The sequence below is a fragment of the Prunus persica genome, chromosome G1 (assembly GCF_000346465.2).
Source record: "Prunus persica cultivar Lovell chromosome G1, Prunus_persica_NCBIv2, whole genome shotgun sequence".
NCBI lineage: Eukaryota > Viridiplantae > Streptophyta > Magnoliopsida > Rosales > Rosaceae > Prunus > Prunus persica.
In genome coordinates, this window is record NC_034009.1 from 30,325,833 (window position 1) to 30,392,653 (window position 66,821).

General features: G+C 36.4%; 12 protein-coding genes across 13 annotated transcripts; 4 read left to right on the forward strand and 8 right to left on the reverse strand.

Moving 5' to 3' along the window:
- Positions 1,807-4,387, reverse strand: LOC18789789 (universal stress protein YxiE). Its single transcript, XM_007221599.2, has 4 exons — positions 3,725-4,387; positions 3,453-3,544; positions 2,187-2,305; positions 1,807-2,087 (listed from the first exon to the last, which is right to left on the reverse strand). The coding sequence occupies exons 1-4, from the start codon at positions 3,948-3,950 to the stop codon at positions 1,997-1,999; spliced, it is 528 nt and encodes a 175-aa protein (XP_007221661.1). The 5' UTR covers positions 3,951-4,387; the 3' UTR covers positions 1,807-1,996.
- Positions 4,825-6,876, reverse strand: LOC18788192 (universal stress protein YxiE). The gene is made up of 4 exons (XM_007223558.2): positions 6,601-6,876; positions 6,379-6,470; positions 5,341-5,459; positions 4,825-5,130 (listed from the first exon to the last, which is right to left on the reverse strand). Exons 1-4 carry the CDS (start codon positions 6,797-6,799, stop codon positions 5,052-5,054), a joined length of 489 nt encoding a protein of 162 aa, XP_007223620.1. The 5' UTR covers positions 6,800-6,876; the 3' UTR covers positions 4,825-5,051.
- Positions 7,189-9,492, reverse strand: LOC18790049 (acyl-acyl carrier protein thioesterase ATL3, chloroplastic). The gene is made up of 5 exons (XM_007223370.2): positions 9,150-9,492; positions 8,800-8,900; positions 8,027-8,136; positions 7,742-7,837; positions 7,189-7,653 (listed from the first exon to the last, which is right to left on the reverse strand). The coding sequence occupies exons 1-5, from the start codon at positions 9,350-9,352 to the stop codon at positions 7,537-7,539; spliced, it is 627 nt and encodes a 208-aa protein (XP_007223432.1). The 5' UTR covers positions 9,353-9,492; the 3' UTR covers positions 7,189-7,536.
- On the reverse strand, positions 11,405-13,519 carry LOC18789869 (transcription factor bHLH75). The gene is made up of 6 exons (XM_007223837.2): positions 12,791-13,519; positions 12,579-12,701; positions 12,337-12,402; positions 12,157-12,225; positions 11,978-12,064; positions 11,405-11,811 (listed from the first exon to the last, which is right to left on the reverse strand). The coding sequence occupies exons 1-6, from the start codon at positions 13,034-13,036 to the stop codon at positions 11,704-11,706; spliced, it is 699 nt and encodes a 232-aa protein (XP_007223899.1). The 5' UTR covers positions 13,037-13,519; the 3' UTR covers positions 11,405-11,703.
- On the forward strand, positions 17,482-19,146 carry LOC18790310 (transcription factor MYB62). Its single transcript, XM_007223114.2, has 3 exons — positions 17,482-17,878; positions 17,968-18,097; positions 18,195-19,146. The coding sequence occupies exons 1-3, from the start codon at positions 17,728-17,730 to the stop codon at positions 18,829-18,831; spliced, it is 918 nt and encodes a 305-aa protein (XP_007223176.1). The 5' UTR covers positions 17,482-17,727; the 3' UTR covers positions 18,832-19,146.
- Positions 25,176-32,409, reverse strand: LOC18789623 (glutamine--tRNA ligase). 2 transcript variants are annotated; one of them, XM_007225603.2, is made up of 23 exons: positions 32,033-32,408; positions 31,871-31,921; positions 31,428-31,499; positions 31,248-31,347; positions 30,859-30,954; positions 30,491-30,552; positions 30,262-30,363; positions 30,063-30,155; positions 29,476-29,628; positions 29,342-29,397; positions 28,807-28,897; positions 28,641-28,727; positions 28,158-28,355; positions 27,974-28,072; positions 27,362-27,493; positions 27,127-27,263; positions 26,917-27,016; positions 26,744-26,839; positions 26,295-26,395; positions 26,103-26,208; positions 25,896-25,985; positions 25,680-25,809; positions 25,176-25,461 (listed from the first exon to the last, which is right to left on the reverse strand). In XM_007225603.2, exons 1-23 carry the CDS (start codon positions 32,171-32,173, stop codon positions 25,367-25,369), a joined length of 2,388 nt encoding a protein of 795 aa, XP_007225665.1. In that variant the 5' UTR covers positions 32,174-32,408; the 3' UTR covers positions 25,176-25,366. The 2 variants fall into 2 exon arrangements, with proteins under 2 accessions (XP_007225665.1, XP_020419734.1); XM_020564145.1 differs by having other exon boundaries at positions 29,342-29,628; positions 32,033-32,409.
- On the reverse strand, positions 32,652-36,125 carry LOC18792047 (mannose-6-phosphate isomerase 1). The gene is made up of 5 exons (XM_007222223.2): positions 35,430-36,125; positions 34,957-35,124; positions 34,275-34,487; positions 33,558-33,824; positions 32,652-33,249 (listed from the first exon to the last, which is right to left on the reverse strand). Exons 1-5 carry the CDS (start codon positions 35,754-35,756, stop codon positions 32,908-32,910), a joined length of 1,317 nt encoding a protein of 438 aa, XP_007222285.1. The 5' UTR covers positions 35,757-36,125; the 3' UTR covers positions 32,652-32,907.
- On the forward strand, positions 37,440-39,212 carry LOC18788789. Its single transcript, XM_007223938.2, has one exon. It carries the CDS (start codon positions 37,977-37,979, stop codon positions 38,793-38,795), a length of 819 nt encoding a protein of 272 aa, XP_007224000.1. The 5' UTR covers positions 37,440-37,976; the 3' UTR covers positions 38,796-39,212.
- Positions 41,365-43,339, reverse strand: LOC18790409. The gene is made up of 3 exons (XM_020555322.1): positions 42,249-43,339; positions 42,043-42,120; positions 41,365-41,687 (listed from the first exon to the last, which is right to left on the reverse strand). The coding sequence occupies exons 1-3, from the start codon at positions 43,083-43,085 to the stop codon at positions 41,682-41,684; spliced, it is 921 nt and encodes a 306-aa protein (XP_020410911.1). The 5' UTR covers positions 43,086-43,339; the 3' UTR covers positions 41,365-41,681.
- Positions 45,074-45,986, forward strand: LOC18789578. The gene has a single exon (XM_007224420.2). The coding sequence runs from the start codon at positions 45,281-45,283 to the stop codon at positions 45,773-45,775; it is 495 nt and encodes a 164-aa protein (XP_007224482.1). The 5' UTR covers positions 45,074-45,280; the 3' UTR covers positions 45,776-45,986.
- Positions 47,821-52,034, forward strand: LOC18790891 (cysteine--tRNA ligase 2, cytoplasmic). Its single transcript, XM_007222751.2, has 9 exons — positions 47,821-48,207; positions 48,502-48,565; positions 49,002-49,163; positions 49,668-49,838; positions 49,921-50,202; positions 50,304-50,429; positions 50,969-51,202; positions 51,343-51,459; positions 51,551-52,034. Exons 1-9 carry the CDS (start codon positions 48,035-48,037, stop codon positions 51,785-51,787), a joined length of 1,566 nt encoding a protein of 521 aa, XP_007222813.1. The 5' UTR covers positions 47,821-48,034; the 3' UTR covers positions 51,788-52,034.
- Positions 59,172-60,296, reverse strand: LOC18789289 (zinc finger protein GIS3). Its single transcript, XM_020562743.1, has one exon. It carries the CDS (start codon positions 60,259-60,261, stop codon positions 59,380-59,382), a length of 882 nt encoding a protein of 293 aa, XP_020418332.1. The 5' UTR covers positions 60,262-60,296; the 3' UTR covers positions 59,172-59,379.

The following is a 66,821-nucleotide window of genomic DNA, read 5'->3' on the forward strand; positions in this document are numbered from 1 at the left end:
ATAGAAAACTCAGCAAATTAAAGTTTGACAAGATTGGGCATTCACACCAATATAAAGAAATTCTATAGAGAAAAGAAAAAGGATAAGTGTATGCAATCAAGAAAAAGCATTCTCATTCTCATGAATTGACATTTCTAGATTGAATAAAACAATAAACAGACACCATACAAACTCTGATTTGTAAAGAACAAAAAGACCATGTAGATAAGATCATGAAATAGATTTTCATTTTCCATTTCCATTTCAAGTTGTTTATTTATTTATTTAAAATTTGACAAAACTAAACAAGTGGAAAATGATAATTTTCTGTATTGTCTTATTTCACAAAATTCAAACTAAGTTAATTTCTTAGAATCACACACATTTATAGCAACGCTCACACTTGCATAAGATAAAGTATTAATTGGTAGCACTTATCTGGCGGTATATGATATTGGACCCCTAATATATTGATTCCATCATAACTCCCGTCTGAAAATCACGTAAATCTCTATTCCCATAAATAAGATAAACTTTGAATACAATCGTTAGTACAATATATATGTATAGTTATATAAAATACTTGAAAGACATCACACATAACTTAATTTGATCCATTTTCCAAAACCAAAGATAATTGATATCCAAAATCAACAATAATATAATTAGAACATTAATATATTAACGCTATTGAAATAAAGTCAGCAATTAACATATTAATAAACTAAGTTGTAGTCTACACTTTGAAGAAAAGAAAAAAACAATTAGTTATTCCAAATGAATAGCTAGTGTAAAGATTCAACACAAATTAATTAAAGCTTTATTTATTTATTTACTTGTTTCAAAACAAAAGAAATATAATAATAAAATTTTAAATTTCACCGAAGCAAACTCTCAATTACAGATATACAAGTGTGTAAAGGAAAACGTATACAACTGCAAACCACAAATTCAAATATGTAACTAAATTTATATAGAGGAATAATGTCAGAATGTTAATACTTAATAAAAATTTAGTGAAATAATATCAGAATTAAAAGGGTCACAATTTCAATGAATTAGTTTGAAATATATATGATCTTTATGATACAAGCCGGCCAAATGCGACTGTTTTTTTTAAATTTTTTTAATCAAGGGTTATAAAATATGGTGTAGTTGATTAGCTTTTGAACACTAACATTATTGAAATTTATTTTAAAACAATTTTGCAGCCACCACCAAATATCTAGCTTTAAATTGATTTTGTAATTAATTGGTTGATTTTCTTTGAGTAATTAAAGTTTTATTCTCTTCCAAAACGTTGAGCTATAATAATAATAATATCACATAAATTAATCTGTAGATTTTTTATTTTCAAACACTAGCAGTAATTGTCCAAATGTTAGCAACAAATTATAAAATATAAATGTACTAATAATATTTAAAGCAACTGAAATTGTATAAACAACATGAAAGCTTTAAACTACATCTACAAAACTCCAAGATACGACCCTAATACACAAGTTCAAGATCCGCTATGAGCACATTCACAGATGGATATGTTTTCAAGTCACATAACAATTGCCCAAAAATACTAATAGAAAGTAGAGAATATATATAAAAGTAGAAAAAGAGATAATCAGATTGTGGTGGTGATTATAGTATGTGATATTCTGATGGTATTGTGGTTGTTCAAATGTGAAGGAGGAGTGATATTTTATAAGCATCCAATAACATGTAACATTCACCACATTAAACTATAAAATTAAGGCATTCAATATAAAAATAAAACCTGAAAATTAAATATTTATAACCTCTACAAGAAATAAAATAAAACATCCAAAATGATTAAATAAATCAAAACGGTTAAATTTTTAAAATCTTTTTAAAATTCCAACAAAATCTAATAGAAAATGGCTTGAATATGCGCCGTCGTTCACCGGATACCAGAATCATCCAAATCTAAACACAATTAATATGTCACAGTACATTCTTCTTAATTATGCAATATTATTTACATCCTGAAATCTGGATCATGTCAAGCAACTTGAACTTGTGCTTTCTTCACGACCAGAACGGGGCACTTGGCATTTTGAACGCAGTAGTTGCTGACACTGCCAAGTATGGCTCTGAGTCACCACGTTAAAAATAATCAGAAGACCACTCTAACTAAACAAAAGAACAAGGACATGCCCATACACACACAAACAGAAAAGAATGAAGCTAACCTTTTGATTGTGCCATGTCCACGCTCCCCTAGAATAAGCAAATTGATGTTGTGTTTTTCAACAGCATCACATATGGCTGTTTTAGGATCTCCAATCTCTGTAACGACCTTTGCCTCTACCTATGAAAAAGAAAATTACAAAACTAATATATTCATATAAGGTTATTATAAGTTTGAAGTATATGAGGTTATAAGTCTGAATCTCGCTCACAAGTAGTCACAAACATCAGAAATACTTATGAAACAGAAGGTCTACCTGCCATAAGCATTCATTTTCATATCAGCTAATTAGAACCAGGATTGCTACGCAATCAAGACAAATTAGCAGTTAAATACAGAGGATTTCTTGTAAATCATTACACTAATTTCAAAAATTAACAAAGTTTTTGTCACTATAGATTAAGGGAATCTACTTTTTCTGTTTACATCTTTTCCTATATTACATTTGTATTTTTTCTGTTTATAACACCTAAATGAGTAACACATGGGAGTTTGATTTGTCACTGTCAGTCAGGGAACAAAAGATGGGCTAAATTGTCATATAATAAAAATACTATGAATTTAAAGCTTAACTATTAATTTACCCCCTCAATTTGTACATATCTTCAGATAACCCCTTTTTTATATATATTTTTAAAAAAAAATTAAAGATATCAACTTTTTTTTTTTCTCGCTACTTTTTCCTCTACCATCTAAAAATATATGAGGGCAAAATGATCATTTTGAACAATAAAAATAAATAAATAAACACTTTTTAAAAAATTGAAATAATACTCTCTCTCTCTCGGTGGGTTGCGGGCTGGATTCTGTGGGTAAGAGTGGGTCTGTTGCCGCCGCTTGGGGGGAGGGGAGGGATGGGTCTGGGTTTGGGGGTGGATCTCGGGGGGCAAGGGCTGCGGGATGGGATGGGTCTATGTCTGGGGGATCAAGGGTTGGGGGATGGGTTTTGGCTGGGGATGGGGGTGGATGGGGATGGGGTGGTTGTATGGTCGATCTCAAGGGTGGTTGTATGTAGAGAGAGAGAGAGAGTAAACGTGTGGAAGAGGGGTGGCCTGAGGTCGGTGGGGTTGCTGGAGGAGCGAGCATGGAGAGAGAGTGCCGGGGGGAGGGGGGTTGGCAATAGGTTTGGTTCAATGGGTCCCAAGAATTTTTTTCTCCTCTTTTTCTTATTTTTTTTGGGGTCAATTTTCCTCTTTTTCTGGAAAAAAGAATTTAATAAAAAATTAAATGAAATGTTGAGATTTAGAATCAAGAGGTTTGGCCTTACCCCATGACCAGCACAAATCTGTTTAGCTTTCTCCAATAGAGCCACCGCAAACTTCCTATGATTCTCCTGGGCAGATTCAACATAACCCGGAGCTGATTTCACAACAAGAACAATTTTTGAGAAACACCCTTGTGCTAAATAAACAAAAGAAAGGTAGGCTACTAGGCACCAAAAAATAAATTTTAAAATAAGGAAAAAAAAATATATTTGAAGTTGGTATTTGTTTCTCTTATGTAACATCAACAACAGTAAGAGAAATTGAAGAACTTAACTGGATGAAATAGGGTAATACATGCGAGCAACGCCGAGAGGCGCAGCAAATGTTATATTTCCGGTGGCAGGTGGCTGAGCCACGAAGATGATCAAGGGAGACTTGGCTATAGAGTCTTTGAGGTTGTCAAGAACCCACATGAGAGCGTAGTGACTGCAATCGCTTTCATCAATGGCCACCATCACCTTCTTGTCAGTGCCAGTTCCGTTTTCCATTGCCTCAGCCATTGTCTGGGTTTTACAAAACAGGGCAGATAATTTGTATGCGGCTGGAAAAAGCAGAGAGTACTCTCTCTATTTATCAGATATTTTGGGAGTTAATGGGCTCAACAGAAGCTCTCCCTCCTGTTTTATCAAAATGGTAGTTGAAGAAAACAGGGGGCGGGCTTTCATAGGTCGTAACTGCCAGTCAAACATTAAGTCTCCACATGAAAGGAACTGGATAAGTTCGCTTTCTTCTTTTTATTGCTCATCTTCTTTGTGTCGGTGGGTTGGTTTACTTTTACTCATATAATTCAATTCCGTGACGCCTCGTGTTTATCTCATTGGGAAATTTTCCGCGAATTTCTTTTGGGCCACTGTTATTTTCACACTCTCATCCCAGGGTTGGTTAGTATTGATTGTTTTGGTTACGTAAGATTAATGCCACCATAATCAAAATCTAATCCATTTTGTTTTCCAGTGGGTTGGTAATCCCATCCCACCATCCCACCATCCCACCATCCCATCCTCTGTAGCAGATAATGATCTCTCACCAAATCATGGACCCTAGTTAACAATGGTTTGAGTTGTGACGTCAACTCATGCTGTAAATTTGTCATTCATAGTTTATTCTGGAATGGTTCTTTCAACTGTTTATGCTCAAAATCCCAGAATCTTCCTTTTCTCTCAGATGTTTCAAATCAAATACTTGGTTCTTACTTCTTAGTGGACAAAAACACGCAAGCGAGCCACTTCATTTGCATATGGCTGGAAAAAAAAAAAAAAAAAAAAAAGAGAGTCTGATATAGGTGAAGACATTAGGATAATTGTATCAGATAACTATGTAGGAGCTGTAAATTTGAAACCTCTAAATCATCCAAACTATAGCCACTGGATCAAATCTTAAAACTGAAGCAGAATTAACTAATTTTTGCTTTATTCAATCATAGCTTTTATGTTTCGACAGGACTTTTATTTCAATCACACCAAGCAACATATGAAATGAAAAGAACTTCTTCTTTTTTCCTTCCAGGATATGCAAGTTAAAGTTGATTTAATAAAAATCACTTGTAGAAATAAACATTCCCCGGACCTGGATCGAGCATCGAGCATATAGCAGAAGAGTTTTCATTCCTGTTTCCTCACAACAAGAACAGGACACTTAGCATTGTGAACACAGTAGTTGCTTACGCTTCCCAGCAAAGCCCTGTCCCAAGTCCCCAACCCGAACATATATGAATTAGAAGAATTCCCAAATGCAACAACAATGACTTGTATTTCAGAAAGCTGAGGCACTCAAAATTGAATGACAACAGCAAAGAACACCATGGAAAAAGTATTATACCAAAGCTGCAACTTGTTTGATCATCATCAACAAGAAATAAGGGGTAAATGTAAATGGAAAAGCAGAGCATACCTTTTTACAGCTCCCCGGCCGTGGCTGCCCAATACAAGTAACTTGATGTTGTGTTTCTCCACTGCTTCACATATAGCCTCTTTAGGATCCCCAACCTCTGTCACTGCCTCTGCAACAATCTGTATGTACCAAGAAAGACTTCCTTGTAGCTTAATTGTGATTTATGTCTAATCCATATTAGCACCGAAGGGAAATTAAATAAAATAAAATTCAACCAGTATCTTAAGAATCAAAATAACATATTTTTACAGAATCTAGAATGAAAAATCTACTAGACAAGAGGGGAGGAGGGCTTCATTTTCCCTCTTACTTTCCCATGTGAAAGGCAACAATTTCCATGCCTGAACTTACCAAACATGGGAAAGCAATTGATTTCTCATTCTCAAGCCTCATTTCCCATGAACCAAACGAGACCAAAAAGTAAAAAAAAATAAAGAGATCTTTAGTCATATACTCATTCTTAGCAATAATAATATAAATAAACCCTACACAATTTAATTTCTATAAAAAAAACTCAAAAAATGACAGCTGGCCCTATTGAATTTAATTTTGATGATTAAATTACTTTGATGTCTTATTGAGTGTTTTGGTTTTTTTTTTATGAGGTTTTAGAGTTTATTTTAAGAAATCAGTTGCAGTTTTATAATTTATAAGAAGTTAAAAGGCTCTTTGTTATGTTGATTTCTATAAACAAGAAGTTAAAAGCCTCTTTGTTATGACAGTTTTGTAATTTCTATAAACATACAAAAAAAACTCAAAAAATGAGAACTAGCCCTATTGTACTTAATTTTGATTATTAAATTACTTTGATGTCCTATTGAATGTTTTGAGTTTTTATTTATTTATGAGGTTTTAGGGTTGGGCTTGTTTTAAGAAATCAATGGCAATTTTGTAATTTATAAAAAGTTAAAAGGCTCTTTGTTATGTTGTAAATGAATTTTAGGTGTGTTTCTAAAGTCCATTTCATATAGTATTTTTTTTTAATAATTTGGAATAATAATGAATCTCCCAAAAATAAAAAGAGTGAAGAAACTGTACCCCATGGTTGGCGCAGATGTCTTTAGCTTTGTCTAATAAAGCCAATGCGAACTTCTTGTGGTTTGCTAGGATAGATTCTATCAACTCAGGAGCTGCATAATTCATAGAGAAAGAAAATTAGAAATCGACAGACAGGTGTCTAGCGTATAATTGTAACTCAAGTTGAATAATTACTGAGAAATTATTTGATTGAAGCTGAAAGAGGGAGATTAGAGGCCGTACGGGCAGCACCGAAACTGGAAGCATAAGTGTAAGCAAAATCACTGTTGGTGGGCTGCACAGTGAACACAACAAGCTCAGAATTGCGTATGGTGTCGGCCAGGTTTTCAAGCGCCCAAGTAAGCGAGTAGTGACTACACTCGCTGTCATCAATTGCCACCATCACCTTCTTCTTCTCCTTCTCCTTCCTTTCCTGCTCCATCTTCTCTCTCTCTCTCTCTCTCTCTCTCTCTCTCTATATATATATATATATATATATATATATTTCTTTGTAGGCAAAGCAGAGCACGTCTTGCTGTGCTTGCCTTCTTCGTGGCCATTTAAGGACGACTTATCTTCTCGATGTGCCAACTCCTAAAGTCCTAACTAACAATCCAACTACAACGAGGCACACGTGTTGTCGTGCTAATCTAACTTTTTCGGTGCCGCTTGCCCCAAAACAATTAGTTCATCAATATTGCTTGATGTTCCGTGTTTGGTGGGATTTTTTGCGAAGCTCGTCAAGATGCTTGAACCACCACCACATATTATGATCCTTTCTGCTCAGACAACAAGAAGTGATTAATCATAAGCCAGGGTTTAATCATTCAATTAAATTCGACACAATCACAGTTACCTTTCAATTAAAATCATAAGCCAATCATGAATCTTATAAATATCTCATCTCACAGACATCCCCTACTTTTCTCTTAAATTGGAAATTGTTAAGAGGTTGCTTGTTTGCGCCCTACAGATTACGACCGGACAAGTTTGATGAATTCTATACAAGTAATTGTTTACATCTTTGACATTAATAAAAACTTTGATAAGGTGTAATTTGTGACTGAAATCTCTTCTTCCTCCTCCATGTCCCTGGTGCAAGCGGGAAACAAGATACATATTCAACTGGAGCTGTAGTAATGAGTCTTTCCCACCAACTCCATGTTGCAGGAAAATCAGTTAAGACTCCTCGTGACGAAGAAATTGAACAAATTTAGATTTCACCTCCGGTGGAATACGGACAGGGCGATAGCTTTTGTCAAGCCAAACTGCTGTGGCCTTTGCTTCCAAGATAGGCTGTTCAGAGAGTATTGATCACTGTGCGTCAAGACAACTCCTTAATAATGAACGAAGTGCAAATTTTTAGGACTGACAAATAACAAACCTCTTGATTTGGCAGCTTGAAAATAAAGTGATCAAAGTACAAGCGGGCGGCTGAGGAACCAGAGAGCCTGACCTTTATTACAAACTTGTCTCCACTCTAGTTGCGCAGACCATGTTAACAGAAACAAGGATGGTTTTCACAATCAGTGGTACAAGCATTCATACAGGAGTAGAATAAGATTATTATTATTATTATTTTTTAACATTCTGATTTGTGTGATGGCATATGCTGAATGAAAAAAATGTTTGAAACTTAAGAGATCCAAATGTAAATATTGAGACATACTCGGAGTGGCGCAAGGAATTTGAGTGACAATTCTGACAATGCTAATGCGTCACCAGTGCGGGCAACTGCATCAGCACTGATGCCAACCCTTTCCAGAAGTTCATGACGACCTGATCAAAATATTGAAGCAACAACATCTCAGTTAGTTTGATGGAGTTGTAAAGATTGAAAAAGATGCGATCTTTTTAACTCTTTAACTCATTGCAGGTTTCATGTATAATAACACCATGGATTCATTTCCCACGAGAAAATCCTATCACCTCTGCAGTAACATGATCTTTGGAAGCAGGAATTGATTGGAAGAAGCCCAAGTAACATCATTTATGAATAGCTGATGTATGAAAAGGAAAGAAAATGTTCAAACATCATTTATGAAGGATTACTGAACAAAAAATTCCAATCTAAATGCAGTATTAATATAACTATTGAAATAATGTAATCAAAGTGAGTGATTAAGCATTCCATCAAATTTGTAAAAAAATTGGGCATCCTTATTACAACACCCTGATGCAGGCAACACCAGATGGAAGTGTTAGCATGAACTTAAAGCCACAGTCGCATATAGGTTAGGTTGGGTTGGGTGTGCGACATTTAAATCTTGTCATGAAATGAAATTTTGGATGAGCCAATACATTTGAGGACCTTAGAATTTGGTACAATCAAAGCCTACAAGTAAGCTTGCATCATAAACTGAGTTAAAATTGAAGGCCTTTCAGATTGTACAAATGTTTAACTTTGTATAATTCAGACAAGAATAAAAGCAGCAGTCTTACCATGCTGGCAGTAACTTGCATAAACAGCATTGTTAACGACGCCATATTGATCAAGTTCATAATCGCGGACTTTAAGTTCAACATCAAGAAACTCACTCATTCTGCAAGGTGCAAAAAGGAGAAGGCTTTACTTTACATATTAAAATTCCTTCAGACACCGGAACCCAACACCTAAAAATCGCTTCTAAGAAGGATAAAAAACGACAACTTTAGGTTACGTTATACAATTTTGATCTGACAACTATCAACAAAACCATGAATTTTCATATAACAATTGCAATGGGGATATAACGATTCATGAAGAGGACCAAAATTGACCAAGAAATTGAATGTAGTAAGCAAGCAAGTACCCTTTTCCACCTTTGAAATCGAATGCGAGGGCGGTACAGCTCCTAACGGTGGGGAGTGATCGGAGACGTGGCCGGGTCGTCGGACAAGAAATTGACGGACGGTGGAGATGGAGCGACGTACGGATGACACGTGAGGATGGGAGGGTCACGTGAGTGCGGTCGGCAACTGAAAATGCCCGCAGGCTCTGCAACTGCAACAGCATCTCTGCTGAGTGCTGAGAGTGTAGAGACCAGAGACCAGAGACCAGACACGGAGGAGTCAGTCAGGTAGTTGGGGATTTTGGGAGTTTTGGTTGGAATTAGCGGGGTCGTTAGAACCAAGGACGGAACCTTTATAGTTTTTCTAGAAATAAGATATATATTAAAGCATATGAACCACTGTTAGTTTATAACTCCATTGACTAATTTTTAATAAGCTTTAACATAAAATAAATACATGTAAAATGCCCCAAAAACACACATAGTATCAAAATGAAAATATATTCAACAATAGAATTGAAATTGTACATATTCAAGTTGTGCCCTATGATCCTTGAGAAGGATTGAAATCTTTTGTTATTGTATATGAATCAATATTGTCAACAAATTCTTTTTCAATGTAGACATTAATAGAAATTGCTATAAACATATTCTTCATATGAACCGCACTACCCCCACTCTTTGTACTACCTAATTGAAAAGAGTGTCGTTAATATTGACAACCAAAAAAAAAAACACAATGGGAAAAAATAGAAAAAGGTAGAAAGTTAAAGTCATGTGTGTTTACTAAAGGATTATTTGTTAATTGAGCAAGCAAATTAATCTAAAATCACATTAAAATACATTTATTATATTTTAATTTTCAAAAAGGCTATCTAGGCTAGAGCCCATGGTAACTTGGTTCCGCCGGTGGTTAGAACCATAGTCCAAATATTGATAATATTGATGAAATATCGAGGATATTATCGTTTTTTCAGGTCACGGATATTTCGGAACATATTCATACACATATCATATAAAATATCGATAATATCATAAAATATCGATGTCAATAATTTCGCTCACACTTCAGCAATATTTTATCAATATCGCTATAATATAGAAAATATTGATGTAATGAAAAAAAGGAAGAAAAAAAACACAAAGCACACATGCAAATGGGATTCAAACCCTTACCATTTCACTCCTCCAATGTCTTAATCATCATGTTGCTTATGTTTTTATGATAATATGCAAATGAGATGGTACTAAGTCACTCACGTATCTTACCATGCAATATATAAAGTGTAAAATATTATAGTAAATCATTATATATAAATGATTATGGTGTGTTTAATCTTCTTTTATTAATTATTACATATTGTGTACACTCACAATATTTGTCAGCACACTATTGAATCAACTTAAATCAGTTAAACCCATTATGCAATGCATTTCTTTCTAATTTTTTGTGATAAACTAATATACAATTGACTAACTAAATATCTTTCAAAGTTTCAATAAAAATTTCTAAGTTTTTTTTTACAATTTCCGTAATTTTTATTCAATTTTTATCGATATCGATAATATCCCTATATTTCCATTGAAATTTTTTTGTTTTTAGACTACCAATATTTCTGATATCATCAATATTTTAGACCTTAGTTAGAACCCATGCAATTCACACACACGTGACACGAGAAAAGACACAAAATTCGAAGAAGAAAAATGGAAAACAAAAACAATATGGAAGGGCCGATTGGGCCAGAATCCTTTTGGTGAAACTTGGGTTGGGTCCGTATTTAAGATTGGATCTAAATCCTAGTCTTTTTGAGAGCAAATGCAACCAAATGGTCCTCATTATTTAATTATTCATTATGTATAATATTTTTTGAGGTACATATGCCTAATCAATTTGTCCCACCCAGCTCGACTTAGCTGAGGGTCACTGAACCTGGCCATTGAGGCATTGAGCGTTGTAGGTGTAAAAGGTGGTATTGTCCCCCTACCCTCCAGGAAAAGGTCATACGTACCCACAATACGACCCCAACAATCTATAAGTTTAGATAATGGGCCTAGCTCTTGTTTAATATAGTGATCAAGGAGGGACCCATGGCTAATGCTTCTTCCTCTCTCTCTCTCTCTCTCTCTCTCTCTGAGCACTTCAAGTCTTATTGAGCTCAGTGTCCTTAATTATAAGGGCTAAGGAAACCCACATAACAGATATGAAGGATGCAATGTACCTGTACTCTTGATTCAATTAATTTAATATAATTATGAGAAGAGACTAATTAATATGCAGCTCAACCTTTTGATGATCATTAATTAGTAATGGTGATACTACTGATACATACAAGTTACAGCAGTAGAAATACAATCCTCTGTTAATATTACTGCAGCTATAATTAATTAATTATAATACAATAATAGTATAAGAATCCTATGCAAGCAAAGTATGCGCAAGAAAAGAGAAGAGAGTATTTTATTATAAAGGGATGAGGAGAAGATGAGAGATGGCATTGATCTTGTGTTTGATTGTGGCTATAGCCCTATAGGATAGGAGCATGGGATGTGAAGATTGAAGTCTCTCATAAACTCAAATAGGCCATGTTGAGTTGTTGTTGTTGTAATTAGAAAGCCCTCCTCCATACCCTCCTGATCTTACCATCTCTTCTTGTACCTCCCCATATGCATTATTTGTCCCCTGCAACATCATTAGCCATTCCACATTGCTCGCCTTTATCAGTTTCAACTTCAACATACCCATTCGTTCATTCAACACACAGTATTTTTATATCATAATTATAAGACAACATAATCATAATCTAATTACTTTTAAAGATGAAAAGAAAATCAGTGAAAATTCATACCAGTTGCTGCATTGTGTCCAGAGCATCCACACCTGGTGCATTGAAATCGTAATACACGCTTGCTGCAGAAAGCTTCATAGAGAGAAACTTGGAAACAGCAAAACAAATATATCATTGGACACGAATCATGATAATTATAATTAATGAGAAATCTCTCCATCATATATCATATGGCTCACCTCAATTTGATTCTGCAGTGACTGAACGTAACTGATAACCACATCCAGCATTACTGCCATTCCCATAGTCTGCAAATTAAATTAACCATACAAAAACAATATAAGGATTGATTGCTCTTAAAACAATAATTCATCACTTTGCTTTGTAGTTTAAGGCAAGAACATTATCATTTCACATACCTTGTAGCATCCCGGGACAAGATTTTGCAGGCATCTCAGCCTCTCATTTATCTTCTCTCTTCTTACCTACCATGTTGAACAATTTTTGCTTCAAAATTTGGATTTGAAAATTCACAAGACAAGTACTTCTAAAGCACAAACTCTATCGATCAGGTAACAGGATTATTTTCATCTGCTCATGACCACATAGCTAGCTAGTCGAATTGAAAGAATTTAAATATATATATATATATACACAATACCCTTTCTGCCAAACTGTGGCTATCAGTAGCTTGGCCTCTCTTAGCTCTCACATGGATGACTTCTTTTAGTTTCTCCCCATCTTTGTCAATCTTGTTTCTCTTTCTCTTTCTTCCTCCTAAGGGCTGCCAATATTTACCAAACGAAAACAAATTCAGAAAATCAATCTAGCTTCCCATAAACCAGAGAGATAACAAGACAAGAGCAACATTACCTTTCCCTTTTCGCTTTCTTGGGCAAAATCTCCAGTCAGAGATGTGGAATGAGCAACTAAGACATCGTGATTTGGATCATCAGAATGGGAAAAGCTTTGAATTATATTATCATGAATGAAGTTCAGAGGGAGATGGTTAGTTTGTCGCTGATGATCGCTAAAACTCATGCCATTGGAGAGAGCCATGATTTCATGATGATTGGCGCTTAGATTCTCCAACTCACAAAGACTGTCTATGAGTTCCATGCTTCAACTTCCAGTCGTCTTCAGAGAAATTTGAGGTTTTGCATGCCTTTAGTAAACTTATCTACCTAGGCAAATTAGAGACAGATCGAGTTTATAGAAATTGAAGTACAAGAGCAGAACAATTATACGTACAGATTTTCATTTCAGTTATAAGTTGACTTTGTATCCTCTGATCTTTCTCTGTTTTTATTTTTATTTTTTTGGTTTGGGTATATCCTCATTCAGTCGATATATCGACCTGGTACGTGGGACCATAGACAAGTTTTGGGGGTGAATTATGCAGAATTTGATATTTAATTTGGTGTGATTAATTATCTTTATTTTTTGTTTTAGTTTAGTTTTTGGTTTTTGATGGGAACATGTATCTTCCTTTATGGATAATGATGATCTTACCACAAATCGCATACATAGGCTTTCCACTTCAACACCCTTCAATCAAAGCTTGTAAAACCAAATATAAAGATTGACCTTAAGTGGTGTGCTCACAATCTAAACAACCCATGAAAATGTTGACTCTAAACTTTCTAAATGTGGAGCCTTGATTTCTCTATTCCAAATGCACGTTGAAATCCCATACCGACCTATATTCACAACCCCCATCCCCCTCAAAACCCCAAATTGGGCATTCTGATATGCCATGCATGCCTTGCTTGGCAAGTTGGCTTTTTTGCACGTCTTGAAACTGTTTCTTTTTCAAAACCTAGAATATGTAGCATCTTAGAGTACAAATTAAGTACCGTTTATGTGTCGATCTTCAGCATAATAAGTCTTTGATTCTTATGCCCTTGTAGTATTATTGTGGTAGCTGCCTGCCTGATTTTGAATTAGGTTAGGATGTATTCTAGCTATGCCAAATTATATACCCTTTAATGGTTGGAACCAGAATGTGGTTATGGTTTACAGATTTAATGGCAACTTTGCCATATAAGGTGAAATGATACTGTCACCATCCTCATCCAAATTATTTCGAAGGTGCATCACAAATGGGCTGTTACCGACTTTAAGTACTTGTTTAGTCCTTGATTCATATAATTAAATATTTTCAATTCAAAGAGATGGGAAAAGATTAGCATTGGAACTTGTTGAAAGCTCGAACAGTTGTTATATTCGCATAATTCCTATAATTAATTTATCCAATGCAATTAGGTGTACATAAATCAGTTTGGTATTGTTGCGTTGCGTATATACGTAAAGTTTGCTCTTGTCCCATTCCTACGTGCGAATACTTCTAAAACAATACATTTTGCTCTTGAGAAACGCACACTTCAATTTTGGTGGCCCAAATTGGTAGGCAGGTAGTGTTTTAGGGTTCTCCTTCGGTCACAAAATTAAAGTTTATAATCAAATATTCATCTCAGCAGCAGCCTACATGATGTACAGATAGATCGATCGTGAAGCTTCAATGTGTTGGGACGAAAGTGATAGGCGCATAATGCCATATGATTACAGAAGGAGAAGCTTTAAATTAAAGTTGTCTGAAATTTATTTTATTGAAAGTGACAAAACTTGGGGTTTAGTCAGTGGGGTATAATTCAGTTGGTCGAAAACCCTAGACACTAAATAAATATTTGTGTAAATTCCCCTCCCACAATTGCTTGTACTAAAGAAGAGAAAAAAAACAAAAAAACAAAACCCTTGGGTTTAATTCAAGAATGAGATGAAGGTCATCATAATCGAGCTAAAAATTTTGGTCACCTTGTTATTGAATTCCTTGGTGGCAAAAAGTACAGGCTTGAGTTCCGGGTCCAATGAGAATGGGCTAGCAAGATGTTTGGAGCCCAATACCTAAAGCCACTCTTACCAGGGCCCAACAGCAGGCTCAAACATTAGCAGAGTCCAAATGGCAGGCCCAAATATTTATAAGCTTTTTGGAATACAGGAGCTGAGATGAGAGAGTAATCGAAGTGACTCAATGATGGTGGCGGTGAAGTCAAAATTGGACTGATGCTGAATTCTGTTTTACGATCATATATTCCATACTAGTTCAGTAGATGATGAGGTCAGGGATTTGTTCCAAAAGTGCAAAGCTACATGCCAAAACATATGATCAGCTTCAGCAGCATCATATACCACATCAAAATTCTTCATAGCCTAGCCTTAGCCTAGTATAAACTTGTAGTTCAAGAGCCCTAAAGTATTTTTCTTCAAAATTATTGGTAAATGGAACTTAATTTTTATTATTATCGCATCCACTCTTTTATTTAGGTTGTGAAAAGATATGATCAAATCAAACGGCATTATCCAGTTGTCCAATAAATTCATCAATTGATCGAATAACTATTAAGAATATAGTCTCCTTTCATTTTGAGATGATACTTTTATTGAACTTGGACGAAACAAAAGAATTTGGAGTTATCCTTTAATTAGGTGTATGCTCTGTTTGTGCTCTGTGTGATCAGTTGTTGTCAGCCTCAACTCAACCTGGTTCCTAATTATGAGGCAACCCGGTTCCTAATTTCTTCTTGGTTAATTATGAGGCAACCCGGTTCCTATTTCTTCCTGGTTTATACATAGCACTTGGATAATGGACAAAATTAAAGGGACACTGGTGCAACTACAATGCTGGACAAAGCAAAACTAGAGCCACTAAAAACACCTCAAAACGTTGTTGGCGTGGGGATCAAAATCAAGATTGTTGTTGAACAAAAATGAAGCGTTCATTCTGCAGATTAACATAATCAAGCGCAAATGATTAGCACCCCACTACATAAACACGCGTGCCTCCATTCCATTGGATCATTGATGGCCATTGTCGTTTACGTTCAGTTCAAAATTTCATTCTAGCTAGCTAGCTACACACACAACACAACACCAATAATTGCATGAAATTTTTCGTGTGGAAAAATGGAAAAAATGATATCTGATGCTTCTGTCCTGTGAGTCTATCTATCCCATATCAGTTCACATGATGATGAGCAGGAGGAGTCTTCAAAGTTGTTTAGATGTTTCAAAAATAGGTAATCTATCTCCGTTGATAGAGCCATTGACTCAAATATGGAAACCTTTATCTTCAAATAATTGATTCTCACTGCCTTTGAATCTATGCAATCCTTTAAGCAATTCCTGGTCCCCCCCCACCCCACCCCACCACCCTTGGCCACTTCCCACTTTCAAACCTTTCCCTTCTCACACTTGATTCTTCTTAGTTTAGTAATTAGTACCCTCTTTCCCTAGAATCTAACTCACTTTGGTTGGAGAGCCAGGGAAATTCTAGTTTCATAACCATTATTAGTAAAAGTTTAATCATTTATCCACCTCCTAAATGTATTTGGAAATTGGGTTTGTGAATTTGGCAAGGATTTTGGGAGAAACTAGAGAATAGAAAGAAACACAGTTACTTGTTGTGCTTGGGTTAAGCATCGTTATATTCCAACCACACTGTCAATATCTGACAAAGTTTGAAACATGCTTCGATGCGGCCCAACTAAGAATAACCCCCATCATTCCACATTTAGTTTTGTAGTTTTTGTAGTTTTTGTAGTTTTGTGGAGTATAATATATTTTGTCTAGTCAAGCACGTTTCTTGCACAATTAGGGGATCTAAGTAGAAAAGGATGGAAATGGAAGGTAGCATTCCCCCTAAAGAAATACCTACATTTTATTTCCAACAACAAAGTCTCATCTGTCTTCTTTTTCTTTAGATATTTTTCAAATCTATCCAACAGTACATGAAATTATTATTGTTTTTATAATATATATACAGTCCCCTTATATTGATGAATTTTTTAAATAATTTTATTTAAGGGACACCTTTTAGGGTTTTCTACTTTTTTTTTTTTCAACAATCTAAACGATCTATTTTTTAAGTCTACATTCATAAATCATCCTTGCAAAAAATTAGACAAATTGGAAATCTTTTCAACATCCAATTGTGTCCTATAAAATCAATGAACATGGTGCTTCAAGAAAATACTACAATTTCAATAACTCGATTTAGTGGTCAAATGATATTGGATTCAAATAATTTTTTGTAGAGATGATCTTTGAATAATTATCTAAAAAATAAATAGTTTGGATTAGTTGAAATACAATACAGAGTAGATCATACAAGAGTGTTTCTCAAATAAAGCACTTATGTGAATAATGTTCAAATACATGAATTTTTTTTTTCTTTTAATACAAGCGATATTGAGGAAGGTGGATTTTCTCATATATACACTGCCAAAATGTCATAGAATTTAAACATGAAACCATTAATATGCAAGTTAAAGACCATTTTCAACACTACACACTTTGTTCAAATACATAAATTTCAAGTGTTCTTTAAAAAAAAAAAAAAAAAAAAAAAGAGAGCCCTTTGAGTTGTCCAATTTCTGTGGTTATGTACACTTGGCAAAGGGATGACTCGAATATGATTTATTGTGTTGTGGCCCAATTCTAGTTAGCTGCTCTGGCTTTGCCACCTGTGCAAGGCTATAATTCGTAGCCCTATTGAACTACACAACCAACCCTATTTCAGAAAAAAAAATTCTATTTTGGTCAGTTTAGAAAGCCAAAAGCAATTGGACAAACTCTTTTTGGGTTTTTACTTTTCTAGATTTGAAGTAATTATTTCAACTTTGTTGCGCTCTATAAATCTTTGGCTTTGATTGGCTTTACTTTCATTCCTCTTTCTCAAAACAACCAAGCTTGTGAAAAAAACTCCGTCTCTCCCCCACACAAATATACACACGAAACATAGCAGAGCAGCTATGGCTGCTGTCACAAAGAGTGCATGCAATCCTAATGAAGAGGAGATTGAGCTAAGACGAGGGCCATGGACTCTTGAAGAAGACACTCTGCTTATACATTACATTGCTAGTCACGGGGAAGGCCATTGGAATTCGTTAGCAAAATGTGCAGGTAAGTGTCAGCCCTTCTCATCACATCGTCACAACCTTTTGCTTATGGCCTCCATTTCATTTCTTGATTGTCATTCAACTTTTTTTCAGGATTGAAGAGGACTGGAAAAAGCTGCAGATTGAGATGGCTAAACTATTTAAAACCTGACATTAAGCGTGGCAACCTCACTCCACAAGAACAACTCATGATCCTTGAACTCCATTCCAAGTGGGGTAACAGGTCATTATCTATATTCAAGCTTAATCATTCAGTAACGTTTATAACTATTATGTTAAATCATAATTAACTCTGTGTTCTTATATTTTGCCAATTTCAGGTGGTCTAAAATTGCACAGCATTTGCCAGGAAGAACAGACAATGAGATAAAGAACTATTGGAGAACAAGGGTCCAAAAACAAGCACGTCAGCTCAATATCGAGTCCAACAGCAAGAGGTTCCTTGACGCGGTTCGATGTTTCTGGATGCCAACGTTGCTTCAAAAGATGGAGCAATCTTCTTCTTCTTACTTGCCAACAACCTTGAGTTCTCAGAACTCTGCATCTCCTTCTCTGTCACCTAATTGCTCTGCTCCTTCTATTTCACTCCCAACTTCTCCACCAAGCAAGGTTTCACAAATATTTGATCATCCCATTAATGGAAATTCCAGTTCTGTCACAAGCCCAAGTATCTTTTCCTCAGATTCTTTGATTTCCCAGCTGCCTCAAACTTCAGAACGCCTAACAAGTCCAACTCATGCTTTTGACCACACCGTCTACAGCAGCAGCCCAGCTTTAAATGACTGTTACTATGTGGACACCAGCAGTGGCTATGCCTATGACATGGAGGGTCCCAACCTGGACCCTGCTTCGGCAATTTGCGATTTTGATAATCAACAGTTTGATTGCCAGATGACAGCAGGTGATTGGATGTTGGACAACATGACTGACACTTTATGGAACATGGAGGGGATGTGACAATTTAGAAAGTTAGGAAAGATGAGATGGGGGCATCATCAAGCTGGATGGTCTTTGAAATTGAAAGAATAGTAGAATAAGTAGAGATTGTTGTTGGGATTCATATTGCATTTGTCGACGACAGGGACTTATTGTTTTTGTTAATAACTTAAGTATTCATAGACAAAGCAAAGCAGGGACTTATATTGCTTATTGCTTTTGGTACACCGGATTAGACTCCGGTCCAAATATGAGTAAATAGTACATGTTGTTTGTTTGGTGTTAACTTGTATTATTTAATTACTCGACTATGTTAAATGGATTGAGCTTTTAATACTCTCTTGACCTTACTAACTAATACAACCCACAAACCCTAATTTAGATAATACACGCTCAACTTGTCTATCTTCCTCTGGCTTCAAATTTTTATTCTTCTGTTTTCTTTTGTTGTTAATTTTGGTTAATGGGTTGATCCGATGATCTCAATTATTCTTGGTGAAAGAATTGTGTTTAGATCATATATGTTGGGTTAATTTTATTGGATTTTGTTGCTTGTTCAATGTAAGTCCCAATCTTTTTGAATGTATTGAATATGTTATTTGATGCGTTTTTCTTTTATTTTTATTTTTTTGCTTTTAATTGCGATATGGGAGTAACTGCTCAGATTTATTTGTTCCTTATTAGAAAAGAGTGCTGCTATTTCCACATACCTGTCCTATTTTCCCACCCACCTTATTTTCAAAATTTTTAAAACAAATTTATCCCTTTGTAAAATTACTTCTAAGGACTTAGCTCTCTTCAAATTTACCCATATCCTATACGTTTCAAAATACAGTTCAAGAGAATACTAGAACTCTTTGATGTTATTGATTGACATGATTATATCAAGTCATACGACATGCATCTATAAAGTTGTCTAATTTTCATTCAGGTTAATGAACAGAGCAAAATGATTCCACAAGTGAAATAGATACCAAAATCAAACTAATATAAAAAGAAGACAATATTGCAGGCTATCCCATGATTATTCATCTTTTCTCATATTATGACTATGCCCAGAAGAAACAACAGTAATTAAAAAGTGCCATCACAAAAGCAATACCCTCATCAATTCTTAATTTATTTCCAATTTATTTGTCTTGCAGGTTAGTATCTCATCAAGAAACAAATGAGAGAGAATTTGCTTGAATTAATAATTAAAGGGTATGTTAGGAATAATGGTGGGTGGAAAGATAAAATTGTGTTTTTTCAAATTTATATAGTGGGTAAGAAGATAAAGTAAGTGGGGAAATAGAATAGGAGGGTGGAAATAACAGCACTCATTTAAAAAATCGTAAATTGAATGCATATAAAGGCTGCACTGACATTGACCTTGCTCTTTTGAATGTTGGGTAATTTTGTATTTGTTTAATTTTATGATCTGGGTTTAGCATCTTTTCTTTTGGTGTTTGAATGATCTATGAAGCTTTTAGTTGCTCATGCACTACTGAATTTCTATTCAAATCTAGATTTTGACTTGGTTTTCATTATTTTTCTTCATATAACATGATATTGCCTTTTATATCAGGACTTTCGGTTTATAAGAGCAAGTTCACCGCAGCAGGCCTGTCAGGGCAACAGGTCCCCCCAAGTGAAGTTTGGACTTCCAGCACAAACAATTCAGCTCGGGCAAGTCCTGGGTCCCACCAGCCCAGGCAAGCCCACGGGCAAATCCTGCCTAGGCTGTTGCCCTCGGGCTACTGACGTTAGTGTGACGTCAGCTCTGACCCACCAGCCCACATAACCCAACGGTTTTAAGCCACGTGGCTTCTCCTGGAGTCTTCGATCAAAAAATATTGCCCAATCCAACGGCTGTCCAATTTTTAGCTTAAAAAAATATCAAAAAATTCTGGAAAATTTTTCTATAAATACTTACCAATATTATTCTGGAAAAAAAAATATTTATATTATCTAAAAAGCTTATCATAATTAATGATTTAAAGTTTTTTTTTTACAAAGGAAATAAAGTACAATAAATAGTATTTGTCATTGCCCTTACCTTTTGGGGTGAAACCAAAAAAGACAAGGCTGCCACTATTCACGTGAATAGTAGCAGCCCTTGCCTTGCCTTTGCCCTTGCCTTAGCCTTTTGGGGTGGACATGCTCTAAGGCTGTTCTTTGGTGGAAGGCATGAATGTTGTAGTTGTGGGATTTGAGGCTGTCCAAGGATCAGTGGGGGCTATGACTGAAGGAGGGAATTCTGCCAAGTAAAATGGGAAATTGGATCAAGGGAATGATGATCCCATAAATTATCAAAGAACTTTAAAAAAATAGTCTGATATGCTGTTATCCATTGGATTATCAAACACAGCATAACATAGTCAGATTATTTATTCGAAACAATATCAAACGCCTTATAAATATTATGAATAAATATTCAGTACTCTCCGGAATATGATTTTTAAGTAACCAATAAAAGTCTTGTGGTATTCAATACAAGTCCGGTGGTATTCAATTAGGACTTTTAAAAGATAAGAAAAAGTGTATTAAAAAAATTACTTATTTTAATGTATTTCATTAAATGGTGTATTGTGTAAGACTTTTGAGTGTGTGATATAAATACCAAATCACATAACAAATCCCACCCTCCTATGCCTAATTCTCATATATGTTCTCATACTCTCTTTTTTCCCACTATTTTTTTCGTGCTTTCTACTATACCCCCAAAAAAAAAAAACTTTTCATAAGAGAGACAATAAAGAAACATTAACAAGAGAGAAGATATTGCCTCTTCTGGGAGTTAATGGGCATTTTTCAATGGCTCTTCTTTCCTTGTAGACAAGTTTCTTATCTTTTTGGTACTTTTTTCAGAATCTCCTACTTTTTGGGGATGAAAATATCAAAAGCACATATGTTAAGAAGTCATCATATAATATTAATCTGAACTCATGAACTGTTTCAAAATTTGAACCGATGAAACAAATAGTTGTCGAAGTGATTTTTCAAGAACTGTGGGTGTAAAGGCACAACTACTTGGGTGGCACTCTGGACCACTTCACATATTCGTGATGATTTTCTATCTACATTATTGATTCAGCTCTAACTTGTTCCCATGCCACAATCATGATATTTCCTTGTACATAGTGTAATGGTTGGTATATGCCTTCAGGTTATGTATTTATGTGAATAGAGTTCAAGCTTGTATAGAAATATAAGTAAAATCCTAAGTGAATTAAAATAATAAGTAAAATTATGTAATTGCAATATATTAAAATCATAGTAAAGTCATATAATTACAACTCCGGCTAAAATCCATTACATTAAGGGGGGGTGTATTCAATTAGGATTCTAGAGCGTTTAAAAATATTTTGTTTAAGTGCCAGCTTTCATATAACTTGATGGAACTTTAGAATTCATATAGAACTTGATAGACTTTCAGAAGACTTCTATATAATTTTTTAATAAATTTTCTTAAGATTTGTATGGCTTTTATTCCAGACTTCAAATTCAAAAATAGATAGAAGAAAAACAAATGGGAAAAGATTAGCCGACTGCCAGAGGAAAAAAACTCAAATGTTTCATGTGTGAGACTTTTTTTGCCGTCTTCGCCAAAGAAGTGCTTAAGTAGGCCTCCGTCTTCTAAAAAACCTTGAGCCTATGGCCATCCTTGTTTTGTTTGCTTTGAGATCTCATCAAAGCCATGACTTTATTAAACTCCTCCCTATCAATGTCTTTGTTAATAATACATGTAACAAATTATAAATAAATAAAATAGATGGAAAGAATAAAAAGTAAATTTATCTATATAGTAGCATTGCTGTCAATGTATCTAATGGTGATCCAATTTCAAGAGATGTTCTGATACTTGATTTGTACCAACATGAAATAAAAAGCCAAATTCATAACATCTTTTCCTTCAACAACATGAAATAAAATTATGTTTAACGGAAACCCTAGTAACAAGCATAAACTATAATCCCAAACTCTACCCTAAAAACAAGAATAAACTTTAACCCCAAATTCATAATGTCTTCTGTTTCAGAGAGAAAAACGTCTGATGAAATACTTAGGGGGGAGGTTGGATTTATTATGGCCTTTGTTATTTATAGCTCTCCCCTTAAAACCTACGAAAATTTATCACTTAATGAAATCCTTCCAAATATATGACTTTTTGAATACACTTAGATTTGATTCAACTTTTTTATAATCCTAATTGAATACACCCGTATTTGAATGAACTTTTTAAAAGTTCATATAAGTCGGAATTGAATACACCCAAACTTGTAAAACCTCTTTTAGAGTTTGTTTAAATCCAAATTAAATATACCTGAATTTTTAAAATCTTTTTAAACGCTTTATAATCCTAATTATTAAAATCTCAATTGAATACACCCTCTAAGTCTTGTGGATAATTCTGTGTTGATCGGAAGAAATGTAGTGTTTATGGATTGGATAGGACATCATGAATTAATTGTATCTTCAACAATGATTGTTCTGTTGTTAGCAACGCAGTCTGTGATTTGAAACAAAACTAAACTGCATGATTAAGATGCTGTTTGACGTTGCATTAAGTGTGCAGTCAATCCAAGAAATTGAAGTGACAACTCAAACTCAAAGCAACAAAAGTGGAGTCACATCTTAATTGTGGATATGGATATCCGATACATACACCACACACCTTGTTTACATTTTCTTTTTTTTTCTTCTTCTTATTATTTTATGATATTGCAATGAAAATGCTGTAAAAAAGGGGCAGGGCCCTTATCAATAAGTTAGAAGAAGAGTGCTTCGAATATGCCAAAATGAACTAGAAGGATGCAGATAAAACCTGGAGACAAATGAATTGAGAGAGAGAGAGAGAGAGAGAGTTTGTTGTCTAGTTGGAAAACGTTGTCATCGACATGACAGTTGAGAATGACTAGCTAAAGGGTAAAACAAAAATGTTTGAATATGAAAAACTGTATCAAACAAGCAGCGACGTCGGCAAACAGAAACAGAGGAAGAAAAATAATACAGAATCTACAGTAAGGTTGAAAAATATAACCCATTTTTAACTAGGCTTGAAAGGGGCTTTTCTATTTCTACTACAAGTCACGCACAGAATAAATTATGATCATGTTCTGGATGGAATGATCATGGAATGGAACCAACCATATGATTACATATTCCTGTTTATTTTTACAAACTTCAGTCAACAACAATTTGATTCTATATAACACGGGTCACTGGTAAGCTAAGCTATATAAAAACTAGGAAAGCTGTTAGCTAGACTGGTAGGGTATGGATCTTTTCTAGTGGGTGATGATGAGTATCTAATTCTTGCATGTTTTTCATGGTAAAGTTTGTGTGAAATGTAAATGTGGGTGAGAGAGAGAGAGAGAGAGAGAGAGAGAGAGAGAGAGAGAGAGGACTAATAGTAGTGAGATGATGAGATGAGAGACGGTAATCTTTTTAAAAAGAGGCAGCAGAGCAGAGCATGTGACCCAAAATGGTGGCTAAATTTTCATGTGAGGCTCTCCTGGATGGAACGGAACCTTAGATTTAGAATGGATGATGGGAAAACAGAATATGGTTGTCACTTTTATTCTTTCAATATCAAATCTCAATCAAATCATATCAATCTTTCGCTTTCACAAGTAAGCGTAAACAGACTGAACTCTTTCCTATTAGCCCACCTCACCTCATTTTTGCACCTTTTACTTTTCTTCTTACTCGTCTTGTGTTCAATGTGTGAGTGTCAACAAGACTCAACACTCAACAAGACTTTTTTATTGCGTCTTTTAATCAAGTTTAAGGGCACCCCACCCCACTGATCAATCACTAACTAGAAAGAGCCGACACTTGTGGTTTCCCTTTTTTAGCATAAAATCATTAACTTTGTTTACTTGTGGAATTAGGAGGTTGTTTGTTTAGCAGTTTCATGGCCCTTGCTAACAGGCATGTCTTAAAATCCTTTCATTTCATATAGTCAAGGTTGATATTCTTCTCCGTTCAACATTCACAATAATATGTGGCTGTCAACAGTTGTATATTGTTGGTTTGACATCAAGACAAGTAGACAAGGTCACTTGATTTTTTATCAGCTTTCGTAGCAACAACGTAACTTTCCTTCTTCATTGTACAACTTCAAATTCAATCACCTCAATCTTTCTAGTCAATTCTTTACGATCTGTCTACAGTTTACGTTTTAACTTTTGACTGAATGTAGTTTGGTTTCTTTTTCAGACTTGAAATGCAATATCTTTTGGTTTTTGGGTCGAGGAAAGGCAACGTTATGAACACCCATGCATTTTGTAAACACCAACACCTAGAAGCTCCTATCCTAGACGCATCCTAATAATTACGACGACAACAATGCAAAACACTGAAAACGCGGGTGAACAGACTTCCATGAAAACCATCTCGACCGACTGTATATATGAATTTGTCGTATAATTGGTTCAATATACACAAAATATAATTGGTTGGTTCAAAACGATGTCAACTGTATACCACAAATATTCAAAACACGTTACTTCTTGCTGCCAAAAACCACTTCCCACATTCCTCTCCACTCTGATTTCCACGACTAACACCCCTACTTCCCACCCTTATGATAGCTATCTCGCAGTGTCACGGTACGATTAAACACAAGTTTTTCAGGAGTCGAATCTTTATCGACTGAAAAATAGCCTGCAACGGAAGAAACATACAATGTCAGACAGATTTGCAATAAGATACTTTCTTTTGACTACGGCATAATAGAATTGAATTACATTCAGAATATCACCTAAGGATTCATTTGTCTCATGCAGAGTGTGCCTATTTATTTATTTATTCTATAAAATGAAGCTGAAGTAAAAATAAATAATAAATAATAAAAAAATTAATAAGTCAATGCAGGAACATACCAAGCCTTTCAAACTGAAATGTGTCCCCAACAACAGCACCCCGAAGTGAGGGCACAGCATATGCATCGGGTATTACCACTTTGGATTGTGGGTTCAGATCAGCAAGCCAATCATCGAGCTCAGCAGGATTCTGACACACACACACACACACACATTAGATTCAGAAAGATTTTCAGAGAGGAGGGGTCGGGGTCTTAAAAAGTAATGATGGCCAACCTCTGAAAGGAACAGTCTGTCAAACAATCTGATTTCCACTTTGAGTGGATCAACTCCTGGGGAAGGTTCAGCAACCCAATGAAGCACCCCCTGTGGAATAGATTGACCAATAAGAAACAAAAAGTAACTAAGAAGAAGCATCAGAGCGTAGTATATCCAAGCATCAAACAACATTCATAATTCCAGCACAACAGATAGATCATAGACCTTTGGCTTTGTCTTCTTTGTAGGATCATACTCAGCCCGTATCTCAAGAACAGTTTCCTTATCATCAGCTAATATGACATCTGTGCACTTAATAGGGAACGCATACCTGCAACCACAAAGATAAGATTCTCACTATGCTGCCCCAATCTGCTAAAGTGGAAAGGAAACTAAAAACTTGTAATCTATACATACCTGAGTAGGACTGATTTTCCTGGAGCAAGCCCAAAGTAATCTTTTGAATCTTTAAGCCGAAAATCAGACCTCTCAATATAAACAGTATTGGAAAAGGGGACCTGTTGTGAAGGCAAATAAAAAGAATTATGTGACAACTAAAACACCAAAAGCTCGGGCCGACATTTATTAAAAAGAACAAAGTGATATTAGCAAAAAGGCCAAAAACAAAAGCGATTCTCAGGATTTTATATTAAATTATTCATTTTGGACGTAACAAACACATAAAAAATCTATCCAAGAGTAATCGAATACTATAATCATTCGTCTAATAACATGGAACCAAATACCATTGGAGTAACAGAACTTATGGACATACAAAACGTTAAGCTGCCATGAAAAATGTTCAAAATCTTGTATCTCAGCATTAACCTCTACAAATCATATTGATCTGTGAAATCCAAGGTTACCTTGTAGAAAGCAGATGCATCATCTGTCTGAGCATCAGGCCATTTCCTTGCTTCTAGATCCATTGTAGTTTTAGCTTCCAGGTTAGTAATAACCACCTTAGATAAGAATTGATCAGTCATACACAGATGGATTGAAAATATCAAGAGAAAAGCAATGCCAACAAGATACACACCTTGAGGGGATGTAGCACAGCTATTGAGCGAGGAGCTGTTTTATTTAGTTCCTCTCTTATGTGATACTCGAGGCGACTTAAATGTATCATACTACAATCACTGTTGCAGAAGGAACCACAAATTCATTTGTGATAATGAATTAGCACTATAAAATGTGAGAACTAAAAGCAGGATTAATACACATTACACACACACAGACATATTCGAACCTTCTAGTGATTCCAATTCCTCTAACAAAAGCATTTATTGCAGTAGATGTTACACCCCTACGTCGTAAACCAGCCAGTGTCATAAGACGTGGGTCATCCCAACCATCAACCCACTTCTCTGTCACCAGTCGATTTAACTGCAACATAAAAGGTAATTGTTAAGTGTAAAAGCTGACAGATAGCAAATCTACATTATACATTATAACGCTGAACATATGTTCAGCAGTTGACTCACCTTACGCTTTGACATAACGGTGTTACTGATATTCAGTCGTGAGTATTCCCATACATATGGTTGATAAATTCCAAGTGCGTGCAATAACCAGTAGTATGAAGCACGGCGTGTTTCAAATTCAAGTGTGCACAGCTGCCATATTGATAAACAAGATGATTAAAGTTACCAATCTCAAGGGCAACATATACGCCCTCGATCTCAAGACTCAATCATCAACATTTGAATAATAATGAAAAATAACACACACAGGGAGGGAGGGAGATGACTCTAGATTTCAGAGTTTCTGCAGGGTTCACACCAGATACAGAATGTGCAGGTTACATCTTTATGTAACTTATCACTTCTGTCAAAGAGAGTATGAGACTGAGCAACAAAAACGCATAATATGCGCAACTACTTCAGAATTGAGCCCCTGAGAGTATAGCTTATTTTTCTTTTTTGTGAGAGAAACCTAAAAGTGATGCTTTCTATGTTTGTTCTTAAAAAGAAAAGTTCCTCAGATAAATTAGGCATGAATTTTTTATTTACTTTTTGTTACAGATTTGGGAAGATCATAAATTATACCACAATCATATCTTAGGAAAGAATATTAACCAAAGGTAAAAAGCATACCGAATGTGTGATATTCTCAAGAGAATCCACAATGCAGTGAGCATAATCATAACTTGGATAGATACACCACTTGTCTCCAGCATGCGGGTGAGGAGTAAACTAAAAAAAATAAAATTTCACACATAATAACGAGAACGTCCATGAGCTTGAGTAATCAAAAGTATTATTTAAGGTCCACACTTGCCTTGATACGATATGCAATAAGGTCATACATATTAAAATTATCGCTCTGCATGTCTTGCTTCATTCTAAGGGTTGCTTTGCCTTCTTCAATCAGGCCTCGTCTCATATCCTCAAAAAGTTTCAATGATTCTGCAATTGGCCTGTCCCTCCAAGGGCTGTTCATTTTTTTCTCCCTGTACTCCTTTATATCGTCAGGTGTCTAAAACCAATATTAACAAAAGTAAGAATCTTTCTCAAACCAACGTTGATTAGTAAATAAAACCAAACTCATGATTGCAAAGTTGAAATGTTAATCAATTGATTGTATCACTGAAAGTTTAAAGGTTTAGCCAGCAATATATAATCCATGATCGAGCATGGAGTGGCGATATTGAACTACATTCTACAGAGGATTTGTAAAGTATGTAGAGAACCAAATGCTCACATCATATAACACAATATTCCAAAATTTTCACATAAATTTCAAATAAATTTTGAACAAAACCTGATGATCAACATAAGCGTGACCCCTTCGTATGAGCTCCACTGCTAAATCATACAGATCTTGAAAGTAATCACTAGTGTAAGTGATCTGCAGAAATCCAACAGATGTCAACTACCACAAAGAAACAAGGCAAAGCGGCAAAAGATGTACCAACCAACTTTTTTACCTTGTAGGGCTTCCAACCCATCCACTTTACAATTTCCTGAATATGATCAATATATTCTTTCTTTTCAGCTTCCGGGTTTGTATCATCAAACCTAAAAGTGACACAAAGTAGGAATCAATTCTCAAAAAACAATGGCAGATGGAAATTTCTTTTTATTTTTCAAGTTAAAGAGCAATTAGAAAATTTGAAGGAAGATTATAAACTTCTGCAACAGTCATTAGTTGAAATATGTTATCCTGGCACAATTAGTGTATTGTTATAACAGTTGGAGTAATTATGCTATATCTGACTATATACAATAAGAAATAATCCAGAAAACAATCTCTTGGTTTGAGATATTGCAAACAGGAAACTGGATCTTCTTCAGCAATACTACAAATAGTACATCATATGCCATCTTATAAAGTTGGCATCGACAACCCATATAAAAATAATCAATTATATGTTTTCCATGTCTATTCTAATTTTTCCCCTTCTCACTGGAAAATGAAAAGAAAAACAATACTAAAAAAAGTTAACATGGAGTGACTCTCACCGCAGGTAGCAGCCTCCACCTCTCTCTTTTGCCAGGCCAAAGTCAATAAACATTGCCTGACCAAAAATTACGGTTATAATATGAGGAACAACCACAGACAAAGAATCTAGCCTAGAACACATAAGTATATTTACCTTGGCATGACCTATATGCAGATATCCATTTGGTTCAGGAGGAAAGCGGGTCAAAACTTTCCCTCCGGTCACACTTAAGTGTTTCTCAAGCAGTTCCTTTGTGTTACAACATCTCAGAATAGATCCATCACTAAAGAAAACTGAAGTATGCACCTGAAAATTGACAACAGAATAACAAAATGTCTTAATCAATTGCTTCCAGAAAGCTGCATATGATAACGTGGAAGGCAAGCTCACAACTCAATACGACAACAAAAAAAGTAAGGATTCACAAATATGTCATACTTGTAAGTCAAAATGAACATGATAAAAGCATGAGTTTGATCCTACCAAGTATGATTTGGAAAATCATAAAAACTTGATCCTACCAAGTATGATTTGGAAAATCATAAAAACAACCCATGGTTGGTGAAAAGACCAAAGGCAAAGTCGATAACAAACAATAAAAATACCCTCTATTTAAGAAAATACATAAAAATGACTTCTTTGGTTTCTTCAGTATTTTGTCCGAATCTCAATAAAAGCCTGTATGTTGGAAGAATGTCGTAATACAAGAAAAACAAAAACAAAAATTGGGAATAACATACCTTAATATTTTCCTCCGGTTGAGGGAATATCAAAAATGGATTAAGAACTTCTTCAGATGGCTGTTCGGGAGTAGAAACAGCAATGGCTTTTTCCTACACAAGTGGAAGGGGAGGGGGAGGAGACGCAGTGAGAGAGAGATCTTCAGTCATCTCCCAAAACATTTCAAGCAAAATGAACAAACATTGCAGAAATGCTAACCTCTACTTTAGCAGGCTTCTCTTTCTTTTTTTTAGGAACCTTTTCACTATCTGCTGCAGTCCTTTCACCAAGTAACTCATGCAATTTTTCATCAATGAATTGCTGTCACAGAAAGATATCGCAGTCAGAAATGTTTTAGTACGAAAATTGTTTGCCTGTCACTGATTTTTTCTATTAAACGAAGAAATATTATTTAAAAATAAGTTCAAAGGAAGCAAAATATGATCACCTTGACAATTTTTGGATCAGCCCATGGATGCCTCTTCCTAACATGTGCAAATAAATCACCGACTAGAGACAAAACAACAGAATGTGAAGTTTAGTAGTTTCAAACAGAATGTTGACTAAAAGTAACTCTGATGCTTAAAGAACCATCCATGAGCCAGATCAAATCAACCAATCTATGGAATTATGAATGTTTCTGTGTATCATATATTTTTCCCTTGATATGGAATAACTTCCAAGAGTTTATGATAACGTAACATGATAGGGTTCTCTATGGATTTACAAAACATAGTATGAATGTCTGGCGTATGCATGTTCTCCTACAATAACATAACGTTTTCTTGGTTGTGAGTTTGTGTGTGTGTGACTAACCATTTGTTCTGTAGCGCTGCTCCAAAATTGCAGTCTTATTCTCTTCAAAAACCTCATTAACAGTTTGTTTTATTTCTTCTACTGAAACTTCAACACCTGCTCGTAAAAGCAATGAGGTTATCAATGTCTATAATTTTAGACAGGAATCAGGATAACTAACATGATACAATTGATTCAAACTTAGAAACTGTAACCTTCAATGAAGTCAAATGCGACTACTAGCAGAATGGATAAAGGGAAAGAGTAAGAACTTGCATTAAATGCCAGATATAAAGCATTATGTAACAAGTCCTCATTGAACATTCTACTGCTCAATTTATGTCCAAATAGATGACCCTTTGTAACTGGGAAAAAAAAAAAACAAAGAAAGCTAGATGACCCAACCATACCAACACCACATGCTTCCTCAAATTCGCTTAGTTTGAAATTCTCTGGCCCTGTAGTTGCAAAAAATGAAAACGCCGCTTCTAACTGGGCTGGAGTTTTGATCTGGAAAAGAGAAACTGTGTAAGGATTTGATGAAGGTACGTAGTTTAAATTTAAAACATTAAGAAGGTATGCTCACCAACCTTCGATGATACAATGTATTGCACCAACGTTGGGCGATGCAGAAGGGCATTTGCTGGGTGCTTCGTGGCAACCTGCCATAGATGATAGAACACCAGTGCACAAAAAATTATTGATTGGAATGAAAACATCTCATTTCTCAGAGGCGTTTCACCAAAAATTAAAACTTTTTAAGGAAAAAATTTATGCTGATTGGTAGACTTTAGAAACTTCTTTCTGAGAATTTTACTCGAGCGTATTTCGCTCAAGGATTGAACTCAAAATAGCGGCTGTAATAGTTTTCAAACATGCATTCAAGAACTTCCAATCCACAAAACTTTTCTTACCCATTTCGAAACAAGGGAGGCCAAAGTAACTTCTCCAAGACTAGAAATTACACTAACAATCACTGGATTAATATCTTAAGCAGAAACGTTAACAGATGGCTTAAAAGTAAACTACTTACCGTATACAGGAGATTACCAACAGTTCGACTGCATCCATCAGTAACTGCGGCCTGAAATTATTCAAGAACAAATTAGTAGAATAAATAAATAAACTCAAGGTTTATAGACAAGAAAAATGAAATTTCAGTATGAAAAAATAAAAAACAACAACGATCGAGTACCTCGTGAATGACAGCAGTGAGATTAGCTGTGACTTTGTTGTTGGCGATGGTGTTTTTGGCCGTTCGCTCATCCAACCCGACCTTCAAAAAGAGCTCCAGGTTCTTCTCCTTATCGGAGCCGCCATCGTCCTTGCCTGGCATTTCTAAAACGGGAAAGGACCTTTCTGGATCTTCGGAGTAAGTGTGTGCGGGAAGCTGGCAAAGCTATATATTAGAAAGAAAAAACCCTAAATAAGTCCTGGGAGCCAAGCAGACAAAGCAGTGGTGGATGGAGGGAATCAGTTTCGTTGCAGCGTACTGTGATGGGATGAGATGAGAGAGATTCTGTGGTTTTTCCGTTTTCTGGGCTTAAGTTAACCCTCCACTTGTTATTGCAGAAAATGACGCGTTGTCTTAAACTCCGACTGCTTTCTCTCATTTGACGTTTGACCCATCGTCACCAACTTGGGCTTCAAGCAATTACTGTTTCAACCCAACCCTATACAGCAGTTCATTCAACCCAACCCAACTTGGGCTTCAAGCAATTACCGAATTTCTTTTCTTTTTTTCTTTTTTTTTTCATGTCCTCATAAAAATATTTCAACCATAAAAAATTAACATGGATTACAAAAATAAGCTATTTTAAACAAAACTAATGGGACAATTCGTAATTCCATCCAAATGTTAATCTTTGAAACTTACATACAACATCGAAAATACAAAATTTTGGAAAATCATTACACCAGTTATAGAATTATATGAATTGAAAACGATAAATAAATAAATTAAAAGAATAAAGGAGCAAATATTACATAAAGATGTGATTGTATAAAAACCCTGGTCCGCATTTTTTCTTCATCCAAAAAAGAAATGTAAGAATTTGACGTAATTGCAGACTACAAATCCCTATAAATTTTGCTGTTCACCCCCACCCTATACAGTTGCAGTTCTGTTGATTTGGCAGTAATGATAATCTTCGTGTTGGCAGGCACAAAGAAAACCTCACCCTCTTCGACTATATCATCCCCCTCCTTCACCATATCATCCTCGGGCAGACCTGCATCAAAATGTCCTTTCCCAGCAGTGAATAGGAAAAGGGATGGTCCTACGACTGAGGGAAAAATTACCGCTGCAGACTGAGGAAGATTACAGCAATCAATTTCGAATTCTTCGAAAGGTGGGAGATATCTTGTTGTGTATGGATTCAAAGGAACCCCTTGCAAAATCTCAGGAGAACCCTGCAAAACAATAGAAAACAGATTAGAAGTAGCTGACACTAAAACAAAGTAGAGTAAAATATCCCCATCATATGACATTCAGCACATATGTACAAGAGAGAAAAGAGTTGTGAGAAAGAAAAAAATAATGCAACAAAAACAAACATGGTTTAAAACGCCCATCTCCTCCAAAAGACGTGATGGCAATATCCAGCCAATCACTGATGGATGGCATAAATCTAATGTTCTTGGACAAAAGTGACAGACGGAGCATGCCCCTAGAAAAGGAAAGACAATCTGGAAAGTCTAGAATCAAATTTTTTTGTTACCTGTCTGTATTTAAGCATAGAAAGAAGCGTTTGGACATCCAGTGGTTTTGAGGTAAGGCCGGCACGAACAACATTGTCAGAAGTTGCCATACACTCAATGCATTCACCAGAAATATATGCATGGGGCTCATTTGGCCCAAGACTTATTGCTTCACCACGGTTCAGCTTCACATAGTTAAGAAAAAATGCTGCTATTGCACCCACATCAGCTGGATATTGACTCTCCAATCTGAGTGCCAGTTGTTCTTTAACCGTCAATTGCCTTTTCTGGTCCAACGAAGGAGAAAATATGGTAATTGAAAAAAAAAAAAGCTAGTGATGCAGTCAAGATGAACATGGTGGATAATGATGGCACTTCAGTTATTCTGACGATTAAAACAACAATGTTCCTCTATCACTTCAAATTTCTTGACAAGTCTTAAATTGAAACACCACCATACTTTACACTTTTTCCATGAAATCTAAACAAAATTAGTTGGAATCGTCATCTGTTTTTAACCCCAGTGGTCGATGACTAGATTATATTTACATCTATTTAGCACTTCCAAAAGGAAGCTCTTAGAGCTTTCATATTTTGTATCAATAGCCCAACATCAAACTGCGATTTTAGTTATTGCTGGTTACATCCTTCAATATGATTAAAGAAAAGAATCACTTTAATGCCAACAATAAAAATATGCACTAAAACTTTATACAACGAACATAACTTCAAATTACCTTTTTCTCTAGATTAAGACGCCTTTTCAGTTTAGATATCATCTCAGAAATTGTATCTTTACTTAGTAACATAACTCGACTGAAGATGGACTCTAAATCCGTTTTTGATTTCCCATTCTCATGCTGCTCATTAACAAGTAAAATTCTCTCTGCATTTCCAACCCCAACCAACTCTGCAATCTCGGGAACACTACTAAGCATGTCTTTTAGCTCCTGGAATATATAAAACACGCAATAAGTACATGCAAATCAGATGGAGTATGAGAAATGATAAATTGTTTGATAAGTACAAGGAGAATGAGAAATCAAGGGAAATCGTAAACAGGTTTCTTTATGGATTTCATTATGTATTATTCAAACCAAGTCTTTATCTATTGATTTCAACTGCGACAATTTCCTTCTTACAGTGGAACTGATTGCAACATGCTCTGTATCATGACATGCAGTAACAACTAAAAGCAGAGGCAGAGCTTATGCTCCATTACTAAGGATCTGAACAATAGCACCTATAACTCACAGTTTACATGAAATTGATAAAATGTGCAGCAAAGGACATCCTTGCAGAAGTTTTAAAGTAGTATATTATTATGATTACCTCCTTAGAGTTATGATCATATTCAATACAAATATGCCCAACAAAAATACAAACCAAATGACCTCCAAATGATGATTTCTGTCTTACCTTGACACTAATAAACCCGCAAAGAGCCTCAAACTCTGTCAATGCCAATGCCATTTCAGGCTTGTGATTGTCATCTCTGTAAACATTTGGGTATAACTTGTGCAGCACCCTAGCTAGTTCTTTATCCGGATGAGCCTGTATTGATAAAGCCTTCCCAACCGAAAGTACCTAAAATCCCACAATAAACCCAAAGTCCATAATCTTGGAGCACCAATTAAACAGATTCATCCAGTCAAAATTAAGGTCCACGCAGTAAAATAAAATTACCAACATTTTGCGGAGAAAGTTCTAAATCTCAGATTTATAATGCGTTTGACCAAAAGAAAGAACATAATGCAAGTGTTCAGCTTCGAGAAAATTGAATTCACAAGCACACACTCGTTTTGAATTCCCAAGAAAATTGAACATAATGCAATTTTCCTTTCTTTGTCCGCATTTTCTCAGCAAACAAATAGAGAACGCGGAAACCATACCTTGAACAAGAAGGGAAGATCAGCACCCCACTTGTCAACAACCTTGTCCCCAAGCACACTGGGATCCTGAGCGATCCAGGCCTTGAGGCTCACGGGCTCCGACCCGGAATCGGCATACGACGGCCCGGATTCATGCGTCCCGATCCAGAACTCGGCGTAGGGCTTGGCGGGGTCGATATCCGACCCTGAATTGAGCGCGAAAAGCCTGGCGACCTTGGAATGGCGGCCGACAATGCCCCAATCGTAATTCTTGACGGAGCATCTGAGCCTGACGGGCCTCCGGCTCCGCTTCCTCTTCTTCTTCATGTTCTTGTCCCAGGGCTCCATGTTCTCATTTCGGGCCTATATACGAAGGAGCTCCAATTGGGCCAAATTGCAGGAGGAAGGAAGATCGAAAGAAAGGTATGGAGGGAAATGAGGGGCTGTGTCGGTTGTAAAATGTGGAGGGTAGCGCTTACGATAATCGATAGTCAAAACTGTCAGCGTCGGTCGGTTTGGGTCTATGCAGTCGGATCCGGTTTAGATCTGAATCCCCGATATTTCAACATCTGCTGTTCGGTTTGGTAAAAGTCCGCGTTTGGGTTTTATGATGATTGTGTTTTAAGTGCTTTTGCAAATGGCAGTTGCAGATATTACGGTGGGTAAATTGGGTAACGACAGCGTTTGGTAGATGAATGAAATTGAGGTCGTAGCTGTACTAACTCAATCTATCTATCTCTGTTGATCTAACCATCACTTTCTAGGATATGCCAAATGCATCCTCATTAGATTCCTAAACGGTGCGATGTCGTTTCCGCATGAAGGAGGGCATATAACATCATAACATGCGGGCGGTGGGACGAGGAATGTACAAGCGTCAAGCAGCAAAGGACCTTGGCATTTGGCACTGTCACAGACGGACATGTTATATGGGCCTACGCCAATGTGTCCATGGATCCCAGTTCATTTACCCCAATGTGTCCACATTGCCACCTTGTACCTGTTAAGTATATAATACATGGAGACTAACAAATCATTGACAGATGTGTCAAATTTCGTCACCCGTAAAGTTGTAAGTTACGGTTAATACATTATGAACTTTATTTAGGTCAATTAACAATTTACAGTTATTTGCATAATTCATGCAAAGAACACCACACCACACCTTCAGAAATGTTGATGGTGTTCAAACGAAGAATTTTGCTTAAGGGTTTGGTTGCAGATCATTCATGAGCTTTATATTAAGTACAACTTTTTTGCGTCTTGGCTTTTTAAGAAAGAGTTTCACACAATAGGGATATCACTTTTTGTTATTTTCAGAATGATGCAACGAATGACATATAAAGATAACTTTTTTACGCATCATTGTGCTATTGATCAAAAATAACAAAACAATATTATCCATATTTCAAGAAAGTTTTTCTACTGAATTAGGCAACCACCGCTTTGAGCCCCTTGAAACATAACAATAATAGCCTATACAAAACAACATTATGGGCCGAGTCCAAAATGGACCCTACCTCGCGTGCCACATTATTGTTGCCTGATCAATTATCAATCTTCTGTCAACCAGTTAGGCAACAACACCACACATTTTGCTTCTAAATAATTTCAATAGTTTTGGGTTGGAGCTGGTTGAAATGAAACTCTATTAATTGTAATAGATCTAAGCGTACCTTGTGTCTAATACCAAATTTTAAGTTTATTTATTATGAACTAGATCCCCCACAAAACAAGTTGTTCCCCATGCAATGTTTGTTCCTTTTCATGCAGAGATATCAGGATTTGGGTTTTAATAATCTGCAGGGTGTTCGATATTAATTCACTTGTTCTCCAACATGTAGCAGTAGCATACATATGCTAGATAAATATTCACATGGGATTTCAGATGATTGATTTCGGCAATGAACCCCAATAGAAAGTTCCTAATGGAAAACTATAATTACAGTTATGTAATTTAATTTGTTTTCTGTATTTTTTTTATCTGTCATAATCATATATTATATAGCTTCTCTTTTGGACTTTAAATCCCATAAAAACAGTGAGGCCATTGCCTCCTCCTCCTCTCAGTTCTCACTCACTTCACTTTCACTCTGTTTTCTCATCCCCAAAAGTAAAAGTTTCATTGGAAACCCCATAGAGGAGGGTTCTTTTGTAGCCTTTCGGTGCTTAAATTCAACCACTTTCCTTCTCTTTATCTTTCTCTCTCTCTTTTCTGATAACTTGGGGCAATATAACCCAGTTCAGTTGTCCCTCTGCTTCAGTCTGCATTAATTCATCTGATCCTCCAATGCTGGAATCTCTCAGATATGCCCAAAGCTCAGACAAAATGAGAAGGCTAAAGCTGCTTTTTCTGACTTCTTATTCCCACAATTCAAATTCCTTCCCACTTTTCCTTTCATTTGACTCCAAATCTGCTGACAGTCAATGCCATTCTGGGTTGTCTGGTGGATTTTAAAGCCTTCTTCAGGTTCATCTTGAGTTTCAAACAGTGGTCGATAACTTGGTTGGAGCAATTTCTTTCAGAAATATACTAGTCTTTATGAAAAAGCACTGCTAGCAGCAACTATGGCCATCGAGGTGTGCTCGGAGATTTCTAGCCCTGGATTTAGTCCAAGAATTTCATTTTCTCATGATCTAGACAAGACATGTCCTGTGGCAAAAGAAGGGCAACGATTAGACTCTTCGCTCTTGGATTCAAGCTCAGATTTCGACTTCTGCATTGTCAATAACCTTAAACTAGAGTTGTCTTCTGCAGATGAGCTTTTCTCCAATGGGAAGATTCTTCCTGTCCAAATCAAGAGAAATCCCATTGCCATTGCCACCAAAGAAACCCATCAGCCTGATGAGGCTGTTTATCCTCCACCTGCTCAGCATCGTTCAACAACTAGGAACACAACAGAGAAGAAGAGGTTGAAAGAATTCTTAGACACCAACGTTGATGCAGATGAAGATGAAGATGAGAAGCCTCCAACAAAGCCTTTCTGGCAGTTCAGGCGAAGTAGCAGCCTCAATTGTGACACTGCTCGCGGCAAGAGCTTAATTCGGTCATTACAATTTCTTTCAAGAAGCAATTCAACCGGGTCAGCTCCAAATGCAAAGCAGACAGTGGCTCCAAAGGAAACCCATCAGAAGCAGCATTTGCAGAAACAACCATCTATTTCAAGCAGAAGATCATCGGCATCATCATATTCAAGTACATATTATGCTTATAATAATTCATGCCCGCAAAAGCCTTCGTTAAGGAAGAGTGGATCTTATGGCAATGGGGTTAGAATTAGTCCTGTTCTGAATCTCCCACCACCATACATTTCCAAAGTGACAGTAAGTTTTTTTGGGTTTGGTTCTCTCTTCTGTAATGGTAAGTTAAAAAAGAAGAAGAAATGATGGGTTCAGGTCAGTTTCCTTCATGAGTGAGTGGATGAATCTTCCAAGTACAGATGAATTTAGCTGTCTGCCATCTTGTATTATTAACTAGCATGTGATCATACTCTGTAAAATGAAGAAAAATTTTAGTGATAAGAAATGTCAAGAATCTTATTATTATGTTTGAAAAAACAAAAATTACAAAAAAGAATAGTTCATGGGATATTTTGGTTATTAGAAGGGTGAAAACTACAGTGGGGGAAGGGAAGCTGTAGGGACAGTAATTGTGCATGCATATCAACATGTTCCTGGCTTAGGAGACAGATCAACAAGGTATCTTTCTTTCACGGCTCTCCCATCCCTTTCTTTCTTTTTATGCTTTTGATATCTTTTCGTGGTACAAAATAAGTAAATATGACTCTCTTTTCTTCTTTTGAACATTAGAAAAATACTTGATTTGCATAAGATGCTTCCGTTTTTGTTTTATTCTGTGTAGTATTAGGACAAAAACACTGTGCTTCAAGGAATTGTTTGAACAAAAAAGAATCAATGATCAAGCCCCAAGGGGTCCCTAAACTTTTAGTCTGATAATCTAAGCATCAATATACTTTAGCTTAGCTTTTCATAAACACCATAACATGGTCCATCCTCGAGTCCGCTGTCTCTGTTTCCTTCCACCATCATTTTCTCTAAGTTGATCAAACAAAAGTGCTTAAAAACCCTGTTCCATGAAGCTAGATCAAAATTATCTCTTAAATCCGTGATGATTTGGGGGCATCGTTGGTTTTTTCGTAAGCAAAAGAAACATCGGCAAGAACAAGGAGGAAATTGAAGCTCAAACAACAACAAACAAGGGAAACAGAGTTTGCCTAAAATATTGAGTCGAAAAACTTGATGTGGATGAGAAGCACGGCTGGAAAACGGATATAGAGGAGGGTTGGTTTGGTCACCAAATAGATCCAAAGAATGTCAGTTCATGACAGATTGGAAAGTAGCATGCCAAACACAATTTGGCTGGTTTCGTTGGGTTATGATATCATCGGCTGCAAAAGATTCCTCAAAATAGCCGTAACTTCTTCTTCAGCAGTTCCAGTTTCAACTCTAGTGTCCTAAAGCTTGCAACAAGACTTACTGGACTGGAGCAACAAATGGGTTGGGCTTCAAAACTTGAAATGGAAGTTGGACCAGAGGAGAGAGAACCGAAAGACAACAATAGGCGAACGCGTAGTCAAGGACAAGTTGCCGAGTCAAAACAACTTTTTTGGATTGGACCTTGGTTTTTGCCGATATTCAAATGCAAGTGCCACAAGAATAACAGGTCATCCAGTCCCAGGCACAAAACTCACGAGTCAAAATACAAGTCAAATAACTATCCAATTTCTGGCATAGAAAAAGTCCAGCAGAGACCAGAATAGCAGGCACACCAGAAGCAAGCCAATTATGAATGGTAAGATCATGAGAGGTTGGTTACTGATTATCAACCTACAAAAAAACTCCTCATTAGTCACTGCTTTAACAGAGGAGACTTGCCCTGAGGAGTTCCAGACAATTTTGAATTTGATGTGCATCTCAAAATTTCAAGATAAATTTCAGGAAAAAAAAAGTTAAACATGCAGAACTAACACTTTCAGAATTTCTATCTAGTTTGATCGTTCAGCATAAGAATATAAAGCCAGAAAAATAACAATTTACCACCATGGAAAGTGATTGAAGTATCGAGTATTAATTTTCAATTTTCAACAAGCCAATTAATTGTGTGAAAGGTTTGACCGTAAACTCTAGCATGCCTTCTAATAGGAATAAACTAAACAAGAAAACATTATCCATCTCATACCAGTAGGACAGATGCAAAAGACAAACAATATATTGTTAAAGAACCCATAAACTACTATGTAACAGATCAGCTCTACATTCACCAGATAAATTGATTACCAATAAACAATGAACAAAAAAGTAGTAGAATAGAACTCATTGTTGAAGAAAATTATAATGAAATGCCAGTTAGCAGGGAAGGAAAATTATAAAAAGATTGCGTTTGCCAAAAAAGAAAAAAGAAGGAAAAAGGATATCACAACTATGAAGATCAGTAAGCAAAGATTTTAAGGTAGTATAATACAGATAACTGAGCAGGGCAGGCAATTTGTGACTTGTGACTAGTTGTCAACAGTTATGTTTTATTACTACAACTTTTAGGCAAGGCCAGGCAAGAAATTTAGAACAAAAAGGAAGCCCAATCAATAAATTAAAGCAACCAAGTATTTGATCTACCGCCTTAAAGCTACGCTAGTTCCATGAATATAAGAGCCATGATTAGTCACTAAACAATTTACATGAGAAGTTCACTTACATTCCGAAGAGCATGGCTTATTAATTAAATATTTACAATGTGCAGAAGAGAAGGAAATCCACTACAGCATGATAAAGGCTTCAGAAACCAATTACACAGAAACAATTATTTCCCTAGCTAGTCTTCTCATGATGTAAATGAAGAGAACTGCTAAAAGTTTAAAAAATGTCAAGTAGTATGTAGGCAATCATGCACTTTGATGCTCTGCTATAGAACCCAAAATAAAGAAGAACACTGGTACACTGATACCAAACGGAACTGATATATTTAATAGTCATAAAATCAAACTCATAGCACAAAAGTTTTTTTCCATATAACAGCATCCGCCCAGATTTCCTTTATTTACATTTATTCAGAAAAGAAGAAAGATGAATTATAATTAACAAACAAAATTAGCGTTCCAAAGCAACTGAACATTCACCAGTACGGGGATTTGATGATTTCAATTTTCATCAAACTCCCATGTGTGTGGTATACCCACTAATTAGCGTTGCAAGCAGCAGCAGTCAGAAAAACAGAGCCTTGAAACATTCCACAGAAGCCATCATTCACTCCCATTGCTACCTCTGCAAAAAAGAATGACCAACGGTTCAAAATTAAACAAACTTGTGAAAGATAGAGAAAACAAGATCCAATAATTACAACCCAGAAGCAGATGAACACGAATTTTGTTGATTGATACGTGATTTGAAAATGTGGGAAAGAGAAGAAAAGCGGGAACTTTGAATTCATTATTGTTCGTAACTCATGAAACCCCAGAACAAGCACGCTGAGCCCAATTCCATAATTTGAAGGCTGAGGGACACAAATCTATAAGACCCCAAATTCTCATTATTCTCTTTCAGTGTCCCTCAAATGTTATCATCAATGAAAGCAACGACTTTTGAAGTTTTCAGAGAGAGGTCAGAACAAAGCAATCACCTTGGCAGTTTCAGGGAACTCAGGAACCTTGTACGTCTCAGCTGAGACCTCCGTCAACCACATCCCCGGAAACAACGTCTGCAACAACAACAATCACCATGAACATTAATTACTATTGGTCAGACAGTTAACGTATATCTAAACACAAGAAAGAAATGAAACTAAAAGGGTCATGAAGAAAGAGTAAGAATTTGAAATTGACTTACATCCAATTGCTTCTGAACATTTCTTGGGCGCTTCTTTGGCCGGCGAGGAGGCCTGTGGCCGAGCATCACCATGAAATCCTCCTCGATCTCCTTCTTGGTAAGCGACACTGCGAACTTGACCCTCTCCTTCTCCTTCTCCTTCTTCTCCGGACCCGAACCCGAACCCGAACCCGAAGCCCCTCTGACCGGCCTCGGCGACTTCACGCCATTGTTACCCTCACTCCTCAACGGCGAGTAATTCGCCTTCTTCTCCTCGATTCTCAACCCCTTCGCACCACCACCACAAAGAGGAGCCTTACACGCGGCCCTCCTCGTCCTCAGATTCCACGGCCTGACCTCTGCCGCCGCCGCAGGCGATGATTCCCCCTCCTCCGCCATCTCAACATCCTCCCCATCCGCCGCCATGTCAGTATCAGCAGCCGCCACCGCCACCTCCTCCTCCCTCAAAATCGCGTCCTTCATCTTATCCGCCGCCGTTTTGAGATCAAACATGAGCTTCTCCCTAACCGCTTCGATCCCTTCCTCTGCGTCGTCGTTTTCGATCCTCGGCCGCGGAGCCCGAAACCTCCGCTTCTCAAACTCCGATTCCCTCCGCCGAGTCATCATCACCGAACTCTCCAATCTCTGAGCCGAAGATCGCCGATCAACGGCCGAGGCTTCTCCGGTACTACCGCCAGCGTCGGAGCTCACCTTCATGCACCTTAGGTGCTTCTGGTTCCCCCACTTCAAATCCCACGGCAAGTTGAAATTGTGCAGAGGCTTTGTTCTCTCAGAACCCATCGCCATGGACTTAGCAGCCACTCTCTCTCTCTCCCCCGACACACCTATATACACCATTTATCGGAAACTCAGACCAAGAGAGCCACTCTTAGATCACAGCTCTCTCTTCGTCCTTCTTTCTCTTATTTTCTAGGAAAATCTCGGGGATTTTGTGGGAAAGGGAAAATTTTCCTAGAGAACGCTATTGGGATTGTTGTTGTTAATAGTTATTGTTTTGTGTCTCTCACAAATCGCCGGGAAACGCAAGTTTATATACGAGTGCGAGCGTGAGACTCCGAGAGGGCGTTTTAACGTTCGGGTTTTTATATCATGGCCTTTCTGATTTTATTTTCTCTCAATTTAATTTTTGTTTATGGCAAATGCTAATGTGCGCCTTCAGTGTCTTTTGCGCACCGCTGAGGTTTCCCGGGTGATGCGTCGTTTTTGATTGAGGATGGCCGCAACAGCCCTCTGATTTGGGCTGCCTTCCTTGATCTCTTTCTCTAGCCGTTGATATAAAACTATTTTCATTTAAGATTTTTCTTTTTGGTGGCACTATGCTTTTATTTTATTTTATTTTAAACTTTAAAAAATGCCGACATTGTGATTGTAGCTACCACCAAAATTTTAAACCTCAACATGTGTAAATGAAATTGTGTAGTTATGTCAAATATTAACCATAATAACCTAATTATCGTTTTTTCTGTGAAATTATTTTTCCCTCTTACATTTTGTTATTTTAAAATTCAAAATTAATATTTCATATTTTTCCGAGCACTCACAAGAAGGAGTGAAAAAAGTTTTAACCGGCGTGAAAATAACACAATCTTGTTATAATGAATTATTTATTTTATTACTATACTTCTTTCGATACGTTTGTCGCAAGCCAGTTAAATTTGTTTATGTCGTTTTAATTATTTTAAACAAAATTCTTATTTTACATGATTTACTAATTTTAGAGGCATCTAAATTTGAAATGTAAATAAAACCTTTGAACCAAAACAAATGTAAATCTTGATGAAAACCTAGAGGAAGGTGTATAAATTTAATAAATACAGAGGAATAAATATTTATAAAAATAAAATAACGGACATCTATGTACAACAAGGATGATACCATAGATGTACATTGGCTAACGGCTATCAAGACACAACCCAGTTACACTGTAGTCAAGTCCAATTGTTTGAAATAGTCAAATGAAATAATTTTTTATTACTTTTATTCTCCAAGTGATCAAATATTTAAAAGTCAAACACATATTTGGTTTGAGACATTGGGAAGAAATATGCTTTCTTTCTTTCTTTCTTTCCCTACTTTAAAAAAATTGAAACAATAATGGAAAGTTTTATCTTTTATTGTTTCGCAAGTGAAAGGGGGATTGTAATTTTTGAGACCCATTATTTTAAACCTCTACCCATCATCTCCTAATTCAAGTCGGTCGGACCAATGCAACCGACCCAAACTCGTTAGGGCATCTTCAGACTGCAAATAAATTGAGAGTGACATAAAATTAAGGAATGTGTAAGGAGAAAGGAAACCTTGATCCAGATCTGCATGCCCAACTCGATACGTACGGTATGTATATTTGTATGCTTTAATACCAAACAAGTAACTAACTTTGTATTTTCATATACAACCTGCTTGGAAATTGGCTCCAAATAATCGATCCTAAAATTCAAATAGCAAATTGTGATAATTAATAAGAAATTTTTCGCAAAGTACTTGTAGCTTAACAAATGGTTAAAACCTGTTATTTCTAGATTCGAGGTCATGTATTCGAATCTCATATTCTCAATATAAAAGTTGTGATTTGCAGGTTAGAACCCCATAACGTCTTTGTAGTGTGTGAGAAACCTCTCTCTCTTATAATTTAAACTATCACTTTTATTCCAAAAACAAAACAAAAACAAAGGAGATTTTCATAACTATAAATTAAAAAGAAGTGCTACCAAAATTAGAATTATAGAGGGAAGGAAACCCACTTGGGGTTCAAGTCCAACGGCTAGTTTGCTTATTGCTTTATATCAGGTCTTAAAAAAAACAAGAAACAACCGACCAATATACCCTCTTTTTACAGCTTGGCTCCCTACCACCGGTTAGATTCTTTTCACTCCATTCAACTTTTTGTATCCTTAAATGCTCTCACGAACCCAAAGACTCCATGACTCAAAGCCTACAAGCCTATGCCTTCGCAAACCCAAGCCAAACTTTCTAAAACTAAAAGAGAGTGATCTGATTTCTCACCTCTTTTACTTCCATAGTTTTCCACCAAAATGTCCAAAAAACGACTGCCCATTTTCCAAAAGGTCTCAAAGCTCCTTAGGATCTTCATCTTCATTGCCAAAGTGAGAAAATTGTCATTTGAAAACTCATTTCTCAGGAGGAAATTACAAACCTCAAAGAAGTTGAAGCTTCTGAAGCATTACAACAATGGGTTCCGTGGAGAATACCAGTTTTCTCCTTCTAACACTCCCCTCATTCATTACCACAAAAGGCAGCTCATGAAGAGCTGCCCTCAAGACATATACTTTCTGTTCTTTTTTCTTTGCAAATGTTGGGGTTCTAGCTTGAGAGTTGAAGGAGAAGATATATGTGGAGATTTCATTATGGAGGCTCTTCCTCCTGCCACTGGAGAAGATGACAATGCAGTGGCTTTATTGGAGCCGTTGGACTGGGGAGATGACGAAGGTTCAATTGACCTGCGGGCTCAGATGTTCATTGACAGGTTCTATGAAGAAATGAGAATGCAGAGGCAGGAATCATTCTAAATTAATCTTGTTGCAAATTTATTGATTTTTGATTGACCTTCATTGTTTTATTTTCGATTCAATTTGTTAGGTTCTCCACCGTTTTTTTTTTTGGACATTGTGGAGAGACAGTTAGGTTTGAAAATTTTCCATTTGCTATGAAATGTGTGGTTGTGTGAAGATTTGCAAATTTGTATTTTTGGAGCAGAGAAGTTTTGTTTGAGAAAAAAAACCTATCAATATATCAAATCAAATTATTTTGCAGTCTCCCAGGTGATACTTATTAGAATGCTGGTCCATACCAGAAATCTACTTAAACTGGTAGGAAGTTGAGTAAATGGACCACACAGGAGCGTGTCTTTGTCTGCAGCAGGCAAGAAAAGCAAAACTTCCCTCAATATCAGAGCTAGGATCAGCTTGAATATGCAGCTTATATATTTAATCTATCTATAAACAGAAGGTTGATTCTTGACCAATCCCTAAACATAGTAGTTAGTGTCTATAATCTGTCTGTTTAACAGAAGCATTAATATTTGGATGATCAAGAACACAGTACTCCAATTTTCTTAAGTCGAGGTTTCAAATCCCAAAATGTACCTTAGCTGAGTTGGGTTTACATTTATATTTTTCTTTTACAAGGGACCTTGTTTGGAGGTCCCAAAGTTTCATACAATACAAATGAATGGTACCATAGAAAGCATGAGAACAACTGATTTTGCATAAATGTAAAACCATAAGCACCATAAGTGAAAGGGCATTACCGCTCAACATCCACTTGACTAAAGAAGGCCACAACACCTTCAGTATCCCACATGATCTCACAGTACCCAGTATAAAAGATTTATCTAGATCTAACAACTCTACCTCCTCAACATAAAGGATTTTAAAAGTCAATCCAAAATAGCTGGGGATAAACAAAATACATCATAAAATTGAGGAGAAGCAAAACCCAGCATAAAACTCGAGAAGAAAATTTCTCTACAACATGACGGGGGAGAAAGTCGCCTGATTTATTAGTCAAAAGGATTAATTCTAGTGAAAAATCTCTGGAATAAAGGGGGTTGTAGAGAAGAGAGACAAAAAGAAAGGATAGGAAGGAAAAATCGTGAGTTACAATTTTTTTTGCAAGTTTATAGTCAAATGGGTCTCTATTAATATTTTTATTTTTGGGTTTGATGCATGTTTAGACGAAATGTTATGGGCCGAGCCTTGAGTCTCATTGGGCCATAAAAATACAAGGGAACCCGAAATGTAGGGAACCCCATAGTCATAAGAAATAGATTTATGTCCAATAGCATCAAAATTCAACCATTTAAAATAATAATAATTATTATTAAAATATTAGTAAAAATATACTGCTTCTTTTTTTCTCTTCTTTTTTAATAAAATAAAATAATGATATTATTGCTTTCTATAGAAAATGTAAATCGTACTTACTCCATAAAACCCCCTCATGAATGGCAGTCCAATAGGAGAAATGCCCGGTACAGCCTACTTTTGAAGGGAATCGGGTCCAGCAGGCTCAGTCGCTGGGTTCTGGCGTTGACGGTTCAAAGAACAGAGAAGAAAAAAAAAACCGGCGAGCAGACTATTTGACCTTCCTGTAATCACGCCGTTTTTCTTTTATTTATTTAAATTTGAGTTATTTACATTAATACTCTTGAGATTTCTTGTATTTTTACAAAATCACCTCAAATTTCAAACATTATACAAACACTCATTGAGATTTCAGTTTGCTTTTACAAAATTCCTTTTCGTTAATTATTTGTTTAAAAATTGATGATTTTATTGAAAATATATATACAAATAAAAAATTAACCTCAATAAAGTATATGCAATCTAATCTCAAAAAAAAAGTTTGTCATTTAGAGAATTTTTTATATATAAAATTATCAATGTTTGGATTAAAAATCAATAAAAAGGGAGTTTTATGAAAATAATTTAAAACTTCAGGGGTATTTTGTAATTTTTGAAACCTCAAAAAATTTTGTAAAAAAACCAAAAACCTTAAGGGTGTTAAAGTAAATAACTCTTTAAATTTTGGCCTGCGTGTGTCCGACTCCGAGAGTCAGAGTTTACTTACTGACCGAAAAATAAAAAGAACAAAAAATTGAAAAAGCGTACCTTCAAGGCGAATCTATTTGGGAACAAAAAGGGGGACATACAATCCTTCTAGCTCTAGGGTTTTCTTCTCCATCAAATAGAGGCAAGGGTTTTTCTGAATTCAATTTCAGAAATTTACACAGAGGATTGAGCCGCAAGAGTGTGGGTAGTCTGAGAATGGCCGGCAGCAAAGAGGAGTTTATGGTTTATAACTCGATGACTCGCCAGAAGGAGAGCTTCAAGCCAAAAGTACCTGGCAAGGTCGGCATGTACGTCTGTGGTGTCACCGCCTATGCCCTCAGCCATCTCGGCCACGGTCGCGCCGCTGTCAATTTCGACGTTCTGTACAGGTTCACACATTCGATCTTATTATTTATTGTGCTTTTGATTAGTGTAGAATTTGATAGGTTTGCATTTAGGATGTGCATTTTTTTTTTTGTTGGGGATTTTCTGTTTTAATTCGTAGGCTTTCTTTTTTTGATTAATAAAGCTATTTGGTTGACCACTGTCAAACGCAGCAAGATCTGTTAGACATAATAATATTATTGCCTGGAGCATTTAAGTTGTCGTCTTTACTTGGATCTTATATATAGAATCGAAGACTAGTTTCTGGCATGCATAACTTTAAGTTGAAACTACTGCAGATACTTACAGCATTTGGGTTATGAGGTTACATACGTTCGGAATTTCACTGATGTTGATGACAAGGTGAGAGTTTTGAATCGTATAATGAGCTAATTTTGATTGCATTCCTTCCTTTCTTTTCTTTGATTAGTGTGGACTCTCGTTTTCATTCATTTAAAACTCTAACAATACTCTTCTACATTCTTGCTTTATAGGAGTAAACTGCAGTGTTTAATGTTTCAGTCGTCATCATAATTCTATTATGCTATCTCATTTTAGTTAAAATATTTCCTTTTGGCTGGACTGAAGTGCACCACAAATCTGCTTGCCTTTTTTTAGAACTAAATTTTCCTGATATTAAGGTTGAAACTCTGTTACACATGTAATCCATACAAATTTATCTTTTGAATCTTCTTTTAATAAACACTGATGATCCATTGCCTGACTGTTCTTGTTCATTTTCATTTTCATTGAGTACTTAAATGCTCATGTTGAGCTTGCTAATATTTGGACATTTCAGATAATTAATCGAGCAAATGAGGTTGGGGAAGACCCGCTAAGTTTAAGCAATCGTTTTTGCCAAGAATATCTCAAGGACATGGGCGATCTCCAGTGCCTTCTCCCCACCCATCAGCCACGTGTTTCTGATCACATGGAACATATCAAGGATTTGATAACACAGGTTTTGTGCTTGCTCTGCTTATGTATTATGAGATATGATATGAACTACCATCTCTCTTTATATATCCATACTTGCATATAGTTAGCATATTAGTGTAGGAATGTTGTTGATATATTTATAGGGAATCATATAGCGTACAATGGGGGAGATACTTTCTGATGTTTGGAAAGTTGTTGGGACATTTCTATTGAATGCCTAATCTAATGCTAAATTTCTAAGCAGTAAGTGCTTCAAATATGTAAACGTAATGTGTGCGCTTCTTTTCTTTTTTAAATTTTAGAATTTCATGCTTGTCTTTTTCGAGTCATTTTTTGTTTCATAGATGTTTATGTTTCCTGAAACTGCTAAACCTTTGGAGGTTCGAGTCAATTTATCTCTGTCACCATTAATAAAGTCCTTCTGAATCGAGTTTAACACTGATAAACCTATGGATGTTTGTCTTTTGTGATGGTTTTTTTTTTCTGGGCCTGAAATTTCTTTCTAAATGATTGTTATATCCTGCAGATCATCAACAAAGATTACGCGTATGCAGTCGATGGAGATGTATTCTTTGCTGTTGAAAAATTTCCAAATTATGGCCAGTTATCTGGACAAAGGTTGGAACATAATAGAGCTGGTGAACGAGTTGCTGTTGATTCTAGAAAGCGTAATCCTGCAGACTTTGCATTGTGGAAGGTCTGGAAACCCAAACCAGTTACCACATTCTTGCTGTTTTTGATAGTGTTTTCCTATTTATTATAATTCAATGTATTTGCAGTCTGCAAAGCCTGGTGAGCCAAGTTGGGACAGCCCTTGGGGACCTGGAAGACCTGGATGGCACATTGAATGCAGTGCGATGAGTGCACATTATCTGACATTCAACTTTGATATTCATGGTGGTGGTATTGACTTGATTTTTCCACATCATGAGAATGAGATTGCCCAGAGCTGTGCCGCGTGCCAAGAGAGCAGTGTGAGTTACTGGATGCATAATGGACATGTTACTAATAACAATGAGAAAATGTCAAAATCCTTGGGTAACTTTTTCACTATTAGTGAGGTAAGTTGGGCTAACTTTTATTTATTTATTTAAAGCTTCTTAGAGCTTCTATATATTCCAGCTTATGTTACAATTTAATTTGCAATTCCATTCTCTTGTAGATTACTGAGAGGTACCATCCTTTGGCTTTGAGACACTTCTTGATAAGTGCTCACTATCGGTCTCCGCTCAACTACACAGTCTCCCAGCTGGAAGGTTCTTCAGATGCTGTTTATTACATATATCAGGTATGTGGCTTATCTGGCTTATCTGGATCTGAATCATGCTCATTTGGAAGTCTCTCAGTTCTTTTCCAGCAATTGTCTTGCATTGATGGAAATTATATTTGCGCCTAACTGTCTATTTGGCCATTTTGCCTTTAAATTATTATTATTGTCTTGTTGGGTTATTCCTGAAAATTTTCTATTTGGTCAATATCTTCTGGAATGATGGCTGTTGGAATTAGACATTAAACTTTTTGATGTAGGGTTCTAGAAGTTTAGTTTTTGGGCTCTTTGTTAAGCAAGAGAAATATATGTAAAATACTGATCTAGATAGAACAGAATTGTATTACTTTTAGGTTGCAATGGGGTTTCCCTTTTTGTGTATGCTTTGTTTTCCAGAGTTAAACTGTATAGATGACTCTTTAGAGGTACTTAATGGTGCCTCAATTTACTGAAACAGAAGCTAAGCCAACCTCAAACAGGCGTTTGGGCTCACATGCAGAAAAATGGATTTTATTTATCAGTATCTAGTGTCTTATAGTTTGCTGTTTTGTGATTGTTAGACCTTGCAAGACTGTGAGGATGCTTTATCTCCATTTCAAGAAGGGAGCCTGAAGGAAGGCACAGAAAAAAATGGTAGAACAGTTAAAATTACTCCAGCTGCCCAAGAATGCATCAGTAAGCTACATAATGAGTTTGAGACTAAAATGTGCGATGACTTGAACACTGCGCACATATTGACTGGTGCTTTCCAAGACGCCTTAAAGTTAATAAACAGTTCTTTGAACCTACTCAAGGTAAACATTTGGAATCTGGATCCTGTTCGAGCGTGCTGCACTCATATTTTTATTTTGATGTGCTCTCTCCTCCTTTATGTGTGTGTATGTATGGCTGTGGTGGGGTAACAGAAAATATTTTTATTTTTTACTTTTTATAGAAGAAGCAGCAGAGGCAACAACAGTTATTAATGATTCAGTCGCTAGTCGAAATAAAGAAAGAAGTTCAAGAACTTCTGAACATTTTGGGTCTGCTATCCTCTGATACGTACTCTGAGGTGATGCCTTCTTGCTTGTTTCTTTCAACTTTTGAGGTGAATTTATTTTTGGTCGAAGTTATCAACAACAAAGGTGTACTTCATTGGACAGGTTTTGCAGCAGTTTAAAATGAAGGCATTGAAGAGAGCAGGGCTGGTGGAGGATGATGTGCTGGATCAGATTAAAGAGAGAACACTAGCAAGGAAAAACAAAGATTTTGCAAAGAGTGATCAGATCAGAGCTTATTTAACCACAAAAGGCATTGCGCTCATGGACTTGGGCAAGGAGACGATCTGGAGACCTTGTGTCCCAGCAGGAGAACAACCATCTCTGCCTAATGAACAATGACAAAAGCAGCCGCCGACTGATTAATTTGTAATATTTTGTGGATTAAGACCAAGTTCCCCAAAGGGTCGTGAAGTTAGTAACCTTGTTTTATAAATTTCACTATTTTTTTGGTCCTAGGAAATACTGTCTTCACACTTTGTCAATTAGGACCATATCTTACAGGTTCTTCTTAATACAATACTGAAAGAAATCAAGGTTGATTTGATATTCTCTCAAATAAATTCATGTCAGATATGTATTTGGTGCATGCCTTCCCAGATTATTTAGTTGTGCCAGAACTGCACGATTGTGGAAAGAAACCTGCGGCTGATTGGGAACGAGGGGCGCATACTTTACTCTTTTTCTGTTCTGATTCGAGCTCTCTTTCTGTTCTAATTTCATGATATAGAGTTAACTCTTCAGGGCCAGCATAAAAAAAATCTGTTTCTTTTTTGGAGGCATGAATGTCTTTAGCCGAACCTACTACTGGTCAATTAGCCCAGAAGGTCAAAATTTAACCGAACCTCTTAATGATCAATAAGCCCAGTACTATTTTAGACTTGTGTACTGGACTAAGAAACAGGCCTGATAGTCTTTTTTCTTTTTCTTGGTAAGGCCTACACATAGGCCTCATCATTTGGCCCGTAGGCTCATGGGTCAATGGGGGCCCGCTCGGCCCATTGAAAAAAAGCCCGGCCCAGTCTGCCTTGGGCTGGGCTAGGCTTGGGCTTGGGTGTCTGAAGCCTAGCCCAATTAAGCCCAAAAAAGCCCAGCCTGGCCCGCCCACAAAAGCCCGGCCTGTTAGGCCCGCATACATATATAATTATGTATAAATTAGAGTTTAGGTTTATGATTATATCACTTAAATCACATATATAATTTGTTTCATTTTATTTACTTTTCTTTACTCATTCCTAGTTTATAATTGGATGATTATCACATTAATTTGTGTCAATTATTAATTCAACAATTATACATATATAAAAAAAATAAGATGAACAACATATCACATCACCAAATATAATCATATCACGAAACATAATCGTACCACCAAATATAATCATGCTTTTCTTGAACACATCACCAAATATTTGCATATTTATTCATACCATCCTTTTAAAAAATATTTTTTTGGTACTTATTATTTTTTAAAATTATTTCTTAAAATGTATTATGATCTAATTATGTAATAACCTCAAAAATAGTACTTGGTTTTATTATTTTTGTGGAAAATCTTATAAGTTGTGTGACTTTATAGAATGTTTTATGAATTTGGTTTGATGTGAAAATATTGGAATTAAGTGAGTTTAATCTCAAATTTGGACTAAAGTGCCCTTATGATTAAGTTTGTGATTTATTTTTTTAATGAAGTAGGGCTCGTTTAGGCCCAGCCCGGTCAGTTGGGCTTAGCTCGGCCCGGTCCGATGGGCTTTCTCAAGCTTGGCTCATGAATTGGGCTTGGGTTTTGAATTTTCTAAAAAAAGCCGGTCCGAACCGGCCCAATATTTCTCTCCTCGTTAAAGCCCGGCCCAGCTCAAGCCCATTAAATTTGGGCCGGGTTAGCCCGCCCTGGCCCATTGACGAGTTCTACCTAGAGGTGTCAAATGGGACGGGCCGGCCCAGCACGGCACGAGCCCAGCCCGTTTAAATGAGGCACGGCACGAGCCCAACCCGTTTCAATATGGACATGAGCTTTGGGCAAGGTTGGGATCAATGATTTTACTAAATGGGCCGGCAAGGCACGGTCCGATAAATTAAATAGACCTGCCCGGCCGGTCACGAAAACTTTAAAAACACGAGTTTAAATGGGATGGGCCGGCCCGTTTGACACCTCTAGCCCTACCTACACAGGCATGATACTAGTAGAGTTCAAGCGTTTTTCATTTTTTTTCTCAACATTGGGATGTATAGTAGTGAGATGACATCCATAAAAATATTGTAGGAAACATGCTGAAAAACTATGATACATTTAGAAAGAAAACTATGCCCAACCCAGTAGAAAAGGGCGTTGACTTGAAGATCAATGGTTTCATGTTGAAATCCTTATAGCACATTGGTAGTGTACGTATGAGAAAATTGTCCTTCCCTTTTTAACTTTGGCCAAATTAAAAAATTATTTTTTTAAAAAAAAAAAAAAAGGAAAAAAAGAAAGAAAGCTATGTAGTAAAGTTCTATTGTGATGGGATTTTGGCAAAGGAGTTGTGATCGTACGAGTGAAGGACCCCATGCATGCACATCCACATACCAAGTGGTTTCAGATTGGGGGCAGTTAGTTGAAACAATAAACACTTCGGTTTGTCTGGTTTCCATTGTTAAAGTAGTTCCTAGTGAGTCTATGCCTATGAGCCTCGCAGAAAAATGCATTTGTGGGGACTTGCATTGGACATCTGTTTAAAAGTAGCTAGCCATAGTGGAGAGGCTGTCCATCCTTTTCTAAAAGACCAATTAGAATTAGGGGCCTTGCCTTGGAGAGCTTCATGGATTAGCATTACAATTTACAGAGGGCTAGCTACGATGGGAACATAACATTGCAAGAATTAAAAAAGTTGATGTGTCGTATCCTATGGTACGATGGTGGTGTTTCATGGTTGAGTTACTTTCGGACTGTCCTACCAAACCAATCTGTCATGCATGTCAAGCAGTTTTCACAAGAGGACACTATGTGTAATATATGTCGATGCATGGCGGGTCCCATGCACGTTTTATTTTAGAGTTCAGAGAAATCATCGAGTGTAAATCTGCATCAAATTATGTACTTCCAAATTGTTGTTTCCAGCATACAGAGCTTTTAGGAAGGTGCTTGGAAAGCTTTTTAATCTAGCTTTCTATTAATTTGTTTGGGAGTGCTTCTAGTGCGATTAAAGTGCTTTCTGAGAATCAAAAATGCTTTTGATTGTATTTGGCAAAAAGCAATTCCAAACAGACCAATATTATTTTGCTTGTGTGCATAATGTAAATATTTGAAAATTAAGGAGAATTCATGTTAAATGATATAAAGTGATTAACAGGTATGGTTATGAATAAGGTCAATTTCTGACAGCTAGTCACGAACCATTCATTCTTAAATAAATGTGCTTGGGACAACCTCAAGCTTTGGATCCCTCAAGTTCATTAATCCCAGTCAATAAGAAACAGCTTGAACTATATATAGAGGTCATTCATCTTGATTGATGTGATGTGGCCCCGATGTCCACAAGTAACTTAAATCGAGATAATTGGCTTAATTCACTATCATCACCTAGACTTCAATCGGTCTTTGTATGCTTCTGTTCTTTGTGTATGTAATTGCAATTGCTTTGAAGTCAAGTCAGCAAGTAAATATTCCCTCTCAAAAGTCTAGGATATGGACTGAGTAATCTTTAAGAAATAACATCTTTTGAAAAGGCTTATGCAACATGCAAAATCCATTGCTGTGGCATTTTTGAAGTACTTTATTTAAGCATGGTTGAGTTAAAGTTTGGTAAAGTTTGGTTTGGTTTGGTTTGTGCAGCATACGAGAGAGAGAGAGAGAGAGAGAGAGAGCACATGCAGTACTGTACAAAAAAGCAAAGCTAAAGAGTGAATGCCCTGTCAAGTGTCAAGTTTGTGGGACTTAAAGTCTTTTATATTGGAAATCCGTGCGTCCTTTTCTAGGTTCAGATTGAACCTCTTACCTCTATAAAAAGGCATGAAAAGAGCCCAGCCTAGCTTCGCTACAACAAGATACGATATGAGAAAACACTTTGGTAATTTTGTTCTTTTGTACCTTAGAGCTTAGATCATGGTCGTGGATAGATATTATATGCTCCCTTACATTAACATACACTGTGCACCCCCGACAAGGAGATCATTGCAGCTGTATGGCGCCCCACCACAAGCCACAAGAAACTCATACATATGTACTATCTGGGACTTATTCATACTTCACATCTTATGTGTACCCAATTCACACAGATGCATGCATATATCAAATCAATGCTAATGTTTTTTTTAACACGGGACTTCACTACCTTAGCTTGGCTATAGCCCTCTAGTCGTATCTCCCTTCTTCAACGGTTTTTACCGATTCTATAGTCTATCTATCTCTCTTATCACATAAATGAATTTTTAAGATAAAACTGTGTACACGACATCTCTAACATTATAAAGTTTGTGATCCTGAATTGTTTAGAGTAATTAATTTCAATTTGTTGCCTCCATTATTGGAATATCTGTACTTGGACTAGTAATATTGAATTTATAATTAGGTTTTCGATTTTTTTTTTAATTTTTTAAAAGTATCTTTAATAAACTAATGCACTGCTATATATCCTTTTGTCTGTATATCGTTACGAGTTGAGAAGAAAAGAAAAAGGAGTTCGCACAACCACATGCATGCATAAACAAATGCACTAATTAACATAATCTTACAGTAAAATTCCAAAAGTATATGATATTTGTTGAAACATCAACCCCCCACTTCATTTGTAAATGGTGTTAAATAAATGGTGGCAATGCACTATGCAAGACCCACGCAGAAATGAAAGTTGATTGGTTGGTTGTTGTTGAAAGTCATTTTCCAACACAAGCCATTATATAAACATGGCTGCATTTAGAGGTCAGTGATGAGGTTGATGATCTGTGGTTGGACTGTACTCCTACAAGAAAAGGACTGCTTATCTTCAATTTTTCTCTCAATCAATTAGATGTAACCAAGGCAGAGATGGTAATCATACATAGCTAGAAATGTGTCTAATTGATTTGAGAACCATATTCAATGGTCCCGGGCTTACTTTCGAGGGGCTAATTAGCATGCTTGATTTGTCACATTTGAAGGCGAGGCGTGCATTATTTAAGTATGCCAAAACTTGATTGGATCATGGTGACTAGGAACTGTGACGATACTTAATTAAACTCTAATCACCTGGAGTTTAATTTGGATCTATAATTATACTTGGACCAGACTTAAGTGGAGGGTGACTCTCTCTCTATCTAGCTAGCTAGTTAGTGATTAATTAGGGGAGAGAGAGAGAGAGTGAGAGAGATTTGATTTGTAATTTTGTATTGTAAGGTGAAGTGGATGTCCAAATCAAGCTTCATGGCATTGATGAAGTTAAAAATGGGGCCCAGTCGAAAGAAAATATATTGCTTGGGGCAAAGTCGCGGGAGTGAGTTTGATTTTCTGTGTTATTATGCCTCACCAACTACTCTTTTGGTTATTGTCAAAAAGCTCTCCTCTAAATTAAGGAAGAATTAATGACCTTTTTTTTCAAGTGTATTATAAGTTTTCAAATCTATGAATATAATATATATATATATATATATCTTAATTTGCTCCTTTATTTTCTCCCCAAAAAATTCATGCCAACAAGAACAACAAACAAACAAATATATATATATATATATATATGCATAAAAGGAAAACCCTAAAAGCATCCAATCCAATTAAGTCCATCTGCATCCAATACTTTACACATTCTTCATTAATTATCTAGTAGAAATCTAACTCTCTAGCTAGTCCCACCTGAACCAAAGTTATTATGAGCACACCCACCAGCAAGTTTAAACAGCCAAGTTAGCTTATTTGTTGGGTGCCCTTTGTTCATGTTATTGGGTGCAAAAGGCAACGACTTTCTAGAGACTTCAATTTGCACCATTTTTGGGAGTGCCACCTACCTTTTGACCAAGCAACTTAAGCTTTGTGGGAAGAAACCCTAGAACCAATGATGCGTATATATATATATATATATATATATATTGCTTGCTTGGCATGCATTATCTTGTTTTCGTGCTAACACGTAAGCTTTGGTTTGTTTTACCCACAAGAGACTCCCAACTTGCTGAGATTGTAACTACTAAATTAAAACACTTTGTCTAGAACACTATCTATGCTGCTGCTCTTCTCTCCTGGTTGGACATCAGAAAACCAATTAACCTCCGTTAGACTTCAGCGGCTAGCCTGATTAATAAATATTAATCTCTTAATAATTATAGGGGACATCGAAGATTGTAGTGTTTGACTTAAACCTAGCTAGTGTTAACTTGAGCTTATCCAATCAAACCAGTTGTGGGAGATTGGTCTGCATGTGATTGGTCCCACATTTCTATCACCACCTAGTCAAGATGAAAAGAAGGCACCAACAAACCATCAATGGGTTAGTTGGAGTTTTGTTGTGACTAGAAACTCCTGAAATAATGATAACCTCCATTTTTTAACAAATAAACAGCATTTCTGCATACAGTAATTAGAATTACATTGATTTGTCATTAAGAAAAAGGAAGAATTACCCAATTTAAAAAAATTAGTAACCGAACCCTATAGTTTGCTGCCTAAGTTGATCGTGTTGTCAGTGAATTGTTAATTACATATAGAATAATAAGGTTTTCTATCTGCAACTCAGCAACTGGTGTCGTTTAATTTGGAATCATATCACACAACACAATTCACACTAGCTACTTGTCTTTTCCTAAGCCCATGCTTTGTTGTCTCAGACAAAACAAAGAGTGAAGGGAGCATATATTTGTATATAAACATATATAATTAATGGAGAAAGACATGACCGAAGCGAATATATATAAATATATGCGAGTAATTTTTGTATGTTCTAGAGTACGTACCATTCAATATGCATAAGATATGTGAAAATATACAAAAATTACGAGTAATTTAGCCTTAATTTTTGTTGTTCTTTCAAAACCCATTCAAAACTTGAAGAGCTAGCTCCTAAAGAATGAGATGGGATATACAGAGAAAGGACTAAAGTATATATAAAGAAGACTTTATCCAATTAGATTGGTGTGAGATGGATTAATTCTTTTTAATTGGTGAAAATCTGAATTTAATTATGGTGTCAAGATCTGTTGATCGCTCACTCGAGTAGTCAACACCATATGGTTGGCATGAATACTCATCTCTTTCACTTTATCAATATGAACTACTTAATAATGTTCACATTGTAAAGTACATGGCATATGCCCAAGAAAGAAAATTCCCTCATCTTTTAATTCTTGTTCTGAAATCCAGTAAATAATTGTTACATGAGAACGACCCTCATTTCAGATTATAGCCTACATATTGCCGCAAGGAGCTTCCATTTACGTCCAATTCCTTTCCTCGTTTCATGTCAAAAACATACATCACAACATATCCTAATTTATTATAACATATCCTAATTTATTAGAACATATCAATCATGTCGGCCACTCGCATTATGAAAAATTAAGTCGGGCTAATTAGGTACGCATTAAACTCTTATGTGTTTGTCGACAACTCAAGAGTCAACAAATTTGGAGGTCCCACTTCCATCATTCTAACTTGTTAGTGGGATTCCGAGTTTCTACCTACTCGTATATACACACACATAATATATATATATATATATATATACATAATTGGACCTACTGAGATTTAAAAACAAAAAACCAGAAATAGAATGAGAGCAATGTATATATATATGCCCCTGAAATTACTTTCTTAAAAATTAAATAAATTAAATAAAATTTGAAAATGTACAAAGATCCCACTACCAAAATAAACATTAGCTTCCAACCTCCACCTCCACCTCCCACCTCATGATCTGAGCAACATATTATAAAGGCCACCACACACCATGTCGTTTTTTAAGCCGAGCCAAGCCGAGCCTTGCTTAACCGAGTCAAAGGCTAAGATGCAAGTCCAAGCCCAATGCATCATCAAAACTGGGCCCACCATCTCCTTTAGTAAACCTACTCAACGATGGCCCATCCGCTCTTCCGTGGGCCCGGCCTTGTTGAAGTACCTGATGATGGGGCCCCATTGATGACGTCAATGTCGAATCTGCTATACTGCCCCCATACGAATAACTCCCTGCACCCCTCCCGTGATTGGCTGCCGCGGGAAACACGCATCCATGCGACACGTGGAACGGTGTGGCCGCGCGCGGGACGTAGACCCAGGACGGACTGGCCGGAGCCGCAGCCGGGACCATCACCGAACCGGCCGGGGCCAGTAGGTGAGGCGGCGGCGCGAAGGCGGAGATGATGGGGTTTCGGGCGTATGAAACCGCGGCGTTTCGGCTGGCTTGGAGCTGAGCTCGCTTGAGCTGCTGGCGCTCTTTCTTGTGCGCGTTCTGGTGGCCGCCGAGGGCTTGGGAGTTGGCGAATTCTCGGCAGCAGTACTGGCACTCGTATTTACGGTCGCCGGTGGTGGAAAAACCGCCGGATTCCGGTGAACCAGATGGGGTGGAAGTCTTGGTGGAGTCGAGTACGGAAGATTCTAAATCGTCGTCTTGAACATTGAAGCCAAAAAGCTTTAAGCGTGTTGTTGGGTTGTTGCTAGAACTTGTTGGGTTTGTGGTGTTGGTTGGTTTGGGTTGATAGTGTAGCTCTGCAGCCTCAGCCATGTTGCTTGTTTTCTTAGAAACAGGGACAGAGACGGAAAGAAAGCAGAGAAAGAAAGATGGGAATTCAATTGAAGTGATGAGGGGAGCTGAAGAGAGAGAGAGAGAGAGAGAGAGAGAGAGAGAGAATGAAATGGGGATGTAGGGGGAGTTGTGCATGTGTTGGGGTATTTATACACAGGATAACAAAAAAAAGGGTCTTGAATTGAATTAATCTTTAATGATGCTGATGATGTATTTTATCATTATGTATACATATATATATATTATATATTTGTGTGTGTGTGCGTTAGCTACAGAGACACCTTGAGAAAGAGAGAGAGATGGTTGCGGTTGCGGACATCCCAAGGGGAAGAAAGTGAGAGTTATGGGAACACGACCCAAGGACACTCGGGGGCCCAAACGATTGCACTTGTTGTCTTGCCAATTCTCCTTCTTTTTCATTTTTTTCAAACCCTTTTTCTTTTTCTCAATATATTCATGTCAAATTGCAAGAATGCCCTTTGCTTCACATGAGGGGACTTTCAAACCATAAAGAATAGAATAAAATGGATTCACTGTTTATTTATTTGTTTGTTTACCCAATCACTAAATATATATACTGTGAGCTTCGATTTAGGAATTTTTTAAATAAGTTTATTTGAGGGATGTTTTTATAGAGCCCACTATACATAGTATTTCATTAATTCAAACTGTATATTTTGTATATATTTATTCAAAGATCATATCTAAAAAAATCACTTGAATTCAATATCATTTGACTACTCAATTAAATTATTGAAATTTTAGTACTTTCTTGAAACACCATGTTCATTGATTTTATAGGACACAATTAGATGTTTAAACGGTTTACGATTTGTTTAATTTTTTGTAAGAATAATCTATAAATGAAGACCTAAAAAATATATAATTTGGATCATTGGAAAAATAATTGTAGGGTGCCTTAAAGGGCGTCCCTCAAACAAAATTATTTGAAGAATCTCTCAATAGAAGATGACTATATATATATAGAGAGGTTTTTGTCACTTGTGTCTTCAAAGGAGGATAAAAGAATGTGATGTTGCATGTGATGCGAGCATGGTACACTGTTGGACTTATATATATATATAACCCTAAATAAATAAAAGCTACATGATTGAGCTAGCTTGTCCACTGTTTTCCACCAGAGAGAGCTCAACTTCCATTTTTCTTTGTTATCTATCTGTGGTCCTTTTATAAGTTAAAAGTTATAGGCAAGCAAAGCTATGTAATTAGCTTAACTTGTACCAACAAGATTTGTAATTGGCTATCATTTTCTATGAATTTATTGTGACTGTTTTGCATCAGATTTCATTTGAGCCGTTCAATTAGAGGACTGACTCAATGATGAATGATGATCACTCGTTAGTCCATCCACTATAAATTATTAGCAGCCATACAGAGAAAAAAAATTAGGTTATAAAAGTCTGGATGTTAACTTAATGGGCCATCACTGGATTGCTTTCAGTCAGTGATGATGATGGGAACTTTGGGGAAGATGACCAATCCCAAAGCTAAAGCCAATGTTTGATCAAATTAAGAAACCTTTGCCAAGAGAATCTTTCATACCTCTCTGCTCTTAACAAAAACTCAGTTGGCGACACGTCTTACCCTCCTATCGCTATATGTGACAGTTTTCTCCAAACACTTATATTCTTATTCTCCTACCTAGTCCTATTCCTATATATCTCTTTCATACATAATTTCTGATCATTTTTCAATATATATATATATATATATATATTTCTGAAAAAGTTATTCTTAAGTTTTTAAAAAAAAAAATTATATATGTGAGTTAAGTAAATTGACTAAGATAATATATTCATCTTCTTACATCCGAGTTCCATCTTCATTTTCATTTTCGTACATAATGACATTGTTTTTTTATTAAATACAAACTACAAAGCTTTCCGCATTTGAAAACTTGGGTAGTTCTGTAATCTCGTACTCCGAGGCTCAGATGCAGTGGAACGAAACCCAATGGCGCAACATGAAGCCCATTTCTCTCTCTGTTTCCCCTGACCCCAACTGCTCCTTCAACTGCTAGAAGCCTAGAAAACTTGGAACATTCATCTCTCTCTCCCTCTGTGTTCAACTTGAGTTACCAATTTTACCCTTATCTCATGGTCCTGCTAGATGGCTCCGAAGTGCTCAATCTCAGGAGCCGACACCACCCACCAATAAAATTTCTTTTTCTCATTAAAGTCAAAACTTTCATGCATGGCATTGGCAACGCAAATCTTTCATAGGTTCGGCACTTGGGTTGGTTGGGCCCCATGTTATGTTTAGGAGATTCAACTGAGATCTCTTACCGTCAGTGTGCCTCCTCATCTTGCATGGCCCACGTGTCACCATCTACTTATCTTCCATATCTAGCTTTAGATACGCATGCTTCACATTCTAAGTTGTGCTCGCAACCAAAAGTGATAGTAATGATGGCACTTTTGTGAATAAAGTCAACATGGGAAGCTCTTAACTCAAGCTATGAGCTAGTCCTAGAAGAAGGGTTGGGTTCAGGTGTGTTTACAACTTAGGGTTGGGCCCTACCATTACGTGTTGATGATGAATAATTGTTTAGGATGTTTGCGTGATTGACGTTGAAATCCATATATTAATTAATCAAACAAATGAAATGAATGATTTACTTTTTGCTTTGGGGGATTTGGGGGATTTGGGGGAGAGAGATCTCTCCGAATCTTACTAACTACGAGAGAAAAATTAATAGAGACAAGAAGTTGGCTTTCGTAATCTCCCACTTCAAGGAGCATAAACTCATACCCATGTTAATTAATCTATTCATTATTATTATTGTTTTCAAAAGCAGCCTCTTGCCTTGCCTTGCCTCTCTCTCTCTCTCTCTCCCCTCCCAAGTCTTCATCACAACTCCAAACCTGGCCCACCTTGTCTCCTCTTTCTCCTCCGTTTCCATTCCCTTAGTCAAATTTTCCCATACAAGAAAAATCTCCTCGATCCGATCCCCATCATCATCTGGATCACCTTTCGAGTGAAAGCTTGCATTCTTTTTTCGACCGTTAGATTTCATACTTAATCATGTTTGTTTTGTGGTCTGGATAATTAATCATGATTACTGCCATTACAAAGCTTAAATATGACCTAGATATGCTAGGGTTAACAAAAGTCAATCAATCCATCATGGTTTATCATATGGGGGTTTTCTTTGTTGTTCAATTGATTTAGAAAATTATTGTGTTCTTCTATTCATTCTATTGTAATTACTTACTTAAGTAAAAAGCATTTCGATTTACTTTTTTTCTTTTGCAAAAATGATGTTTAACGAGATAAAAAGTAGACGATTTGAATCACTGAATCGCATTGGGATATGGCCCCACATGTAGTGATCCTTTTCTTTTCTTAAGATAGAGATACCTTCATTGAAGGAGCATGTCAATTAGTATACAAGCAGGTAGGAGATGATAGTTGTGACTTGTGATGGCCCATTCATGTATAGTTTACGTGGGTCCCTAACATGGAACATAAAAGAGTTTATTGGGGGGGCCTGATGAATTATTATACTAATGCATGCACATAGATTTAGGATTTGGGATTAGTAATATCTTCTGCATTAATTAGTTTGAAATGATCAATTTCTACTTAAACCTAACAACCTTTTCGCTTTATTAATTGGATCCAATGATTTTGCCCTTTGGGTCTTTCTCACTTTGAGTTTGAGTCTTGACTCTTTGACACTTGAGGAAGTTAGTAAATTCCAGGCCAAACAGCTGTATGGGGCTCAAGGAGGGGAGCTGCTCTCATTCAAAAAGCAAAATGTACCTCCTCAACTGAGATCTTCTCAATGTACATGTGTTGTGTACCATAAAGTTGAAGAGTTATATATATATATAGGCTTGTGTTGTGTAACTGTGTTGTTGGTTGGAAACAGTGGTCGCTGAATTAAACTCACCACTAATTATTGGTTGGTTTCTCACCTTTGCAAGTACTTTTCTGTTTCTTGTTCCTAATTACTATTTATTTATTCCACATTTACTATTTATACAAAAAAGAAGAATCCACAGTGAATATTCATCCCCATAAATAAGTTTTGCAGTTTTCTCTTTGAATAGTTAGAGTTTTTATGTTCACAAAAGAAAAGAAGGTCGTTGTCAAACGGGGGTTACCACAGTGGTTGTGGCCCTCCTCCTTCCCCCCTGATTGGCACCCAAGATTGAAACCTCAAGATTCCTTTCCTCCTAATGTAACCCAAAAAAAAGAGAAAAGAAGGTCATTTTGGGTTTGGTTGCTAAATTAATTTAACAAGATTGGTAACCAATAAAACCCAAAACAGAAGCGATTGGACATAAAAAGTTGAAACACGGATCAAACATGCTGCATAAGAGGGAGAGCAGAGACTGAAGCAATGGCTTGGAAGCCGTATGTAAACATATAATGTTGTAGTACGGGTGACATAGGCACAAGGTTTTCTCCACTGATGAAGGGTTAGGCATGTGAAGCTGCGCGTCTAATTGGTTCCTCTCTATTTGAACAAACTCTAGGCAGGACCCGCCCTCCACAATGGGGACCACCTCAATTTCCCAATTTCTGATTTTCTGTGACATTGGACCTACAAGGAGCAACTCTCTCTCTCTCTCTCTCTCTCTCTCTCTCTCTCACACACACACACAAGAAGAAGAAGAAGACACCCAGTCATGTTTGATTCATTAACAAGTGTCTACTTAACAATGGGTTTCTTCTTCTTGTTGTTGTAAATGGTTTCCACCATCTAATATAAAACACCATTTAGGGCCTTAATCATGCTTTTCTTAACTTTGTTGTTGATTGAAGTGATGCCAATATTATCGTTTTAAGATTGCCCAAATCGCGAGCATGACCCACCAAGTTGTGCTTAATTATAAAAAGAAAGTTTTAACCAATGACAAAACAACATGGAGTTTTTTTATTCATTAAACAAGAGATTATTTGAGACATGATCCTAAATCATGTTAGAACTCCATTAACTTTCTAATCACCTTTGTTTCTTTTTGCAACCATTACTTTGGAAGGATCCAAAAAGGATAAAAAGATAACCCCAATGTGACTTAGTTTTCAAGTGTTAGAAATCCCTTTTATGGATATGTTCAAAGCATATTTAATTAGACAATCCCAAACAATATGGGTGACTCAGTGAGTCCCTTCATGTATTCCAAGTGACATTACCCACTTTTTTTTTATAAATAAAATATGGTGAAGGTTGGGTGGTGGAGTTAGCTTTAAGTCATGTGAAGTGACTCTCTCTCTCAATTATTTAACTAATACATACCATTATTAATCCAACTTAATTAGAGCTAAACCCTAGATTACAGTCTAGAATGTTTATATATAAAATAAAGAAGCATTTCTATGAAGTCCATCAAACTTTATAGAGTTTTAAAATGCATAATTGGAAGTCCGTGAAATGAGTTTGGAAGAGGGGACTTTGGTCAATCAATGAGACAAAATCAATGTGCTTTGGTTGCTCAAAAAAAGTGAGAGAAAGACACATAGGCGGCTACACAAACACACCCAAATAACATCTAACCCAAACAAAGACATCTCCTATAGCTAGGAGACACCTCTTCACATGACATGACAAAAAAATACATTGAAAATTCATTCCCATTAGATTCTGCACAATCAGTTCTGCCCTAGCTAGCTAGTAACACAAGTCTTCTACCAAGCCCATCCACGTTGTCGATTTGACCAATATCTTTCTTTTCTTCTTTTTCTTGTCACATAAGATCTTTTATTTTTACTCCAAAGTTTTGGACCGACGAAAAGGAAGCAAATGAAAAGGGGTTTGGTTTTTATTTGCCACAAACTAAGGTGCCATGGCACCACATGTGTTAAGATAATGTGACAACAGATTCAGAACCTACTGTTCCTGAACATGGGGAATCTAGCACAAGGGAATATAATAGGAACCCTAATTTATATGCATGTGAGACTTGGTCTTAGAAAAAGGGGTTTTAAGCATTTCCTAATCTAAATTCTACATGATGTGCTTAAATAAATAAATAAGGAACCTCCCGGATAAACAATCCCATGAATTCTGCAGGAATTTGTCCCTTGGAAAGATCCAAGTGGATGCATCTGTCTCTAAACCATAACTTTAAACACACAGGTCAAGACGACCTTCGGCTTCATTAAAAATTGAGTTCAAAGAATCCTATGATTTTCTTAATAATAAACTGCATGAGGTGTGCTGGTTTGGCCAATCTAGTCCACGAGCAGATAACCTAAGACGGTGTTTAGTATTATTATTTGCGGTCCATATTTTAAGGATGAAACCAAACGTTTCCCGTTGCCGTGGTTGTTGATTGAACCAATTATCAAGTCTCATTGACAAAGAACAAGTCTCTGCAACAAGGAACTGTAACCGAAGCCTCTCCCAAAATCTCTGTGGGCCCTATGCCACTAGATAGATAGCAACAGCCATGACTGGCGGAAGCCCATTTTTCTCTTTTATTTAAATACTTTCAAATCATTATTTTGAAAGAAAAGAAAAAACAAATAAAACTAAAATCTTTTGGGTGTCTCCTAATAGTGGGCCCAAATTCCTACTCACAAACCCATAAGCAAAGCTCCATCAACAATTAAGAGGACCACCACTTCCTCAACGTTATGGTCCAAATCTCAGTGGGCTCGTTTTCCAACATTATCAAATTAATAATAATTATATGAGGAATTAGACAAAATTTTACACTTCA

Excerpts from the sequence above, each read along its gene's own strand:
- LOC18789789 (XM_007221599.2), bottom strand. The coding sequence starts at position 3,950 with ATGGCTGAGGCAATGGAAAACGGAACTGGCACTGACAAGAAGGTGATG. Across the intron at positions 2,306-3,452 it reads AGATTTGTGCTGGTCATGGG|GTAGAGGCAAAGGTCGTTAC; the intron begins GTAAGGCCAAAC and ends TCTTTTTCATAG. Across the intron at positions 2,088-2,186 it reads GGACATGGCACAATCAAAAG|AGCCATACTTGGCAGTGTCA; the intron begins GTTAGCTTCATT and ends GTGGTGACTCAG.
- LOC18788192 (XM_007223558.2), bottom strand. The coding sequence starts at position 6,799 with ATGGAGCAGGAAAGGAAGGAGAAGGAGAAGAAGAAGGTGATGGTGGCA. Across the intron at positions 6,471-6,600 it reads TTCCAGTTTCGGTGCTGCCC|CTCCTGAGTTGATAGAATCT; the intron begins GTACGGCCTCTA and ends TGAATTATGCAG. Across the intron at positions 5,131-5,340 it reads GGCCGGGGAGCTGTAAAAAG|GGCTTTGCTGGGAAGCGTAA; the intron begins GTATGCTCTGCT and ends GACTTGGGACAG.
- LOC18790049 (XM_007223370.2), bottom strand. The coding sequence starts at position 9,352 with ATGCTGTTGCAGTTGCAGAGCCTGCGGGCATTTTCAGTTGCCGACCGC. Across the intron at positions 8,137-8,799 it reads TGCAAGTTACTGCCAGCATG|GTCGTCATGAACTTCTGGAA; the intron begins GTAAGACTGCTG and ends TATTTTGATCAG. Across the intron at positions 7,654-7,741 it reads TCAAGCTGCCAAATCAAGAG|CCTATCTTGGAAGCAAAGGC; the intron begins GTTTGTTATTTG and ends CTCTCTGAACAG.
- LOC18789869 (XM_007223837.2), bottom strand. The coding sequence starts at position 13,036 with ATGGAACTCATAGACAGTCTTTGTGAGTTGGAGAATCTAAGCGCCAAT. Across the intron at positions 12,065-12,156 it reads CACTGCAGAATCAAATTGAG|TTTCTCTCTATGAAGCTTTC; the intron begins GTGAGCCATATG and ends GCTGTTTCCAAG. Across the intron at positions 11,812-11,977 it reads TGGACACAATGCAGCAACTG|GGGACAAATAATGCATATGG; the intron begins GTATGAATTTTC and ends ATGATGTTGCAG.
- LOC18790310 (XM_007223114.2), top strand. The coding sequence starts at position 17,728 with ATGGCTGCTGTCACAAAGAGTGCATGCAATCCTAATGAAGAGGAGATT. Across the intron at positions 17,879-17,967 it reads TTCGTTAGCAAAATGTGCAG|GATTGAAGAGGACTGGAAAA; the intron begins GTAAGTGTCAGC and ends ACTTTTTTTCAG. Across the intron at positions 18,098-18,194 it reads CATTCCAAGTGGGGTAACAG|GTGGTCTAAAATTGCACAGC; the intron begins GTCATTATCTAT and ends TGCCAATTTCAG.
- LOC18789623 (XM_020564145.1), bottom strand. The coding sequence starts at position 32,173 with ATGCCAGGCAAGGACGATGGCGGCTCCGATAAGGAGAAGAACCTGGAG. Across the intron at positions 28,073-28,157 it reads TTATTGCATATCGTATCAAG|TTTACTCCTCACCCGCATGC; the intron begins GCAAGTGTGGAC and ends TATTTTTTTTAG. Across the intron at positions 27,017-27,126 it reads GGAATTGGAATCACTAGAAG|TGATTGTAGTATGATACATT; the intron begins GTTCGAATATGT and ends CTTCTGCAACAG.
- LOC18792047 (XM_007222223.2), bottom strand. The coding sequence starts at position 35,756 with ATGGAGCCCTGGGACAAGAACATGAAGAAGAAGAGGAAGCGGAGCCGG. Across the intron at positions 34,488-34,956 it reads GCGGGTTTATTAGTGTCAAG|GAGCTAAAAGACATGCTTAG; the intron begins GTAAGACAGAAA and ends TATATATTCCAG. Across the intron at positions 33,825-34,274 it reads GTCTTAATCTAGAGAAAAAG|AAAAGGCAATTGACGGTTAA; the intron begins GTAATTTGAAGT and ends TCGTTGGACCAG.
- LOC18788789 (XM_007223938.2), top strand. The coding sequence starts at position 37,977 with ATGGCCATCGAGGTGTGCTCGGAGATTTCTAGCCCTGGATTTAGTCCA.
- LOC18790409 (XM_020555322.1), bottom strand. The coding sequence starts at position 43,085 with ATGGTGTATATAGGTGTGTCGGGGGAGAGAGAGAGAGTGGCTGCTAAG. Across the intron at positions 42,121-42,248 it reads ATGTTCAGAAGCAATTGGAT|ACGTTGTTTCCGGGGATGTG; the intron begins GTAAGTCAATTT and ends TTGTTGTTGCAG.
- LOC18789578 (XM_007224420.2), top strand. The coding sequence starts at position 45,281 with ATGTCCAAAAAACGACTGCCCATTTTCCAAAAGGTCTCAAAGCTCCTT.
- LOC18790891 (XM_007222751.2), top strand. The coding sequence starts at position 48,035 with ATGGCCGGCAGCAAAGAGGAGTTTATGGTTTATAACTCGATGACTCGC. Across the intron at positions 50,203-50,303 it reads ACTTTTTCACTATTAGTGAG|ATTACTGAGAGGTACCATCC; the intron begins GTAAGTTGGGCT and ends ATTCTCTTGTAG. Across the intron at positions 50,430-50,968 it reads CTGTTTATTACATATATCAG|ACCTTGCAAGACTGTGAGGA; the intron begins GTATGTGGCTTA and ends TGTGATTGTTAG.
- LOC18789289 (XM_020562743.1), bottom strand. The coding sequence starts at position 60,261 with ATGCACAACTCCCCCTACATCCCCATTTCATTCTCTCTCTCTCTCTCT.